We start from the raw sequence: 72089 nt of genomic DNA on the forward strand, positions 1-72089 counted from the left end.
TAAGTAGTATGCTAAATTTGTCACTGAGTTATATATTTCTGTATATAACTTATATAGGCCTAGTAAGTGAGTTACACATATTTTAAGTAGTAGGCTAAATATGTCACTGAGTTATATATTTCTGTATATAACTTATATGCCTAGTCAGTGAGTTACACATATTTGTAAGCAGTAGGCTAAATATGTCACTCAGTTATATATTTCTGTATATAAAATATATAGGCCTAGTCTGTGAGTTACACATATTTATAAGTAGTAGGTTTAATGTGTCACTGAGTTGTATATTTCTGTATAACTAATATAGGCCTAGTCAGTGAGTTATGTATATTTATAAGTAGTAGGGTAAATATGTCACTGAGTTATTGCCTTTGCAAAACAAAAGTGATCCGTTTATCTGGCCTCCCCCAGGCCATTCAGCATGTCCCCAGGTGGCGATAGGGGAACGCTCTACAGATATGTAGGGTACCTCCATAGGAGGCATGGACCAAGGGGGGGACCTTGTCCCTCGGGGTTCATAATAGAATCTGGGGCACCCTTGCCCGGGGTCATAAATACAGGCGGAGGAGGAAGAAGGCCCCTCAAATGTACACTCAAAAGGGCCCACTTGTTTATCCACCAGCTCCATGAGTTGCAAACCTTCTCCCAGCATTGGATTAAATTGCATGGTGATGCAGAACACCATCGCGGGAGGATCCTCTATAGGAGGACAACTGTGGCAGGGCGTACGATCCAGATCTAAGGACAATAGCCTCTGGAAAAGGCTGCTTTGACCTTGTTGGGGTACCCGCAAGACTGGGGACCAAACAGTCAACTCTATTCCCACTTGAGGAATGGCGCCCCTAGAGGAAATTATAGCCTAGTAAACGACACAGCATTCGCACGGGATTCTGACTAATGGACAATTCTTCTGGGATTGGTATGTTTTGATGGGCGTCTTTGGGCTGAAAAACCTCTTCCTAGCTAATTTATCTATTACGGGTTGCCTCCCCGTAGTAGCATAATATTTGTAGGCATGAATATATAATGAGTCGGAGGTAATAGGCTTGAGATTGTCTGTGCAGGATTTCGACTCTTGTTGATAGAAGAGCAGCGCCAAGTGCTGAAAACCATGCTGTGACCAAGATGGGCCCAGGATTGCACAAAGCCTCCATTCATGGAGGTCCCAGGGATTTCTTTCTGTCCGGTTCTAAGCCGGCTTAAGCACTTCGGTGTAGACTTGAGAAGATATGTGATCCCCGTCCTGCAATGGTATCCGGGATCATTGCTTTTCCTGAGGCGAAACAAATTTCAATGATTTAAAGAACATGAAAATTGGAACTTGGAATGTTACGACATTAAAAAATGACTATCGTATCGACATTTTGACTGACGAATTCAGACGATTCGAACTGGATCTATTAGGAGTTTCAGAAACTCATATCCCAGGGGTAGGAAGCATGAAATTAGGTGATATAGAATTTGTTTACTCAGGCAGGAAGGATGGGTTACATAGACAGGGAGTAGGGCTCATGATGAATAAGGAAGCTGCTAAGTCTTGTTTAGGCTAGGAAGGTATTAATAATAAAATACTAATTGCTCATTTTATGACTAGTAAGCTCAAGGTATCAGTTATAGTAGTATACGCCCCTGTAGAACCGACTGACGGAAATACAAGTGACTCAGATGAATTCTACTTACAGTTACAGGAGCAAATAGACTAGGTCCCAGGTAGAAATATGATGTTATTACTGGGAGATTTTAACGCCCAGGTTGGTAGAAATAAGGATAGATGGTATCCCAGCTTAGGTAAATTTGGTGTGGGAAAAGAAAACAGTAATAGATACAGACTTTTGCAATTTTGTAGGTATAACACTCTAGTTATAACCAATACGGTGTTTGGTCATAAAATGGCTCATAAGCTAACATGGTATTCACGTGATGGTAAGACAGCAAACCTTATTGATTATGTTATAGTAAATCGAAGACTGGTAGGATCAATACAAGATACTAGGGTATACAGGAGTGCTGTTATTGATGTTAAAAGTAAAGATCACCATCTAGTAGTGTCAAGGGTTAGTTTGAAGCTGAAATATCGGAAGGGTAATTAACTCCCGGGTAGTTATGATGTTAGTAGACTCCAGGATGAGAATTTGAGAGAAATTTTCCAGGAACAGTTGAATACCAAACTTGAGAGTTTAAAATTTGATAATGTGGAAGATGGTTGGAATAATTTTAGAAAAATAATTTTTGAAGTTGCTGAAGGTGTATTAGGGAAGAAAGCTAGAACTGCAGCTAAGAATATTAGTGAAAAAGCTTTATGTTTAATAGAAAGGAGAAAAGACTTGTATAAGAATTATCTGAGTGATAGATCACATGAAAACAAAAGAAATGTAAAGAAAGTGGAGAAAGCATTGAAATATGAACTAAGGAGGTGTGAAGTGGAGGCCATGAATAAAATTGCCGAGGATCTAGAAGGTGCAGCTAGACGGGATAATAGTAAAATATTGTACTGGCATGTTAATAAATTGAGAGGGAGTAGTCAATCCGGACTTGTCCCAGTTAAAGATAGGAATGGGGTGGCAATTAGCGATAAGACAAAAGCTAAAGCGAGATGGGCCGAATATTTTGAGAATTTGCTTAACCGAGATAGAGTTGCAGGAAAAAATATAGAGGAAAATGAAAAAGTTTGTGATACCTTAGATGTGAAGGAAAATTTGTTTTGTGAGGAGGAATTAGAAACAGTACTAAAAGGATTAAAGAATAATAAGGCTCCAGGTGCTGATAGGGTAGTAAATGAGTTTCTTAAATATGGTGGCTCTGAGGTTAGAAATAAGTTATTGGAGATTATGAATATGATTTTTGAAAAAGGGGAAGTACCTAACGATTTTAGGAAAACCTTAATTAAGCCACTTTATAAGAAAGGTGATAAAAGTGAGTGCGGTAATTATGGAGGCATTAGTCTGGTCTCTGTAGGTAGTAAATTGCTTAGTAATATGATACTTTTTAGACTGAGAGATGCCGTAGACAAAGTTTTAAGAGAAGAGCAGTGCGGTTTTAGAAAAGGTAGAGGATGTGTCGGCCATATTTTCACTCTCAGGCTAATAATTGAGAAGTTCCTAAGTTTTCAAACACCTTTGGTCCTGAGTTTTATAGATTGTGACCAAGCGTTCGATTCTATTGATAGAAGAGCTTCACTAAAGGTTTTATACTTGTATGGTATACCAGAATAACAAGTTGCAGGAATTAGTGATCTGTATTAGAATACCACAGCTGCGGTTAAAGCAGGAAATGAGGTTAGCAGCTGGTTTGGTCTTATATCAGAAATTAGTTAGGTCTGTGGTTTATCTCTCTTTATATGGAGTATTTTGATGGACTTTGTCTTAAGGAGCACAGGAAGGCGAATGGGAGATCACGGAATCAAATTGAGAGGAAAAACTCTCCTGGACTTGGCTTATGATGAGAACTTAAGCATCCTAGATGAAAGTGTGAGCAAAATGAATGAAGTTTTAGAGGTTTTGCGCGTTCAAGGTGCTAGTATTGGTTTGAAAATTAAGGTTAGGAAGACCAAGTCACTAAGGCTAGGAATAAGTGAAGATGAAAAGGTGACGTTGGGTAATGAAAAGATTGATCAGGTGGGCAGTTTCACTTACCTTGGTAGTATTATTAGTTAAGATGGTGGGAACAGTGAAGATGTTAAAAGTAGAATAGCCGAGGCTCAGGGTGTTTTTTCACAGTGAAAAAAAGTCTGGAAGAATAGGAAGATAAGTCTGCAAACCAAGATTAGAATCTTAGAAGCTACAGTGATGACAGTGGTCAAATATGGCTCTGAAGCATGGACGCTCCGAAAAGCGGATGAAGATTTGCTAGATGTTTTCCAGAGAAATTGCTTAAGGATTGTTCTGGGTACCCGGCTGACTGACCGTATTTCAAACAATAGGCTATACGAAAAATGTGGTTCAATACCGCTTTCTAGGTCTATAATGAAAGAAAGGTTGAGGTGGTTAGGGCATGTTGTTCGGATGAAGGATGACAGATTGCCGAAGATTGTTCTTTTCGGCCAACCATCTAGGGCTAAACGGAAAGCAGGTCGTCCCCGTCTAGGTTGGGAGGACGTCATAAAGAAAGATTTAAAGGAAATGGGAACTGCGTGGGCGGGTGTAAAAAGGGAGGCTTTGACTAGATTGGGGTGGAGGAGGAGCGTGCGTAGCTGTGTTGGCCTCAGGCGGCTTGGTGCTGCGATGAGTTGTTAGTAGTAGTAGTAGTTGCCTCGGAAACAATTCTCTTGGAAATACATCAAAGACATTAATGAACTTCACTCATTCCTTTTTCATGACAAATCAATCAATCTTGACATCACCTGTCAGACATAATCCAGAAAACATCCATCAAAGTGAGAAAATACCTGTTTTTCCATTCTTACTGACAAAAACCATAAAACAGACATGAATTACTGTTGACATCCATGAAAAACATCAAATAAATTGACCGACACATAACTGTCCAAGAAACATCCATAAATGTGAGAAAATTCCTGTTTTTTCAAGTGAGAAAATTCCTGTTTTTTCATTCTCACTGACAAAACCATAATCCACGTGGTCATGTCACGAGTCAATAAGGCCTTTCTACTAGCAGTGGACTCAGCTTTTACTAAGGATGTCAGCAACGAGTTGGTGTAGACGATGGTAGTGTACTATTAACACTTCGGGTGAGCGATGGTGAGTTTAATAAGCTCGGATTCTTTGCCAGATTTACTGTTAATATTAAAGTGCATAACCCCATTCCACTTCCTTCAACTCCTGTGCCCATCATAAGAAAAGACTCGCAGTTGAACTACGCACTATTCCGGCAACCCCATGCATTGCGTCATTCAGTTGCATATGATTGGAAAATGACATCTTAGCAAATCATAAAGTACACCCTATAACTTACCATTGTTGAAATCTTATACAGGAAAATTGCAAGATACACGATACTGATTGAACAACAACAAAACATCACTGTTTTTTACATGAGCTGCAGTGATATATCCTCTTATTTTTCTTTCCTCGCTGAGGCACTGGAACATCATACAGAGCTGTTTAAGGAGTCATAAGAAATAATCTTATCCTTTTTTGTATGCCTAGAGTTGATAAGACCGTCATAAACTCCCCCATGGTGCACTAAAAGTGCAACTTCTGTGACTTTTTTTGCAATGGATAAGCTAGGCCGGACACATGATCATCATAGAGAGCTAATTATGGGCTCGTTTACAAACTAATTTTTATGTTTAATTGCTCTTTATAAATTTGACTATATAAAGCAATAATAAAGAGTTTGCTGTTTTTTTTAATGAAATGTAACAAAAGAGGGTGTTGTCCAATAATAAACACTCGGCAGATAGATCCCCCACCTGCAAAAATTCTCCTCTATAAAGAATCCCCCTGGAACTTCCTTTATATTTGAAATAGCGACAATATTTTAAATTTAAAGTGTTAAAAAAAATCTGTGAATTATTAGCGTATTCGTTGAGCCTTGTTTAACTAAGAATATGCAGAAAATTTGACTTATTCTTGGCGCCATTGTGTTAGAAACCTTATATTAATTAAAAATTAACAGGGTTGACAAACGGATGGGAAAATTGACGCCTAGAGTTTTAAAATGACCGTTCCCTTTGTTTAAAAAAACAAACAAAAAATCTAGAAAAATAACAACAAAGTTTGTTTTGGTAAATCAGGGTATGGGGGTGTACATTCCCGTAAGGGAGAGAGGGGCCCTGAATGTTTTTTCTAAAATTTACTTCGTAGCTTAGTCTCCTAGTGCTATATATTAAAACTGATAACAATAGATAGAGAGCATGGCCCGGTACCGCTTACTTGTGAGCATGAAATTTCCAATTTGTGAGAAAAAATATACATATATTGTTCGGATCCACTTTATCTTACTTGTAGCAGACATTTTGTACAGCATGCTGATGCAGAGATAAATCTCACAGCAGTAGCACTGCGTTACGTGAAATACGACTAATAATACGAGGGCAATTCAGAAACTAACCTCCGGTTGATTGAAAAAAATACACCAAGTTAAGTAAAAATATTTTAATATATACATCTTACAACTACATCTTTGGACTATTTTTCGACATAGTCTCCATAACGATTGAGGCACTTATCGTATCTCTTCACAAGCTTTGAAATTGCTTCTGCATAAAAATCACCCGCTTGTGCCTTGAGCCAGCCTGTAACCGCATCTTTGAGCTCTTCGTCGTCATCAAACCGCTGGGACCCGAGCCATTTCTTCATATGCATGAAGAGGTGATAATCGCTTGGCGCCAGATCTGGGCTGTAACGTGGATGGTTGAAAACGTCCCACTTGAAGGACTCAAGAAGGGCTGTTGTTCTGCGAGCAGAGTGAGTAATAATCCTCGTAGTAATAATCCTCTGCACATTTATGTCAATTCTTTTTTTTGAGCTGGTTAAAAGAATTATTTAGACAAGCGAAGCGAGAAGTCAGCATGGTATTTTACATAGAGACAGCTCTACATTTATTCAAGGCCGTATCCAGGGGGGCTAGGGGGTCTGAACCCCCTCTCCCCGAAATGCTTGTCCGACTCGTAAAAAACGTAATAAAAATGAATACAAACAAATTTTTTATGCGTTTTTCAATTTTCTTTGTAACCTCCCCCCCCCACAAAAAAAAATTTGTAAGCCCCTCCCCTCCGAAAAAAAGTCCTGGATACGGTTCTGCATTTATGGGTTAGTTTGTGATTACAAAACGCAAGGAATGAGATGTTATCAGTGGTCACTAGTCGTTTCAGTTAAAATTAAGAGAATTTGGAGCTATATTGGAGTTTTTATTTAAATAGTAAAAGTAAAAAGTTAAAACAATTATATGATTCCTGGAGCTGATCCCTCCCTCCTACTAACTTTTAAGACTAAACTATGAATGATTTGACCTATTTAGCTACAGTGCGAAAATTATTATAAAATGTACTAATTCTTATTTACTTTTTCGATGATTTCTTTTCATGTTTTTCAATAAAAAAAATTCTTATTTTCAATGATTTCTTGTGTTTCAGTGATTCCATGTCTGTCCTATTTGAAGATGTAGAGGGTGTATTCATATCCCTTTTTGAAAGTTTTAAAACAAAAGAATTTTATATTGAACTGATAGGTTTTAGGAATTAAAAGACACTTACCTATCAGGTGCAACAATTTGACCTGAACAAACGTGGTGAAACAGGAAGTATAGCACGTTTTCGCTATTTTGCCATTAACTAGGCTCACCTATTTACTTGATGATAAGGTTTCGAGTGTAGTATATTTGCATAAATATTAATATGGAACATATTAGGAAGTGTAATGAACACCTATTTTTCATTTTTTTTATATTAAAAATGATGGATTAATAAAAAAAAAAAACTATTTGCTCAGAGTAAAGAACAAAGTTGAAAGTTAAAACAAGCAGTAGTTTCAAAGTTACTTAATACTTTTTTTCTCCAAATTATTGGGGGGGGGGGGGGTTTCCCCTCAACAACGACACTGGTATCATTGGACCTTTTGTCAAAGTAGGATAACTTTTCGCTGCATTTTCTTCAAAAAGTATGGAGAAAGGGGAAGGTTTACCCCATACCTTTTTTCTTTCAGGGAAATATGTTTTTAAAAAGCTGGCAATGCTGGCAATATATGAGAGAGCAGAACTATGAGAATTCAGCTGAGTTTTCTGTAACAGAGAAGGATGTATAGATGTTTCAAAAACTGAAATTCTAGACCAGATTTCCTTCTGGTTCAATTCAGAGGCGAGGAGAACTTGCAACCAAACATGCCATCAGCAAGAAGAAATATATATGTATAGGAGGTCTGGAACATGGGAACTAGGAGTGATATGCTCCACTCTAATGCGTAAATATTGTGAGTATAACCATTCATCAGAAAATGGTTTAACCGTAAATTTGATGTGTACAGTCACAAATTTAGTAAGGAGCTTCAATAAATTCAAAGACAAACTTTTTTTATTTTATTTTGATTAATTCAAAATTTTTCAACAAGATTATTTAAAATTTTACCAGAAAAATTTCCATGTCAGCTTCATGACAGTTTTATATCCTGCTGTTGACAAGTTGAGTTGCAATAATTCAATAATCTGATACTTTTTTTCAAATTAATTTGAGACTTAATAAAAATATGAAACAGTAAGAGGGGATATTCAAAGTTAATGTTTGCGTAGTTGGAAATATGAGCAAGGCTACGTGACGGCTCATATAATTTTACTGAATTTTTTTTGGGAGAAAAGTATAAGAATCATTTTCTCGTGAGATTCTAAATCATTTCTTAGTCATGACATAATGAAGACACTCCTGTGTGCCATCCGTACTATTTATCAATCTAGCTGGTAAGTATTTTCTATATTTTTTTTTTGTATCGGTCTAAATGTTTCAAAGAAATAGGAGAAAATAATAAGGAAATAAATAGACGTACCATGGGGACCAATAAACATTCTTTTGAATCTCTTAAATTTTCGCATATTATTTCTATTTTGTTAGTTGACTTTGGGGTGGCACCATCAAAAGGTATAGCAGCACAAAACAATGCAGAGTTTCATGATAAGGGGACAGAATAACTAGGCAATGCTATAGCGTTCCCTATAGTGAAGGGCCATTTCTCAACGTATTATATTTTATTTTTCACCAGAGACACTTCGTGTCTCTGGTGAAAAGGGGTGCTTGTATAAACTTCGGTGGGGCTCAGCTGATTATAAATAGAAACTTCAAGTGCCCTTTAATTTAAATTTTAAGAATACATATGGTCGGAGGGCAACTAGTTGACCCCCCTTCTTACGACTTTTCCCCCCAAATACCTCCATTAAAAACTTGAGATTGCCATTTTGTTCAATATGGTCCAAAGGTGAGGCAACTATGCCTCCAGGATTGAAAAGGTTAACAAGCCCTTGCTCCTAGAGCCTCCAGGGCAAGGGATGCAAGTTATGCTAGCTGCCCATTGTCAACATGTAAGGTTTTTGCATTGGAATGGCGGTATATTTGATTCTGGGTCTCTAAAAAAAGCTTAGGGTATTAAAGTGAAATTTTAAGGAAATGTCGAGAAGGATTCTGAACACAATCAGAACACACTATGTGCTTGCTGGTTTTGGAGAGGGAAAATCAGTAATATCTAAAGAATAGCTGAGGTTATTAATTTAATACTTTTTATGTTAAGTGGAGGAGATGTCAAAGAGAGATTAGAGGGCAACCAGCCCCTGTCCCTCTTTGCCCTTTATAGGTACACCCTCTGCTTAGCAAGGAATGAAATTTGAAATTGTTGTTTTGTTCATTTTGGACACTAAGTCTAACAGCCATGCCTCCAGTGATGCCTTGTCCCTAGGAGCCCCAGGGCAAGGATGATAAATTATGCAGTTTGCCCATTGTTTGCACATAGGATTTATCAGTAGTGAATGGAGAAATGTTCGGTTTTGGGTGTATCCGAAAAGACTAAGGGTGAAGTTTCAGAGAATTTGAGGCATATGTTATACCAAACCAAAAGGTACTATGTGCATCCAGTTTAAGAAAAAGGAAAATGTACAATATTTCACAACGGCTGAGTATATTAAGTAAAAATGTTCAGGAATTGTTAAAGTGGATGTTAGAAAGTGATTAGAGGGCTGTCAGTCCCCCCACCTATCCTGGCCTTTTTAGTTGCCCTCCTTGAAAAAATATTTAATCACAATTTTGAAATAGCCATCTTGTTTAAAATAGTCAAAAGGTCAAATGACTATACCTATTGTATTAATATAACCTCGTCCCACCCCACGGTTTTTGAAAGAGATATCAAAGACACTAAAACACACTGCGTGTATGCTGGTTGACAAAAGGGCGCATCAGGAATATCTCAGGAACGGCTGAGGGTATTAAGTTAAAACTTTCAGGGAATATTGAGAAGTATGTTGCAGAGATATCGAAGGGCAGCCCCCTTGACCTTTTTAGATGCTTGCTTTCCTCATCACTGATCAAAATGTTTAAATTTTACCATTAGGATGGGGGGGGGGTTGAGGTTTGATAATGGGTGTTTTCAGTAAGCCTAAAGGTATTAATGTGCAATTTCAGGGAGTATTGAGGAGCATGTTAAATAAATTCAAAAGATGTCATTTTGCATCGGTGTATTTGCAATATTTCAAGAACAACTGACGGTCTTAAGTTTAAGCTTTCAGATAATGTTGAGGGTGATGTTAAAAGGCGATCGGAGGGCAACCAGTTCCGGAGGGCAAAACAGGAGAAAGGGACATAGGCTGTTAAGTTTTTGGGAATAACTATATTTCTGTTGCTACCATAAAGTTTTCCATAGTTATATAATTTAATTCGTTGAAACACAGTTGCGGCAACATATTATATATTTATATCACATTCAGTTGATTCTGATTCTTCAGTTTCAATTACTTTTGTATTTCTCGTTTTGACTTTCTTGAGTCCTACAGTTTGCATTTTCAATCCCCACTTCGTAATAATTCACTTTTGGGATATTTACAAGTTGTTGGTAAGTTAGCGTTGGCAGCGGGTAGTATTCTCGTCTAGTTTGAACCTCTTCTATACCTTTGAAATTTTGTAGCTGAAAGGGTAGTGGTAAGCCTGCAAACCAAATGGGGGGCTGGTTTCGAAAAATTTCAAAGAAATATGAGGGTGAAATTATCCCTGGAACTACAGGAGGATAGTGTGACATGACTTGATGTCCTTGATCTTCTTTTGTTAAGGTTCTTGGCTTTCTACGTGGCCTGTACTTGTAGTCGGGATGTTCTTTCATGTGCACAGCCCTGAAAATAAGATGAAAAAAAATCAAAGGAATATAATTAAAACTTGTTCCTAAATTATTACGATAAATAAACATGATCTGTTTCGAAACAAAGAAACATAAAAATATAAATGCTTATAGAAAATCTTGACGTGTTGGGGAGTAGAAGCCAGGAGCCTGAAGGTCCCCTGCAATGTGTTTTCCTTGGTTTCAATATTACAAACTTAATTAAAACAACAGTTTTATTGTCGAACAACATTTACGCCAGCAACATTTTGACAATTATTGTGATGCTTGACAAAATAGTGTTTGATTTCAACCCCATTCGAATTGTTGACCTACGGCTTCTGGACCAATTCTAAATATGTGGATAATGTTTCAATAGAAGTCCTCTTAAAGAAGTTTGAGGATGGCCCCCTGGGGTTGCAATAATCTGCTCGGACCATGTTCGATTTAGAACCTATTAATCGCATAGGACCTATTAATGTACATGAATAACTAAATCTTAAAACGAGTGAAACTTAAATTTAATATGCAAATCAAGCTTGACACCACCAAAAATCACTACAAACAAGAGTTTGAGTATCTCCTCCTTCTCTCACTGTAAAAGTCTAAAACCTACTGTGTCATTGGCGCTTTAGCAAGTTTGTGTCAACCTTGGAGTTTTTATTATCTAATGCTTGAACTATTCTTAACAAAATGGCTATCTGAAAGTTTTATCAGATAGGTTTAGGGAAAAAGGGCGTGGTAGGGGGGGGGGGCAAATAGCCCTTCGATCACTTTTGAATCTTTAAAAGTGAACTAAAACTTTCCATTTTCAATCAAATGAGCCCTCTCTGGAGTTTATACGAGCATCTCTTCAATAAGAACCATACATTCCCCAGGGAATAACTTGCAACGCCTGTCCCCGGGCCCTGGGGTCTTGTGTTGACCCCCAACGGAGTTTTAATATCTGATGTTTGGACTATTTTTAACAAAATAGTCACCTAAATTTTTTATCGGATCGGTTTCGGGAAGAAAAAGGCATGGAGGGGTTGTCCTTCAATCTCTTTTGACTCTGAGAAAGTAAACTAGAACTTTTAATTTACAATCAAATGAGCCCTCTCTGAAGCTTATACGAGCATCTCTTTCATAAGAACCATAAACGGCCCCAGGACATGACTTACAATATACTTTGTGCAGACTGACTTTGTTTGCAGACCGCTTTGAAGGATATTAATGAGTCAATTTACCGATTTATCTTAGATGATAGTCTTAAGAGGATCCAATTTCCCTATCAACTTCTCATTCAGAAATCAGCCCTACCGGAGGGAGAAAAACAAATTCTATTAAATATTTATTGTGCAGAAATCATTCATGCACTGCGTTGTGCTGAATTTGTGGCAGTTTCTACTAGCAAGGCCCAAGTTGGCACTGAATTTCCTAAATAGTCTGGACATAGTGCACTATCCGAAGCTTGTAATCGGTCTAAATTCCGGCATAATCTTTGCACTGAGCCTGGCCGGCCTAAAAATTTGGCAGTCAACGAGGCACGACTATTCACTAAGCGTAAGTTCAGTAAGATGCTTCAAAAACATAAGCCTGATATAGTAAAGAAGTTTAGCCAGTCCGTTAGTAATGACTTTAGTGCTGCGTGGAAACTTGCAAAATCAAAAGGTGCAACTAGAAATAATATGATTACTTGTGATCTTCCCAGTGAACCTGAGTGGGTATCACATTCTGCAGCTGCATTTTCACAGCCCGATAGAAATCTTGAACTTTTATATCAAGAAGAGTTGGATGTAAATCTCTCTACTACACATGGTATCGGTTTTGCAGTGTCAATGCCTAAAATATGTTCTGCGATTTTACAGCTTAAGAAAAAGCATTCTCGTGGTGTCGATGGATTTATCTGGTATGCATTTAAAGCCAAGGAGTAGTATTCTATTAATACATCTAGACTTTTTTTTAGAATTTATGCCTGTATTAAAAAAGTTAAAGATCCCTCTGAATGATCCCTCTGAATCCCTCTGAATCGTCCAATTACCGTATTTTCTTCCTCATGTAAATTAATGGAGTTACTTGTGATTGAAGAAGTAAATTTATGTTGTCATTTCCTGGATTCGTAGTTCGGATTTAAAAAGGGTATAAGTAGGGATCATATCCCTAGCCTTATTGCAAATCTTTTAACTGAATAGAGAGAGCTTAGGGAGCCCCTAGGTTTTGGTAGTGATGATGCGCGACGAGCTACTTCAAGATCGGGCTCAAGGTCTTGATCATTCGATTGTTACGTGTTTTAGAACTATGTATAAAAAGCTCCATGTTAAGATTAAGGTACATGTTGATGGTGGTTTTGTTTTTTCTTAGAGTTTGATTCCTGTGCAAAAAGGGATTAGACAAGGTGCTATTCCCTCTCCTCCACTTTATGATAATAGGGTCCTTGAGGCACAGTCACGTACGTTCACTAGTTGTATTTATTGGGAACTTGATGTTTCAGTATTGAATTATGCTGATGATGTGTTAAACTTAAACCGCTCCGTGCTCCAATTGAGGAAAATTTTAACATCTTAAGTACTGATTATGCTAAAATTGTTCTATCAATTAATGCTAGTAAAAGTGTTCTGCTTGTTTTTGACCCAAGGGTAATGATGATGTTTCCTTTGAGGCGAAGTTCGGTGATCAGTTGATTACTTCTTCCAAATCAATGACTTACCTTGGGTTCCCTAATGGCCATAATATGAAGTCAACCCGCGATGGCCTGATCACGAATTTCGCTGAAAAGGTTTATGGTGCCTTAATATTTTGTAGAGCACGTTATAACCATATTCGCCTTCTTGGATTATTTTTACAGATAGTGATAAGAAGCGTATTATATCCCTCTTCCTTAAGTATGCGAAATATATTTTGGGTTTACCACCTTAGACACGTAATACTAGAATTTCAGCCAAGTATAATTTGCGTGACCCTTTAATGATTATTATGAAACGAAAGCGCCAGTTTGCTTCCTCATTGCTTCAGCTTCATCATCATCAAGTGGCATCGTCAGTGCCATTGGATGTATTGTTTATTTATTTTCTCTATTAATAGTTCTCTTTTAACTTGTTTGTGTGTCATTCGTATAGACCTTTCCTTTTCTTTTATGCTATCTTTTCATATACTTTATCGTGTGACATTCTATGTCTATTTTAATGGGCAATAAAATTATTTATTCATTTATATTTATATACATAAAAAATTTAGAAAATCAAAGGTTTATTGAAATTAAAATAAGACGGCACCAAAGAGTTTAAAAGTAAATTGATTTAAGATTATGTTTTGAATTTAGAACGATGAAGAAGTGGAAGAAAAAATCCAAAAATACTTTTTACTCAGTTGAAGACGTTGCTGTGATTCCGTTTGTTGATAGAACATACTGAAAGCAATTTATGTGCCCATAAACATAATAAACGAATGTATTAATGATAATTTTTGAAACACACTATCCTTGGAAGTAAAAAATAAACCGCTTCAGCCTTCTTTTAGCTATTTCTGGTGACTATTTTCATAAGTTTAAACATTTCATTAAACCAGGGTTCCCACCCGGTAAAAAATAAAATCACTAGATTTTAGTGATAGATTGGTTGGTTAACAATTTTCTTGAACAATCTAGTGATTTATGTGCTTTTTAGGTAATATAAAAGATCACTACAAATAGTGATAAATCACTAGGCTTGGCAACCGTGCATTAAAATCATAGCAATCAGGTGTGCATAAAAAATATAATAGGAGTTGGCATTCGTTTGGTAAACGCCCCTTTTAAAGTATTTAGGCGAAGGGATCACCCATCCTCTGCTAGCTGTCGTACATCACGGAGTACCACTTATACCCCCACAAGTGACTCAAGTCCGAAGTTCCCCTTGAAGCCAACACGGCACACATTTCCCCCCGGCCTTTTGTAAAGATTTCTGAGATTGGATCTCTTGATGCAGGAAAAAGATGGCAAATTGTGCCCTTTGTCAACAGTAGGAATGACGTAGATGGCAGTTTTGGTCGTAGCAAAAACTAAACATTGTTTTCTATTTCTAATAAAAAAGAATCTACTATACTTTGTCTTTTCCCAATATTACACAATATAAAAGGTAAGAAAGGGAAGATTATTATTAGATTTATGTTCTTTTCTTTGATCAAATTTCAATTCTATTAAACAAGGGGTGAAATCTAATACAATTGGAATGAAAATTAAAGAAAAATGAAACTTTTTCATCATTTGCAGCTAAGCAAATAATACGAGTCATAAATGTTTAGCTTTGTACATGTGTCAGAAAATTACAGGTGACAATGAATTTTGTTGATACTGATTTCGAGATCAAAGAAAATTTTTGCCATTCCAAAATGGTTTTATCTCTGGGATTTCTGGAGAATTTGATTGTCCTTTTTTTTTAGTAAATACAGCTCAAATTTCTACTATATTTTTATAATATTTTGACCAGTGGCGCCCCCCTAGTGTAGTCCAAACTAGTGTAATTTACTTAATTAAACTCAGGTTTGCGTTAATTAGACTTGCTCATAAAGCAAGTTTATCGGATCAACCTGTTTTGCGCCCCCCTAAAAAAAAAAAAATTCAGATCAACCTTTTTTGCCCCCCCCCCGAAGAAAATCCTGGGTCCGCCCCTGATTTTGACGTGGAAAACACTTTTAGTTATAGTCTTTAAAATAATATGTTCGAAAAATCAATGGTTCCTTCAAACAGATTTATGAGGGTATTGCGACAAATGGTGACATTTCAATTCTAAGAATCATCCTGTTTTAAAAAAACCATCTACTGAATGTTCTTCTGGAATGTCCCTACTTTAGCTGCATTCAAACTGAGATTTTGTCTTCTCCTCTTTAATTGCTAATTTCTTTTGAACCCTGGTAAGGGTCAAACAAAACTCCATTTTGGCTTCATCTATAGATTAATAATCACCCTTTTTAGAGTAGATGTTTCCGCGAGATGACGAATTTCCCCCTTGGGGTAAAAAAAAAAAATTTCGAGTTATTCTAATAAGAATTCTATGCTTCCTGAATATATTACCCATTTCTTACTTTATTTAGAATAAAGCGTCTGTGAGACATACCCAATTAAAGGTTAATATGGAAAATATGACATGAGGCATTATACTTTACAGAATGGGTGATTTCCCCGGGTAGTTCTGATTAGATCAATCAGTTGGTTTTGGGGACTCAAAATAATTTTGTTTGTCTTTCAAAGAAACATTTTGTATTTTTAATTTGTCAATATACCCTGTTATGTGTCATGACTTAGGTATCTAGTACGGAATATCCAGATTTTTTTTTCTTTCTGTTTTTGAGGGAGGGGGGAGGGTTAAGGAACTTAACCTTTTAGGGAAGGGATCAAATTCCTTTTGTATTGGTTCTCACGTAATGGTATGTGACTATTTTTATTGCTTATGGCTCTTGTCTGACGGGCTATTAGCCAATACAGTATTTTTTTTTACCTCTTGCAAATTATGTCTTATTTTAAAAAAGAATTATAATGGGCATATATGTTCAAAAAGAGTAACTGCACGGTTTTAAAAGGTTGCAATATGTTGAGAAAAGAGAAATACAAATTTAAGGTTTTGATTTTTTTTTTTGCCAGGCCACTCTGTATGGAGAGAGTTGTCGTGGAAACGTGGGAAGTGGCTGGAGTGGGAAGTTCACTCGGAAATTGAAAGTCGTAGCGACCCTTATTAAAATTAAAAGTGATTAGTGGGCAACCAGCCTCCACCCACGCCCTTCTTGTTTTCTGTCTCTCTCAGCCTCCAAAACGTCCAATCCCAAATCTGAGATGGCCATTTTGTTCAAAATTGCCGAAAGGTCCAATAACTGTTCCTCCATAGATGACTTGACCCCCCCCCCCCCGCCGCTGTGTCAAGGGCTCTAAATTATGCAAGTTGCCGTTGCTTATGTATAGGTTTTATCACTGGGAACTAAGAGCAAATTTGATCCTGGGTCTCCAAAAAAGCTACGGGTAATTAGATGAAACTTTCAGGTAATTTTGAAGGAGGTGTTGAACTAAATCATAAGACACGGTGTACATGCAGTTTGTCAAAAAGGTGTATCTGCAATATCTCTCGGAAAAGCTGACGGCAATAACTTAAAGCTTTTCGGACATATTGAGCAGGATGTTAAACTAAATCTAAAGACACTATTTGCATCTCCACTATCAAGAGGCTGTATCTGGCGTTTCATAGAATATCTATGACTAATGGTATCGAGTTGAAATTTTCATGACATATTGACTTGGATATAAAGTTTAATCAAAAGACACTATGGCCAACAAGATTCTCGAAAGGGCGTATGAAATACGGCTATGCATAATACATTAAGCCTTTCCGGGTATGTTGGAGGGATGTTAAACTAAATCAAAAGGCACTATGCGTGTCAGGGTTCTCAAAAGGGTGTGTCCACAATACTTCTTGACAAGGGCTATTTAGTTGAAACTTTTAGCAAATGTTGCAAGGGCGCCCGCAGAAAAGTTTAAAGGGGGGGCAGATACCAGAATAGCGGAGACAAAATAAAACTGAAATAAAATTATCAAAATTGGAAAGTGTTTTTTCCACGAGGGGTATTTTCCGCGGGAGGGGGTATTTTCCAAGGGGGTAATCGCCACGGGAGGAGGAGTAGACGCCGGCCACCAAACTGATCATAATACCCTTAGACTGATCATATTGCAAACAGTGGGTGGTACAAAAATGTTATTCTATACCGGTATAGAAAAATCAAGAGTTTTACTATAAAACAGAATGTTTACTATTTTACTAATATTTTTACTAATTACTATTAATTTTACTATTCCAATTAAGTCATTTATTTGTAATTTATTTAGAATTATTTGTTATTTAATTATTATTTATTTGTTGATTTATTAAAGGATCAACATTTTTAATTCATAAATTCTGGTATCTTGACTAAATTCCCGTTCAGGTTTAAGCTAAAAGTTAATTTTCATTATTATGAAAGAAAAACAAGCAAAATTCCTAATAGGATAGGACCTTATAGGATACAACCAATGGAATAGACACAGGATGACATTATAGACTTAAGCATAATTATAATCTTCCCCTTAACTAGGATTATATTTTAAAAATTAAGGAAAAGAATAAACAAAATTAGACTTACGTTTTTAGCTTGACAAAATATAAGCAAAAACCAGGACCAAACTGACTCATGGTAGGGCACGATGCTGTATATATATAAAACTTTCTTTGTTTATTAATTCCAAAGTGCGGTAAGCTTTATCAAGCTTGTCTTACTATTGCTTGGGCATAAGAATGCCCTTGAAAGTATTTACTCTACACCCTAAATCGGGTTCCGGTTTTGGTCTCCTTTAGATAGATAAATAATGACCTATATTGAGTTAATCTAAGATACAAGAATTGATTCTAAACAAGTTTCATAGCAGTTCTTAAAGACAAAACAAAAATAAGAAATTCTTTTTCTTTGATTAGTTGTTACATTCTATTTTCTTCCTACTCTGGTCTAAATTCCAGGGGGACCATGGCCCCCTGTCCCCCCCCCCCCTGCGGGCGCCCGTGAAATGTTGAGGGGTATGTTGGTCTAAAACAAATGCTATACGCATCATGGTTGTCAAAAGGGTGTATTTGCCTTATCTCAGAAACAGCTAAAAAAAAAAAACTTTGGATATTGAACTAAATCAAAAGACACTCAAATGGTCCACATTGTATATTTGCAATATCTAAAGAACGACGAAGCATGTTCAGTCGAAACTTTCAGGATGTGTTGAGGCGATAGTGAACTAAATCAAAAGACACTCTGCCTCAAAGTTGTCGAAAAGAGAGAGAGAGAAAGTGAGAGAATGAGAGATAGAGAGAGAGAGAAATAGCAAGAGAGGTAGAGAGAGAGCTTGTAGTAGAAACTAAAACACTAAACATTCTCAATCCAAGTTTCTTCCTTGGAATAGTATAGGACTTCAATTAACTTCATTAAGCACCTTTACCGAATCTAAATGGTCGCCATTTGTGGCTCAACATTGACGTATAGTGTCTTAAACTTTTGTGCCATTTCTTGAATACTTGGAAGTGCCACGATCCCCTCCTTAAAAAAAGTTTTTAAACTAGCAATTACCACTTTTATTACCTTAAACGCTTTGCTTCGTCAATGAAAGGTCGTTTTTCATTGTCTGTAAGAGTTTTCCACTCAATTCCTAATCGCTTAGAAATCTCTGAATTGTGCATTTTTGGAAAATCATGTGATAACTTTCGCCTTTGTCCTCGAGACCAAACCATAAAGGCATTCATTGGTCGTTTCACATGATCAGGCTCTGGTGATCTTCTTTGCTGTAAAGCCATAGATTAAAGTTCACCTGAAATGCAAGTAGAGCAAATTTGTCTAATTACATAAGAAAGTAGGGAATTTAAAAACCTATTAGATGGATGACTAGAAAAAGGTCTTATGCCTGGGCCAGGTCATTGTTTGTCAATCAATAGCCAAGATTTATGAATAATATATGTTTTTCCTTGATTTTACGGTCACCAATATTACATAAAAGGAGAATGGCCTTTTAATGAAATTCGTTGGACACAAATAGTGATTAAATAAAAAAGATAAATTTTTTTTTCAAAGGAGAATGGCCCTGAAATTCCTGTTGGACACAAATAGTGATTAAATAAAAAAGATAATTTTTTTTTTTCAAAGGAGAATGGCCCTGAAATTCCTGTTGGACACAAATAGTGATTAAATAAAAAAGATAATTTTTTTTCAAAGGAGAATGGCCCTGAAATTCCTGTTGGACACAAATAGTGATTAAATAAAAAAGATAATTCTTTTTTTCAACTTAATGTTAGGAGCAACATTAAAATTTATAACGAACAGAAAATATTACCTACATTGGGGGTGGCCCCCTCCTCAGTACCTTGCTCTTTACGCTACAGTTTGACTTTTTCTTCCAATTAATTAAAAGAACTTTTTCCACAACATAAGTTTTTCAAAGAAAAGTAAAGAACTCCACTAAACCAAAAATGAGCAAAAATCAAATCAAATAATCTACCAAGCGTGAAACTACCACAAATCAGCATCGATAAATAAATGAAACCCAAAGCGAACACAAATTACAAAAAATAACCGTGTCAAACTCAAGACGAGTAGAAATTAACATGAGTAGGGCTCAAAACCCCTATGCCTTCTCAAGGACAGAACAGAATTTACACTTTACTGAAAAAATATAAATGTTTTACTTTTATAACTTCAATAAATCAAATAATATTAGCATTTTGACTGCTAAATATAAGTATATGTATATTAAAATGACGATGCATATTCATTAGCACATTCACCAAAAGGTAGCTCTCAATAGGGACACTGGAGAAATTTTTCTTAGTCCCATTTATGACAAAATTATTAATTCTGATATTTTTTACATACATCCATAAAGTTATATTGTGCAATCGAATAGTCACCGATAATAGTAAAACTGGAAAGCGATCAGCCTTTAAGAGTACTTTACGCAAAATAAAAATCTGAATTGTCATTTAGACTTGTGTTTTTTATTCAGTTACCCTTTCACCGTTACTAGGAAAGGGTCGTCCAATTTTAGTTTGGTATTTTTATTTTAAGGTTTGGTTTTTATATTTTTATCAGTTTATTCTGCATTGAGGAAGGTCAAGCGGAGGTCTTGACCGAAATATTTGCATAATCTTTCAATTTTTTCACTGGCTGTTAATTGTCCTCGTTTTCTTCCTTTCTTCACCATTTTTTGCTTTATCATGATTAGCCAGCGTGTTCTCAGAAATCATTTACGACTAGCGTACAGGGAGCTTTTGACCAAGTCTGTTCTTAATTATTTTGATTTGTCTAAAAAACACGCCAACCTTATTAATCAACAAGAAATTTTACAGCATTGTAGAGTAAAGAGAATTCTTCCGAATTCTCTTCGTTTCCGCCTAAACCTAGGTACACATTCTGAAAGGCAATTTAGGGATAGGGCTGGTTTTCAGTCTTTGATTCACATTTTAAAAGACCAAAAAAAACGACGTTTTTTTCTTAGTAATACAATTTCAAAAACTCGACATTTTCTACAGCAAAACCTTTCACTGACGGATTTTCAGCAGATTTCTAGAATAGCTCAGAATACTTTCTGTCATGCCTTTTGTATGGCTAAGGCTCGTTTATCAGAAAAGTTTAAAAATTAGAATGCGAAAAATTTCAGAATTCCAGATGTTTTCTTCCGAGATTTTGTCCTGGTCCGGCCATTGAGAACCTATCTTCTGAAGTTCTTACTCCGGAAGAAACCCATTTTTTGTCTAAGGGACCTAAATTTTGCCTACCTCAAACACAAGTGAATTTCGCATAGATAGTCTCCAATGTGGAGGCGGGTATATTTGGTTCACGTGGTGCTGTGGAAAATCCAGATTTACTTCGAGGAGAGGTGGTTAAGAATATTCTTGATTTCATTCCATATTCCTCAAGGTCAAAAAATCAGGAAACACAAATTCTCAAAAATTTAAAAAAAGACCGACACATAATTATCACCAGGGCTGATAAAGGAAATAAAATTATTATCCTTGATAAAATTCATATAATACAAAAGTTACAGATATTTTATCCCACACCCAAACTTACAAGCCCATAGATTCAGACCCCACCCATAAGTTCACCCCTTTAGTACGAAAGGAGCTAGGAATTTTACAAACTGAAAGACTTATTACTCCACAAATGTATAAATTATTTTACCCTAAAGGTTGTTCAGCTCCTAAATTTTACGGGCTCCCAAAAATCCACAAAGATGGAGTCCCTCTAGGCCCAATTGTGGCTTCTTATAGCTCTCCAACTGCCAGATTGGGGAAATGGTTGTCAACACTTTTTTGTCCCCTTATGCAAACGCAAACTTCATACATAAGAAATTCATTTCACCTTGTTGAAAAATTAAAAGACATTGAAATAAAAAAAAATACAATTTTGGCCAGTTTCGATGACATTTCTATGTATACGTCTTGCGACATTAAAAAATGTGAATTAGCTCTTCAAATGAAATTAGAAGATAATATTGATCAAATTGACTACAAAACACTGGATATAGAAACTATTATGCGTCTCGTCCGTCTTTGCAATAGTTCCTCCTCATATTTCCGATATAATAATCAATTTTTCACCCAAATTAGGGGTTTACCCATGGGTACAAGTCTTTATATGGATTACAACTTTTTATATGGAATTCATTGAAATCTCTGCTCTGGAAAATTTTCCGATGAAACACCGGTTCTGGGGTCGGTTTGTGGATGATGTTATTTCTGTATGGGAGCATGGAGGAGAGTCACTTAACTGCTTCTTAACTCACCTAAACACTTTGGACTCTAACCTTCAGTTCAGTTTAGAACTAGAACATAACCACAAACTTCCTTTCCTAGATGTTTTAATTTTCAATAAGTCTCCTGGCCTTGAATTTTCTATTTATAGAAAGCCTACGCATAACGATAGGTATTTGGATTTTCCCTCCAACCACTCTCCCTGTATAAAAAGAGGAGTTGTTATTTCTTTGGTTGACCAAGTAATAAGAATATGCTCAGAGCCTCACATAGACTCAAAATTGAAATATATTAAGGACATTTTATTTTGCAATGGCTACCCTATAAAATTACTTGAGACTATTATAGACAAAAGGAGAAAAAAGGAGTGCATCAGGTCCACAAGCCCCAACAGATACCCTCCCATTGGTGGATGATAAGAAACTTTTCACTCTTCTACCCTACATTCCAAAATTGAGTGACAAATTGAAAAGAATCCTTAAAAAACATAAACTTAATGTCACCTTTAAGAATTCAAATATTACACAGAACTTTTTTAACAACAGCAAAGATAAAACCAGCACCATTCCGGGTAGTGGTGTTTATAGAATTCCTTGTTCTTGTGGCTTTTTTTATGTTGGTAGAGCTCAGCTGCAATTGGGCGAGAGGCTGTCTGAACGTAGGTCCTCAATTGAAAAAACCATGGGGTTATGCCAAAGGCCGAAGGTTTTTTATTCCGCATTGGCACAACATATGTATGAGAGTCCATAACATTTCATTTTGTTTGACGAGGCCTCCGTTGTTGCCCCGTTAAGGGTCTCACGCAGGTTTTCAAGGAGGCAGTTGAAATAAAAAAGCACATTCACCAAAAGGTAGCTCTCAATAGGGACACTGGAGAAATTTTTCTTAGTCCCATTTATGACAAAATTATTAATTCTGATCGTTTTTACATACGTCCATAAAGTTATATTGTGCAATCGAATAGTCTCCGATAATAGTCAAACTGGAAAGCGATCAGCCTTTAAGAGTATTTTACGCAAAATAAAATTTTGAATTGCCATTTAGACTTGTGCTTTTTATTCAGTTACCCTTTCACCGTTACTAAGAAAGGGTCGTCCAATTTTAGTTTGGTGTTCTTATTTTAAGGCTTGGTTTTTATATTTTTATCAGTTTATTCTGCACTGAGGACGGTCAAGCGGAGGTCTTGACCGAAATATTTGCATAATTTTTCAATTTTTTCACTGGCTGTTAATTGTCCTCGTTTTCTTCCTTTTTCGCGATTTTTTGTTTTATCATGATTAGCCAGTGTGGTCTCAGGAATTATTTAGCGTTATTTTTCTGCCTATAATTATTTAAGAATGACTCCTGATACTCAAGGACCGTTTAATTACAATAATAAGCTTTTTACCGATTCAAAACCATTTTAGCGTAAAGAGCGAGGTACTCAGGAGGGGACAGCCCCTCATATTTGTAAAAATTTCTGTTCGTTTCTGTTGTTTCAATGTTGCTCCTTACTTTCAGTTGAAAAAACTTGTTTTTTTATTTAATTTCTGATAGTTTTTAATTAATGCTGGAAATTACAGCTCCCCCTCCTTATGGAAAATTTCCAACACCAACAAAAACTCCTCAATGGAAAGATACTCCCATGTAAGCATCCCCGCCAGAAAATACCCCCCCCCCCCCCCGAAATATCCTTATACTGTCCAATAACCGATAGTATATGTAAACAATGGGCAAAGTTCATAACTTGCAGCCCTTATCCTGGGGACTGTGGGTGGTTAAGTCATCCTCAAAGACAAAGTTTTGTCATCCTCAAAGACTTTAGTCTATGCTGAAGAAAATGGTTATCTTAAAATTTTGATCGGACAGTTTTGGGTAAAAAGAGGGGGCGGAAGAAGGGCTAGCTACCCTCAAATATTTTTGATCACTTAAAAAGAGCACTAGAACTTATAATTTCAGATCAAACAAGCCCTCTTCCGATCTTTTACGATCACTGGGGTTCGATACGATCACCCCTGGGAAGCAAAAAAAAAAAATTAACAAGAAAAAACAAATAAATAAAGACGCATCCGTGATCTTGCATCGTGCAAAAACTTAAAAATTCCACATTTTTTATATAGGAGCTTGAAACTCTACAGTAGGGTTTACTGATATTCTGAATCTCATCGTGTGGTTTTCATTAAGATCACTTGATTTCTTAGGGTTGTTTTACCCCTTTTTCTAAAATTAGGCGAATTTTCTCAGGCTCAAGTAGAGATGCCATAATATCTCCGATCAGGGCTCCTTATATGGGCATAGAGTCATTAGGGAGAATGGGGTCAATGACCTCTTTCTCCAGGTGTGTTTTTGGCACGCTCTCAGCGAATGTTATGCCGTCCAGGAATTTGGAACACCTGTGCTGACAGTCATTAATCAAATTATTTCCAGGGAATGTCTGACAGATGACGTCAAGCTAATTAATGTCTTTGATACATTTCCAAAGAGAATTGTCTCCGAGACAAAGTTTAAAGTCTGACAGATGACGTCATGATTGATTGATTGACACGAAAGGGGAATTAATTTATTGTTCTAAAGAGAATTGATTCAAGAAAGGGAAATTAATTTGGACTTCTAACAAGAGAATCGTTTCCGAGCAAATGTTTTGATCTTAGCGCGCGAAAAGGTTTCCAAATAATTGAAATAAGCCAGCGCAGGGATGCCAAACAAAAGGTACATGCCGAAATTCCGTTTAGGGATAATTTTGGCGAAACCGTTTTAGCTATTTTATGGAACTATTTCGGCGAAACAGTTAGAGACATTTGAAAGAAGATTTTAGGAAAGGTTTTAGAACAGAATTTGAGGGTGGTCGTTATAATACACAAGTTTCATTTGAACAGTGTTGTGAGGTCCTCTACCCCAACCCCAAAGGGTTCCAATCCCCCTACCCCAACCCCGAAGGAAGCCCCCGGTACTCAAAGGTCCCCAAGCTCCCAAAGGGCCCCCCGACCCCCCAAACGCCCTCCCCAGACCCCCAAAGGCCCTCCCCGGTCCCCAAAAGCCCTACCCGAGCCCCCAAAGACCCTCCCGTGTCCCCAAAGGTCCAACGGGCGCACAAAGGACCATTTGGCCCTCAAAGGCCCCCCAGACCCCCACAGGCCCTCCCCCGTCCCCACAGGGCCCACGGGCTCACACAGGACCCTTCGGCCCTCCAAGGCCCCCCCGAGCCCCAAAGGCCCGCCCCCGGGCCGCCAAGGTCCCCCGGGCCCGAGACGTGCCGCGGGCCAGGAAAGCGCCGCATGGGGATGCGCCGCAGGGAGATGTGCCGCGGGTCAGAGGAAGCGCCGCAGGGGATGCGCCGCAGGGCTGCGCCGCAGGGATGCGCCGCAGGGGTGCCCCGCAAAAAGTAAACTAAAAAGTAAAATTTCGAAATGTTATCCCCCAAACGCCCTCCCGGGCCCCCCAAAGAGCCCCCTCTCCATTCTTTAATACTTTTTTATGGCTTTATTATATCTTTTCTCAACAAGTTCTATTCATAATGTCATTCCTAAACCCATTTTCCAGCCTCAAAGAGTCCCCTCCCCAATTCGCAAATACTTTCTTGAATTTTTTAACATGATATTTTTTTAACTTTTTACATATCTTAAAATGAGATGAAATATGCTTACGGCTCTACCAATCGTACTCTGTGCTTGTTCATGGACACGACGCGGCTTTTCCACTGGTACTCTATGGCAGGTTATCGACACTACCGAGTTTATTGCATGCATTAAATCAGTATTTCTTACGCAGTGGAAGGATCAACACACAATTCATATCTGTAAAAACTGAAGATGAATTATTCGACGAAAGTGTGTGCACATGAAAAAATCATTGTCGTGTTGAACGCTGACAAGGAGAAATACCTGAACTATGAACCGAGTGCAAGTGGAGATCTTATTGGCAATGTATGCATACGTTGTCATAACAGTGAGGAGTTAAATTCCTTTGGTGTACCCAAGAATTTCAATCGTGCAAACGGCGGATATGCAAGAGTAACATTACCAGAGAAATTAGTGCTCAAAGAGAATGCAAACTTAAAAATAATTGTCGATGATCGGGGACAACTCCTTGCTACGTCTTCTGGTAACACATTACCTGTTGATAAATCCTATCATCCTCTTTCCGGTATTAGCATTTTAAAGAGAACAAGAAGAAGACAAGCATACTCCTGCACCAAGATCATAAATCATATCATGTCAATGTGTCAAAACTGCCATCTATGTAAAAATAATGTGACAATAGACAGTGAAATCGCAGGCAGAATAAAAAGGACATTAGCAGACAATATCATCAATGAATATAAAGATGAATTGACGGAAAGTGAAGCGCAAGTGTACTAATAATGTGTAATAATGTATTTAACGTATTTTTATATTTATATTCTACATGTCATTATTTCATTAAAAATATTTTATGCATTATTTTGTTAAGTGTTCATTATTTTTTGGGGTTGTCAGAACGTTAACGTTCAGAATATCTATTAAAAAGGTCAGAGATGAAAGAAAAAGAATTTTTAGAGATAGAGATGCTACTAGCAGACTCAATTTTCTCAACGAAGCCAAGGAAAGTTCAAGTTCTCTTCTGAATTTTACCAAAGAACACGCTACAATTCTAATTGCTCCAGAGAAAACAAAAATCTTCCACTTAAGTTCTTTATTTCACAAAGACATAAAGAAATTTAAAGTTCAATTCTAAATTTTTCGCTGGCAGATAGGAAAAGCAATACCGTACTTGTGAATATTTTCATGGAAGATAAAAAGTTCTAGTTCAATTTAAAATTTTCTCAACGAAGTCAAGGAAAGTTCAAGCTCTCTTCTGAATTTTACCAAAGAACACGCTACAATTCTAATTTCGCCAGAGAAAATAAAAATCTTCCACTTCAGTTCTTTATTTCACAAAGACATGAAAAATTTAAAGTTCAATTCTAATTTTTCGATGGCAGATAGGAAAAGTTATACTATGATTTTGATTATTTTCTATGAAGATAAAAAGTTCTAGTTCAATTTAAAATTTTCTCAACGAAGTGAAGAAAAGTTCAAGTTCTCTTCTGAATTTTACCAAAGAACACGCTACAATTCTAATTGCTCCAGAGAAAACAAAAATCTTCCACTTCAGTTCTTTATTTCACAAAGACATAAAGAAATTTAAAGTTAAATTATAATTTTTCGATGTCAGATAGGAAAAGTTATACTATGATTTTGGTTATTTTCATGGAAGATAAAAAGTTCTAGTTCAATTTAAAATTTTCTCAACGAAGTGAAGAAAAATTCAAGTTCTCTTCTGAATTTTACCAAAGAACACGCTACAATTCTAATTGCTCCAGAGAAAACAAAAATCTTCCAATTCAGTTCTTTATTTCACAAAGACATGAAAAATTTAAAGTTCAATTCTAAATTTTTCGGTGGTAGATAGGAAAGGCAATACCGTACTTGTGAATATTTTCATGGAAGATAAAAAGTTCTAGTTCAATTTAAAATTTTCTCAACGAAGTGAAGAAAAATTCAAGTTCTCTTCTGAATTTTACCAAAGAACACGCTACAATTCAAATTTCTCCAGAGACAACAAAAATCTTCCAATTCAGTTCTTTATTTCACAAAGACATTAAAAATTTAAAGTTCAATTCGAATTTTTCGTTGGCAGATAGGAAACGTTATACTATGATTTTGATTATTTTCTATGAAGTTAAAAAGTTCTAGTTCATTTTAAAATTTTCTCAACGAAGCGAAGAAAAGTTCAAGTTCTCTTCTGAACTTTACCAAAGAACAAGCTACAATTCTAATTGCTCCAGAGAAAACAAAAATCTTCCACTTCAGATCTTTATTTCACAAAGACATAAAGAAATTTAAAGTTCAATTCTAAATTTTTCGGTGGTAGATAGGAAAAGCAATACCGTACTTGTGAATATTTTCATTGAAGATAAAAAGTTCTAGTTCAATTTAAAATTTTCTCAACGAAGTCAAGGAAAGTTCAAGTTCTCTTCTGAATTTTACCAAAGAACACGCTACAATTCTAATTTCGCCAGAGAAAATAAAAATCTTCCAATTCAGTTCTTTATTTCACAAAGACATGAAAAATTTAAAGTTCAATTCGAATTTTTCGATGGCAGATATGAAACGTTATACTATGATTTTGATTATTTTCTATGAAGGTAAAAAGTTCTAGTTCATTTTTAAATTTTCTCAACGAAGTGAAGAAAAGTTCAAGTTCTCTTCTGCACTTTACCAAAGAACACGCTACAATTCTAATTGCTCCAGAGAAAACAAAAATCTTCCACTTCAGTTCTTTATTTCACAAAGACATAAAGAAATTTAAAGTTCAATTCTAATTTTTCGATGTCAGATAGGAAAAGTTATACTATGATTTTGATTATTTTCATGGAAGATAAAAAGTTCTAGTTCAATTTAAAATTTTCTCAATGAAGTGAAGAAAAATTCAAGTTCTCTTCTGAATTTTACCAAAGAACACGCTACAATTCTAATTGCTCCAGAGAAAACAAAAATCTTCCACTTCAGTTCTTTATTTCACAAAGACATGAAAAATTTAAAGTTCAATTCTAAATTTTTCGGTGGTAGATAGGAAAGGCAATACCGTACTTGTGAAATATTTTCACGGAAGATAAAAAGTTCTAGTTCAATTTAAAATTTTCTCAACGAAGCGAAGAAAAGTTCAAGTTCTCTTCTGAACTTTACCAAAGAACACGCTACAATTCTAATTTCGCCAGAGAAAATAAAAATCTTCCAATTCAGTTCTTTATTTCACAAAGACATGAAAAATTTAAAGTTCAATTCTAATTTTTCGATGGCAGATAAGAAACGTTATACTATGATTTTGATTATTTTCTATGAAGGTAAAAAGTTCTAGTTCATTTTTAAATTTTCTCAACGAAGCGAAGAAAAGTTCAAGTTCTCTTCTGAACTTTACCAAAGAACAAGCTACAATTCTAATTGCTCCAGAGAAAACAAAAATCTTCCACTTCAGTTCTTTATTTCACAAAGACATAAAGAAATTTAAAGTTCAATTCTAATTTTTCGTTGAGAGATAGAAAAATTAATACCGTACTTGTGAAATACTTTCACGGAAGATAAAAAGTTCTAGTTAATTTTTAAATTTTCTCAACGAAGCCAAGTAAAGTTCAAGTTCTCTTCTGAATTTTACCAAAGAACACGCTACAATTCTAATTGCTCCACAGAAAACAAAAATCTTCCACTTCAGTTCTTTATTTCACAAAGACATAAAGAAATTTAAAGTTCAATTCCAATTTTTCGATGTCAGATAGGAAAAGTAATACCTTACTTGTGAAATATTTTCACGGAAGGTGAAAAGTTCTAGTTCAATTTTAAATTTTCTCAACGAAGCCAAGGAAAGTTCAAGTTGTCTTCTGAATTTTACCAAAGAACACGCTACAATTCTAATTGCTCCACAGAAAACAAAAATCTTCCACTTCAGTTCTTTATTTCACAAAGACATGAAAAATTTTAAGTTCAATTCTAAATTTTTCGGTGGTAGAGAGGAAAGGCAATACCGTACTTGTGAAATATTTTCACGGAAGATAAAAAGTTCTAGTTCAATTTAAAATTTTCTTAACGAAGTCAAGGAAAGTTCAAGTTCTCTTCTGAATTTTACCAAAGAACACACTTTAATTCTAATTTCTCCAGAGAAAACAAAAATCTTCCACGTCAGTTTTAAGTTCACCAAGACATGAAAAATTTAAAGTTCAATTCTAATTTTTCGATGTCAGATAGGAAAAGCAATACCGTACTTGTGAAATATTTTCACGGAAGGTAAAAAGTTCTAGTTCAATTTAAAATTTTCTCAACGAAGCCAAGGAAAGTTCAAGTTCTCTTCTGAATTTTACCAAAGAACACGCTACAATTCTAATTTCTCCAGAGAAAACAAAAATCTTCCACGTCAGTTCTTTATTTCACAAAGACATAAAGAAATTTAAAGTTCAATTCTAATTTTTCGATGTCAGATAGGAAAAGTTATACTATGATTTTGATTATTTTCACGGAAGATAAAAAGTTCTAGATCAATTTAAAATTTTCTCAACGAAGCCAAGGAAAGTTCAAGTTCTCTTCTGAATTTTACCAAAGAACACGATACAATTCTAATTTCTCCAGAGAAAACAAAAATCTTCCACTTCAGTTCTTTATTTCACAAAGACATAAAGAAATTTAAAGTTCAATTCTAATTTTTCGATGTCAGATAGGAAAAGTAATACCATACTTGTGAATATTTTCATGGAAGATAAAAAGTTCTAGTTCAATTTAAAATTTTCTCAACGAAGCCAAGGAAAGTTCAAGTTCTCTTCTGAATTTTACCAAAGAACACGCTACAATTCTAATTTCTCCAGAGAAAACAAAAATCTTCCACTTCAGTTCTTTATTTCACAAAGACATAAAGAAATTTAAAGTTCAATTCTAATTTTTCGGTGGCAGATAGGAAAAGTAATACCATACTTGTGAATATTTTCAATGAAGATAAAAAGTTCTAGTTCAATTTAAAATTTTCTCAACGAAGTCAAGGAAAGTTCAAGTTCTCTTCTGAACTTTACCAAAGAACACGCTTCAATTCTAATTTCTCCAGAGAAAACATAAATCTTCCACGTCAGTTTTAAGTTCACCAAGACATGAAAAATTTAAAGTTCAATTCTAAATTTTTCGTTGAGAGATAGAAAAATTAATACCATACTTGTGAATATTTTCACAGAAGATAAATACAATACATTTGAATATTTTCCCGGAAGATAAAAAGTTCTAGTTCAATTTAAAATTTTCTCAACGAAGTCAAGGAAAGTTCAAGTTCTCTACTGAACTTTACCAAAGAACACGCTTCAATTCTAATTTCTCCAGAGAAAACAAAAATCTTCCACTTCAGTTCTTTATTTCACAAAGACATAAAGAAATTTAAAGTTCAATTCTAATTTTTCGGTGGAAGATAGAAAAAGTAATACCATACTTGTGAATATTTTCACAGAAGATAAATACCATACATGTAAATATTTTCCCAAAAGATAAAAAGTTCTAGTTCAATTTTAAATTTTCACAACGAAGTGAAGAAAAGCTCAAGTTCTCTTCTGAATGTTCTTAAAGAAGTGAAAAAAGTTTGCTCAATTCTGAATTTTACCAATGAAAATGAAAAAGCTCCCACTTCAGTTCTTAATTTCTCAAAGACATAAAACATTCAAAGTTCTCTTCTAATTTTTCCAAGAAAATAAAAAGGTTCCATTTCAGTTCAGGTTTTTCCTCAAAGAGTAAAAAAATTTAAAGTCCTATTCTAATTTTAAATTAAATTTTACCTGCTTTGTCTTATGGATTTACCCCTCAAATTTTTAAACTAGAAAATGAGGGACTTGTTCTATTATTAAAGACAATCGTTCAAACTCGTTCATCTAACCTCCAAAACAATAGGTTCGGTTAGGAATAAATAAATATTAATAAATAAATAGAAACATTTCTACATGTTTAAGTTAGGTTAGATTAACTTGTCATGAGCTCTCATGATAAGTTAACCTAACCTTTTCCGGCGAGTATGGTTAGGTTAGGTTAGGCTAGATTAAATTAGGTTAGATTAGATTAGGTTAAGTTAGCTTAGGTTAGCCCACGTACGCGTCACTGAGGTTAGCTTAGGTTAGGTGAGAGACAGGCAAAAAGTTAGGTGTATGATTAGGTTAGGTTAGGTTAGATTAAGTTAGCTTAGATTAAGTTAGGTTAGGTTAGGTTAGGCTAGGTTAGCCTACGTACGTGCGCGTACGTAGGCTAACCTAGCTTAACCTAACTTAACCTAACTTAATCTAAGCTAACTTAATCTAACCTAACCTAACCTAATCATACACCTAACTTTTGCCTGTCTCTCACCTAACCTAAGCTAACCTAAGTGACGCGTACGTGGGCTAACCTAACCTAACTTAACCTAACCTAATCTAACCTAACTTAATCTTGCCTAACCTGACCTAACCATACTCGCCGGAAAAGGTTAGGTTAACTTATCATGAGAGCTCATGACAAGTTAATCTAACCTAACTTAAACATGTAGAAATGTTTCTATTTATTTATTAATATTTATTTATTCCTAACCGAACCTATTGTTTTGGAGGTTAGATGAACGAGTTTGAACGATTGTCTTTAATAATAGAACAAGTCCCTCATTTTCTAATTTAAAAATTTGAGGGGTAAATCCATAAGACAAAGCAGGTAAAATTTAATTTAAAATTAGAATAGGACTTTAAATTTTTTACTCTTTGAGAAAAAACCTGAACTGAAATGGAACCTTTTTATTTTCTTGGAAAAATTAGAAGAGAACTTTGAATGTTTTATGTCTTTGAGAAATTAAGAACTGAAGTGGGAGCTTTTTTCATTTTCATTGGTAAAATTCAGAATTGGGCAAACTTTGTTCACTTCTTTAAGAACATTCAGAAGAGAACTTGAGCTTTTCTTCACTTCGTTGTGAAAATTTAAAATTGAACTAGAACTTTTTATCTTTCGGGAAAATATTTACATGTATGGTATTTATCTTCTGTGAAAATATTCACAAGTATGGTATTACTTTTTCTATCTTCCACCGAAAAATTAGAAATGAACTTAAAATTTCTTTATGTCTTTGTGAAATAAAGAACTGAAGTGGAAGGTTTTGTTTTCTCTGGGGAAATTAGAATTGAAGCGTGTTCTTTGGTAAAATTCAGTAGAGAACTTGAACTTTCCTTGACTTCGTTGAGAAAATTTTAAATTGAACTAGAACTTTTTATCTTCCGGGAAAATATTCAAATGTATTGTATTTATCTTCTGTGAAAATATTCACAAGTATGGTATTAATTTTTCTATCTCTCAACGAAAAATTTAGAATTGAACTTTAAATTTTTCATGTCTTTGTGAACTTAAAACTAAAGTGGAAGATTTTTGTTTTCTCTGGAGAAATTAGAATTGAAGCGTGTTCTTTGGTAAAGTTCAGAAGAGAACTTGAACTTTCCTTGACTTCGTTGAGGAAATTTTAAATTGAACTAGAACTTTTTATCTTCCAGGAAAATATTCACAAGTATGGTATTACTTTTCCTATCTGCCACCGAAAAATTAGAATTGAACTTTAAATTTCTTTATGTCTTTGTGAAATAAAGAACTGAAGTGAAAGATTTTTGTTTTCTCTGGAGCAATTAGAATTGTAGCGTGTTCTTTTTTTGGTAAAGTTCAGAAGAGAACTTGAACTTTCCTTGACTTCGTTGAGAAAATTTTAAATTGAACTAGAAATTTTTATCTTCCGTGAAAATATTCACAAGTATGGTATTACTTTTCCTATCTGACATCGAAAAATTAGAATTGAACTTTAAATTTCTTTATGTCTTTGTGAAATAAAGAACTGAAGTGGAAGATTTTTGTTTTCTCTGGAGCAATTAGAATTGTAGCGTGTTCTTTGGTAAAATTCAGAAGAGAACTTGAACTTTCCTTGGCTTCGTTGAGAAAATTTTAAATTGAACTAGAACTTTTTATCTTCCATGAAAATAATCAAAATCATGGTATAACTTTTCCTATCTGACATCGAAAAATTAGAATTGAACTTTAAATTTCTTTATGTCTTTGTGAAATAAAGAACTGACGTGGAAGATTTTTGTTTTCTCTGGAGAAATTAGAATTGTAGCGTGTTCTTTGGTAAAATTCAGAAGAGAATTTGAACTTTCCTTGGCTTCGTTGAGAAAATTTAAAATTGATCTAGAACTTTTCACCTTACGTGAAAATATTCACAAGTACGGTATTACTTTTCCTATCTGACATCGAAAAATTAGAATTGAACTTTAAATTTTTCATGTCTTGGTGAACTTAAAACTGACGTGGAAGATTTTTGTTTTCTCTGGAGAAATTAGAATTAAAGTGTGTTCTTTGGTAAAATTCAGAAGAGAACTTGAACTTTCCTTGACTTCGTTAAGAAAATTTTAAATTGAACTAGAACTTTTTATCTTCCATGAAAATATTCACAAGTACGGTATTGCCTTTCCTCTCTACCACCGAAAAATTTAGAATTGAACTTAAAATTTTTCATGTCTTTGTGAAATAAAGAACTGAAGTGGAAGATTTTTGTTTTCTCTGGAGAAATTAGAATTGTAGCGTGTTCTTTGGTAAAATTCAGAAGAGAACTTGAACTTTCCTTGGCTTAGTTGAGGAAATTTTAAATTGAACTAGAACTTTTCACCTTCCGTGAAAATATTTCACAAGTACGGTATTGCTTTTCCTATCTCACATCGAAAAATTGGAATTGAACTTTAAATTTATATATGTCTTTGTGAAATATATAACTGTAGTGGAAGATTTTTGTTTTATCTGGAGCAATTAGAATTGTAGCGTGTTCTTTGGTAAAATTCAGAAGAGAACTTGAACTTTCCTTGGCTTCGTTGAGAAAATTTAAAAATGAACTAGAACTTTTTATCTTCCGTGAAAATATTTCACAAGTACGGTATTAATTTTTCTATCTCTCAACGAAAAATTAGAATTGAACTTTAAATTTCTTTATGTCTTTGTGAAATAAAGAACTGAAGTGGAAGATTTTTGTTTTCTCTGGAGCAATTAGAATTGTAGCGTGTTCTTTGGTAAATTGCAGAAGAGAACTTGAACTTTTCTTCGCTTCGTTGAGAAAATTTTAAAATGAACTAGAACTTTTTACCTTCATAGAAAATAGTCAAAATCATAGTATAACGTTTCCTATCTGCCATCGAAAAATTAGAATTGAACTTTAAATTTTTCATGTCTTTGTGAAATAAAGAACTGAATTGGAAGATTTTTATTTTCTCTGGCGAAATTAGAATTGTAGCGTGTTCTTTGGTAAAATTCAGAAGAGAACTTGAACTTTTTCTTCACTTCGTTGAGAAAATTTTAAATTGAACTAGAACTTTTTATCTTCCGTGAAAATATTTCACAAGTACGGTATTGCTTTTCCTATCTACCACCGAAAAATTTAGAATTGAACTTTAAATTTTTCATGTCTTTGTGAAATAAAGAACTGAAGTGGAAGATTTTTGTTTTCTCTGGAGCAATTAGAATTGTAGCGTGTTCTTTGGTAAAATTCAGAAGAGAACTTGAATTTTTCTTCACTTCATTGAGAAAATTTTAAATTGAACTAGAACTTTTTATCTTCCATGAAAATAATCAAAATCATAGTATAACTTTTCCTATCTGACATCGAAAAATTATAATTGAACTTTAAATTTCTTTATGTCTTTGTGAAATAAAGAACTGAATTGGAAGATTTTTGTTTTCTCTGGAGCAATTAGAATTGTAGCGTGTTCTTTGGTAAAGTTCAGAAGAGAACTTGAACTTTTCTTCGCTTCGTTGAGAAAATTTAAAAATGAACTAGAACTTTTTACCTTCATAAAAAATAATCAAAATCATAGTATAACGTTTCCTATCTGCCATCGAAAAATTAGAATTGAACTTTAAATTTTTCATGTCTTTGTGAAATAAAGAACTGAATTGGAAGATTTTTATTTTCTCTGGAGAAATTAGAATTGTAGTGTGTTCTTTGGTAAAATTCAGAAGAGAGCTTGAACTTTCCTTGACTTCGTTGAGAAAATTTTAAATTGAACTAGAACTTTTTATCTTCCATGAAAATATTCACAAGTACGGTATTGCTTTTCCTATCTACCAGCGAAAAATTTAGAATTGAACTTTAAATTTCTTTATGTCTTTGTGAAATAAAGAACTGAAGTGGAAGATTTTTGTTTTCTCTGGAGCAATTAGAATTGTAGCGTGTTCTTTGGTAAAGTGCAGAAGAGAACTTGAACTTTTCTTCACTTCGTTGAGAAAATTTAAAAATGAACTAGAACTTTTTACCTTCATAGAAAATAATCAAAATCATAGTATAACTTTTCTTATCTGCCATCGAAAAATTAGAATTGAACTTTAAATTTTTCATGTCTTTGTGAAATAAAGAACTGAAGTGGAAGATTTTTGTTTTCTCTGGAGAAATTAGAATTGTAGCGTGTTCTTTGGTAAAATTCAGAAGAGAACTTGAACTTTTCTTCACTTCGTTGAGAAAATTTTAAATTGAACTAGAACTTTTTATCTTCCATGAAAATATTCACAAGTACGGTATTGCCTTTCCTATTTACCACCGAAAAATTTAGAATTGAACTTTAAATTTTTCATGTCTTTGTGAAATAAAGAACTGTAGTGGAAGATTTTTGTTTTCTCTGGTGAAATTAGAATTGAAGCGTGTTCTTTGGTAAAATTCAGAGGAGAACTTGAATTTTTCTTCACTTTGTTGAGAAAATTTTAAATTGAACTAGAACTTTTTATCTTCCATGAAAATATTCAAAATCATAGTATAACTTTTCCTATCTGACATCGAAAAATTAGAATTGAACTTTAAATTTCTTTATGTCTTTGTGAAATAAAGAACTGAAGTGGAAGATTTTTGTTTTCTCTGGAGAAATTAGAATTGTAGCGTGTTCTTTGGTAAATTGCAGAAGAGAACTTGAACTTTTCTTCGCTTCGTTGAGAAAATTTAAAAATGATCTATAACTTTTTAACTTCATAGAAAATAATCAAAATCATAGTATAACGTTTCCTATCTGCCACCGAAAAATTAGAATTGAACTTTAAATTTTTAATGTCTTTGTGAAATAAAGAACTGAAGTGGAAGATTTTTATTTTCTCTGGCGAAATTAGAATTGTAGCGTGTTCTTTGGTAAAATTCAGAAGAGAACTTGAACTTTCCTTGACTTCGTTGAGAAAATTTTAAATTGAACTAGAACTTTTTATCTTCCATGAAAATATTCACAAGTACGGTATTGCTTTTCCTATCTACCAGCGAAAAATTTAGAATTGAACTTTAAATTTCTTTATGTCTTTGTGAAATAAAGAACTGAAGTGGAAGATTTTTGTTTTCTCTGGAGCAATTAGAATTGTAGCGTGTTCTTTGGTAAAATTCAGAAGAGAACTTGAACTTTCCTTGGCTTCGTTGAGAAAATTGAGTCTGCTAGTAGCATCTCTATCTCTAAAAATTCTTTTTCTTTCATCTCTGACCTTTTTAATAGATATTCTGAACGTTAACGTTCTGACAACCCCAAAAAATAATGAACACTTAACAAAATAATGCATAAAATATTTTTAATGAAATAATGACATGTAGAATATTAATATAAAAATACGTTAAATACATTATTACACATTATTAGTACACTTGCGCTTCACTTTCCGTCAATTCATCTTTATATTCATTGATGATATTGTCTGCTAATGTCCTTTTTATTCTGCCTGCGATTTCACTGTCTATTGTCACATTATTTTTACATAGATGGCAGTTTTGACACATTGACATGATATGATTTATGATGTTGGTGCAGGAGTATGCTTGTCTTCTTCTTGTTCTCTTTAAAATGCTAATACCGGAAAGAGGATGATAGGATTTATCAACAGGTAATGTGTTACCGGAAGCCGTAGCAAGGAGTTGTCCCCGATCATCGACAATTATTTTTAAGTTTGCATTCTCTTTGAGCACTAATTTCTCTGGTAATGTTACTCTTGCATATCCGCCGTTTGCACGATTGAAATTCTTGGGTACACCAAAGGAATTTAACTCCTCACTGTTATGACAACGTATGCATACATTGCCAATAAGATCTCCACTTGCACTCGTTTCATAGTTCAGGTATTTTTCCTTGTCAGCGTTCAACACGACAATGATTTTTTCATGTGCACACACTTTCGTCGAATAATTCATCTTCACTTTTTACAGATATGAATTGTGTGTTGATCCTTCCACTGCGTAAGAAATACTGATTTAATGCATGCAATAAACTCGGTAGTGTCGATAACCTGCCATAGAGTACCAGTGGAAAAGCCGCGTCGTGTCCATGAACAAGCACAGAGTACGATTGGTAGAGCCGTAAGCATATTTCATCTCATTTTAAGATATGTAAAAAGTTAAAAAAAATACCATGTTAAAAAATTAAAGAAAATATTTACGAATTGGGGAGGGGACTCTTTGAGGTTGGAAAATGGGTTTAGTAATGACATTATGAATGGAACTTGTTCAGAAAAGATATAATAAAGCCATAAAAAAGTAGTAAAAAATGGCGAGGGGGCTCGTGGGGGGGCCCGGGAGGGCGTTTGGGGGATAACCTTTCGAAATTTTACTTTTTAGTTTACTTTTTGTGGCGCATCCCTGCGGCGCCTCCCTGCGGCGCAGCCCTGCGGCGCCTCCCCTGCGACACTTCCTCTGACCCGCGGCGCATCCCCCTGCGGCGCATCCCCATGCGGCGCTTTCCTGGCCCGCGGCACTTCTCGGGCCCGGGGGACCTTTGGGGACCGGGGGAGGGCCTTTTGGGCTCTGGGGGGCCTTTGAGGGCCGAATGGTCCTTTGTGAGCCCGTTGGACCTTTGAGGACCGGGGAGGGCCTTTGGGGGTCTGGGGGGCCTTTGAGGGCCGAATGGTCCTTTGTGAGCCCTTTGGGGACCGGGGAGGGTCTTTGGGGGCTTGGGTAGGGCTTTTGGGGACCGGGGAGGGCCTTTGGGGGTCTGGGGAGGGCGTTTGGGGGGTCGGGGGGCCCTTTAGGAGCTTGGGGACCTTTGAGTACCGGGGGCTTCCTTCGGGGTTGGGGTAGGGGGATTGGAACCCTTTGGGGTTGGGGTAGAGGACCTCACAACACTGTTCAAATGAAACTTGTGTATTATAACGACCACCCTCAAATTCTGTTCTAAAACCTTTCCTAAAATCTTCTTTCAAATGTCTCTAACTGTTTCGCCGAAATAGTTCCATAAAATAGCTAAAACGGTTTCGCCAAAATTATCCCAAAACGGAATTTCGGCATGTTCCTTTTGTTTGGCATCCCTGCGCTGGCTTATTTCAATTATTTGGAAACCTTTTCGCGCGCTAAGATCAATACATTTGCTCGGAAACGGTTCTCTTGTTAGAAGTCCAAATTAATTTCCCTTTCGTGAATCAATTCTCTCTAGAACAACAAATTAATTCCCCTTTCGTGTCAATCAATCAATCATGACGTCATCTGTCAGACTTTAAACTTTGTCTCGGAGACAATTCTCTTTGGAAATGTATCAAAGACATTAATTAGCTTGACGTCATCTGTCAGACATTCCCTGGAAATAATTTGATTAATGACTGTCAGCACAGGTGTTCCAAATTCCTGGACGGCATAACATTCGCTGAGAGCGTGCCAAAAACACACCTGGAGAAAGAGGTCATTGACCCCATTCTCCCTAATGACTCTATGCCCATATAAGGAGCCCTGATCGGAGATATTATGGCATCTCTACTGGCTCATTTGATGGGTAACATTAAACTTCATAAATTTTTGTATATTTTGAATAAGTATTAAAATTCAATTCTTTTGATGGATCTCTTATTATCAAGACTCTGTTTCTTATAGTTTCGGGTACTATTGAGCCACATCGCTCCTTACTTAAAGTTCGTCACCACGAACCTTTTGAGCGGAATAGTTATGCTATTTTTTGTTATTTTCTGCATCAATTCATAAGTTTACTTTTTCCAAGAACGATAAGCCCATTAATCTACAAATTTAGTATCAACCCTCCATTTTTTCACTGCCTGTACGGTTTATCAAGCTTGAAGTTCCAACTAAGGTAAAGTTGCAACCAACAAGATAAACAAACATCTCATCAACATAAATATGATTTAATATATAAAAAACATTGGCCATATATCGTTCTATCTGCTACAGTCATTGTTACCATGATTGTCAGTCTCATAGGAAGTATTTTTGAAGCAGTCAGAACGGTACTCTTGCATTATGCGGGCCTATCTAAATAATCAAGTTTGGTTAATGTTAATGAAATAAAATACAATAGTAGGAATATATAATAGTTTAGCAACTAATTTGGGCTATATATTTGAAAATTAGGGGGGGAAGGTGTTGGTAAAGCATAGCATATATTAAATACGTAGCCTAACCTAATTTAACCTTTATACCCCCCTACCCCTATACCCCCAAAAAACAACAGTTTAATATCGTGTACGCAATGAAAACCACGCTATCATTGCCTACTCTATAGCGGTTAACACGTCAAAAACGGGTTTTATCGTTGCCTACTCTTAGCGGTTAACCCGAAAGGCCCGCATAATCCAAGAGTACCGACCGACAGAACAATCGATGTTGTCTCAGTTGTTATAGTTGGTGAGCTGATCATGCAGATCAACTCATTGGGGAATCAACTCCTGGGGAATATCAACGCTCTCCCCTTTTCCACCTTTGTGCAAGTGAGCAAGCAATATAAAGTTTATCACAGAAAAGCCAAAGGGCTATTCCAACCAACAAGATATTAAAAATATATTAATACCCACACATTTTAACAACATAAATAAATAGGGAAAATTTGGCCATAAATTATTCTATCTGCGATAGTCAATTTTATCCTGATTTTCAATCTCGAAGGATGTATTTTTGAAGGATACAGAGCAAGTTGTTATAATTGGTGAGTTGATCGGGCAGGCTAAATCAATTTGAGTAGCTTTTTTCATTGTTTTAGAAGAAAGAAGTGGATTACTAAAAATAATATTTCCCGTACAAAAAAGAAGAATAAAACAGAAAAAAAAAACAGTAGGCTACCCTTGGACAATGTAGAATTCCAGAACAATGGCTCAGAATATTTCTGGACTAAAGTTTAAATAAGAAAAAAAAAAAAAAAAAAAAAAAAAAACGTGAATTAAGTCTATGTAAATTTTAGTAAACGATAAGCCATTCCATAATATATCTAGGGACTCTTTAGTTTTATATAGGTATCTTTAGAGGTGCTGAAATTTTTATTTTGGGTTTGGTTCTGTTTTGTCGTTTGTAAAAACCCATAGAATCTATTATAAGCAACCAAAAATCAGAATAAGATCGCCCAAGCTTCCACTTCCCAGACGTACCAATAGGAGGAGGAGAATTGACTCCTAGAGATTCAAAAAGACCTTTCTCTTTTCTATCTTTGTTTTAGTGAAACTAAATCGGAGAAAAATTACTTAAATTTTTTTTTCGTGTGGATCAGGGATGGGGGGGGGCAATGTGCTTCTACGGGGGAATTTTCCTAGGAGAGGTGTGGGGGTATATGCGCGACACATTTTTATGTCTAAAATTTCCTTCACCCAGCGAAGTTTGGTCCTCTGGTACTTTGGTAAAATTAAAAAGGTAAATAGGAGGCCGCAAGTGCCGCTGAACCTTATAATATAGTTTAACTTTTACATAACAATGCTTAGAAATTTAATATCGTCCTTGGAAAAGATAACCCTTAAGGGTTTTGCAAGGGGGGGAGCGGAATTTCAAAAGCAATTTTTCAAGAGTTAATAATTATAATCTTAGAAAGGATTTGGTTAAATACTGTTCCTCCTGGGGAATGCCCACATTGCCCCTTTTTCTATCTTTGCGTGGGTGAGCATACGATATAAAGTTTATAACAAAAAACAAGAGTGTCATTTAAAGCAACAAGATAATTAAAATATAGTAATAAAGAAACATATTAACAACCTGAATAAATTTACTTAAACGTTAGCCTACACTGCAAAACACATTTCAAAGTACTTGATCTTCCCAGCCTCTTAATGGAAATATGTACTGGCTATGTAACCAATTGTATTTATGCATTTATGCCGTTTGAAAAAGCATTAATGCCGTTTGTTCTTGTGCCGCAGTGAAACATTATTAAGTAGAAAACTGCAGACTCCCTTTGCTCCTTGTAACTTCTTATCTAACCCAAGTTCTTGGATGAATTTTTATCGTGCACCCAATAATACCCAAGAAATTATCTAAATGCTTACCTTTCTGCTTAGCCAGCAACTACTCCAATCCTAATCTAATTTATGCAGAAGTACTAAAAAACATCTTCAATGTAAATAATTCACACCTCTGAATTCAGAAGGTGAATGATGAGCATACACATTGAATTCAACTTTTAGGAATAGGCATTCAATTGCTCTGCGCAATATCCCTGAACACCTATTACGCTGATGGGCTGACTTCAAATTCAAAGAAAAGTTTACTAGAGAGAACGTCTTATCTTCTACCGAAATATCTTGCGTTTTACTGGGAGTTAATTGGCCTATTGTTCTTTGTAGGAATGTCTCTTTCACCTTTTGACTTTCATTGGAGAGTATCCATTCTCATGGAGTTGCGTTAAGAGCCAGACGAGCTTGTGGTCTTGATCAGCCACTCAGAATCAAAACGTTTTCAGTAAAAAGTCTAAGTCCCGTTCCCCAGCTACAGGTTTGCACACCTGATGATAATAAAGCTAAGGTTTATCAATAGTTTGTGCCTTTTCCTGATTAAAATTAAAACGAGCCTAAAAGATTTTGAACATAAAGGGGCTGCCCCTTTCTCTACCCCAAATCTTTGAAAAGACTCCTGAAACACAAGGGACAAACAAATAAACATTCAAATGGGGATAAGTTCATTTATTAGACAATAAAAACAGGTATAAAAGTATTGATATTTCGACAACACATATACATTGATCTTCATGAGCAGAAAAACTAAGCATTAAAAATTAAACTAGCATATTTATACAGAGCGAAATAATAACTTCCTGTCCATTTAAAATTTGTCTGAGAGAGTTCAATAACTGGGTTCATCCATAGTCTTCAGTTGCAAATTTGTTTTCTTTAATATTGCCTAATTGTCAAATCTTCTTCTTCTTCTAATTGCAAAAGGAATATTTTTTGAATTTATAGTTATATACTTGATTGATCATATCTTCCCGTTTTTGCGACTTATTTTCGATGAGATATCTTAATTTAGGTGAAACACAAGGGTCGTTCAATTGAAATAAGAAGCTTTTTAACAACACTAAAAGACCTTAGCATATCGAGTGAGGAATTGAGGAGGGGGCAGTCCCCCTCGCATACGAAATAGGTTTTGTTAAGAACCAGGCTAGTGCGTGGTCTGGATCGGCCACTTGAAATCCCAACATTTTAAGGTAGTCCCCCCAGTTACACAAATCTCACATCTTATGGTAATATAGCCAAGATCTATCAATAGTATGTGCCTTTCCCCGATTTCATTTCCTTGCTTGATCGGAAAAACTGCGATCTTTGGCGATCCTAACTGGTCAATCATAAAATTATTCCTGTCTCACGTTTTTTGCCAATCAGGTTGGACATGTTCTAAGAAGACAATTATAGTAATCAGATACGACTTTCTTTTGTTTTCATTTGTTTATGCTTTATCATCCAGACTTCAATGTCTAGGCAAAGACCGTTCACAAGTAAAATTCGGTGTTTAGCTAAAACTACAAAATTAAAAAATTTAGTTTCAAATAGATTACAGTTGTCATTTCTAGCCAATCAAGAGAGCTTATGCGGGCGAAACTTTCAAAATTGTAATCCCCATTTTTACTGTCACGAGATAATGGATGAGATAAGCCAAACAAATGCCTTAGTGGGCTTCACTATTATGTCTGGTGTTGCATATTGGCCCAAAATGAAAAGAAAAACCATTAATGAGAAAACAAAAGTTAAATTCCAGTTTAAAAATGTAAACATAGTTGATGAAAATAGTGGAACTTGACACATTCTGATTGGCTGTAATTGAAAATCCTAGACACTGAGTTCTAGAGTCTAGAACTCAAAGTCTAGCCAAGCGCATTGTCTAGCGTGTCCAGCTAAGCACCAAATTTTACTTCTGAACGGTCGGTGCTTAGACATTGAAGTCTGGCTAGACACGTGTCTAGACATGGGATTCTAGTTAGACACGCATGTGAACGCCGCTTTACAACACGTATATGCTTTACTTGCGAATAGTTTACTATAATAATTCCATTTTGCATATATACTTGTGAATAGAGTATAGTATATGTCCACTTTAATTAGTAAATCATCTTCCTGAAGATAATTGGGTGGAAGTTTCTAAGACATCATGAAACAGAACGCTCAACTAAGGATGGGAAACACGTTTTTCAATTTACGGTATCCTGTCAATTTATATTATACGGCATTTTATGCCTCCCTCTTTACACCCTCCTAAGAAGTTTCCATTTCCATCAAATTTTTCCTTAGGACATCCGCCTACCCTATTCAGGGACGACCTAGGATTGGCCTTTGAAGGTTGGCTAATAAGGACCATCTTTGGCAAACTTTCATCCAGCTTTTGACAACACTTTATTACCTGTTGTTGAAAGTACCAAATAATTTTACAGTGTACTTTCCTTTCTTCAAACAAAACGAAGTCGCTTTGTTAAGACTTATATTTATATTCTCCCCTTGACTGGGATAGATAAAAGGCTAATTATGTTGTTTATAGTCTCTGTCGCCTTTTGTGAATGGGGCCCTCATTTTGAGACTTCTATGCCTATTGTAGTCTTCTGTGTGAAGACAAGCTGATTATCTAATTGATTTGATAAGGTGAATAGGGGATTTGGCTATTGTGCAGATTGTAAATTTAAAACAGGGGATATGGTTGAATTAGAGCATATTGGCTGTGGTAGCCCATTGGGGCTTGTGTGACAATTTTTGTCAAACTAAGATTTATAATTCATCCCTGAAACTTGTGGCGCTCTATCAATTGGTTCAGTTCGTTTTCTTTAATCTTAATTTGTGGTTCGATTATGTTGAACGTTCTGCTTTGTTTAGTTTTGCAAATTTAAACAAATAAAAACATAGAAGAAAGGGGAATAATATTTTAAGAAAGACAGCGGACAAAAGCAATAGAAAAACAAAATTTTAATAATAGAAAAAAGGAATATTTCGGCTTCACATCCGGATGCCTTTATCAACAGAAAAAAATAAATAGAAAAAACTAGCCTAAGAAAAAAAAAGCAGAAATAACAACAGAAACGCAATGATAAGAAGAGAAAGACGAAAAGAAAACTCACATTCCTATTAAAATCAAAAACACATCCTAAGGCACAAAACCATGATTATGGGGTTTCTGTTGTCATCTTTGCCTGTTTTTCCCGTTTTGCTTAGGCTAGTTTCTTCCATTTATTTATTTTTATATATTTTCTCCCGCTGGGATCTCCCACCCGTAATATTCCATATTTTTTAATTATTACAAATTTGTTTTTAATTATTTTCGCCCATTATCTTTGTTTAAAATATTATACTATTTTTTTTATATTTTTATTTGTTTAAATTTAGAAATAAAAAGGCAGTGTGGTCTAATAACTTATTTTGGTTTAGTTTTTCTTTCTAAGTACGCTATATTCTTCCTTTTTACTTACACAAATATTGGGAAATGGATTTAATATCAAATTTGCTTCTTCCCAAATATTTGGAAAGCTATTGGAAATCCATTTCTGAGACAATTACTATGAACAATTCTGTATATTTACCAAAACGAATACCATACTATATGTGAACAATATGGGTAAATTATGAAACTTACAATTATTTCTCCAGGGACTGTGGAGGGTCATATTATCACCAAAAGAATAGTTATTGGATCTTTCAACTGTGCTGAATTAAATAGCAATCTCAAATTATTGGTCGGATGTCTTTGGGGAAAAATGGGCGTGGGAGGGGGGCTAGATGCACTCCAATCCTTTTGGTCATTTAAAAACGCCACTAGAACTTTTGATTTCCGTTCAATTGAGCTATGTTCCAATATTCAAGAACCATGGGTTCGATACGATCATACCTGAAAAAAAAACTACAAATAAACACACGTACGTGATCTTTCTTCTGCAAAATAATACAAAATTCCACATTTTTGCAAATAGGAGAATAACATCTCTGCAATAGGCTTCTCTGATATGCTGAATCTTATGGTTTGATTTCGGTAAGGTCACTTAACTTTTTGGGGATGTTTTCCCCCTTTTCCGAGAACCAGGCAAATTTTCTCAGGCCCGTAGTTTATGATGGGTACCATTGAACCTAGGGAACTTGGTATATTTGTAATCAACATAAAAAGGAAATTCTTCTGGTGTATCTATTGTATTCTTATAACTGAATGGAAGACAGATATTAGTTTATACTTCCTCCCTCCCCAGATCATCTTCTATAATTACCTGAATGTTAACAAAAATTTAAAAAAATGATAGGGTAAAAATATACTTTATGATACATTGGGCCCTTGTCCCCTCCCTACTATAAAACAAATCACTGAAAGTTCTCCATAATTGCTGATGCTTAATTTCATCCGGAAAATTCTATCTTTTCTTGAATTCCCCCCTCCCTGGATATTCTGCCTGAAAATTTCTCCTTAGCATGCTGTCATAAAAAAAAACGTTGTTTTTTATTTAATTTCTGATCCCTTTTAAGTTCATGTCAGAAATCCCCCCCATACTGAAAATTTTTCTGGAGACCATCCTACCCCCCCCCCCCCAATAGAAAGTTTCCCTCGTGCAAAGTGTTCCCATTCAGAATTTATCCTGGCGATAATTCCCCCGTGGGATATTTCTCCCAGTGATGATTCTCCCATGGATAATATCTCCTGTGAATAACCCCCACCTTCACCGAAAAATCTACCAGAGAATTCCAACCCCGCCGAAATTTTCCATGAACAATTCTCCCAGAACATCTTCACACAAAAAATAAGGGTCGACAAAGAGAGAGTACCACAACTAAAACGAATTTTGTATAGGAATTCTGGAAAATGTCCTCTCAGCGTAAAATTTCTTCTGCAAAGTTCACCCCCAGAGACTTCTCTTCCAACGGAAAATTTTCCCCGTATAAAATGCTCCTCCCCCTACAGAAAATACCCCTCCCCCGACTCTGTTGAGCAAAATGGCTATCTCAAAATTTTTGATTTATCAACTTTGGGGAAAAGGGGGCATGGGAGGGGGCTAGCTGTCCTCAAATATTTTTGATTACTCAAAAAGACCACTAGAATTTTTGATTTCCGATCAAATGAGTCATCTCCCTATCTTCTAGGATTACTGGTTTGACACGATCACCCTGAAAAAAAAACCACGCATCCGTGATTTTGCTTCTGGCAAAAAAAAAGATGTAAAATTGCACATTTTTGTACTTGGGAGCTTGAAACCTCTACAGTAAGGTCCTCTGATATTCTGAATCTGATTGTGCGATTTTCATTAAGAATACTTGATGTTTTTTGGTGTTTCCTCTTTTTCTCAAAAATAAGACAAATTTTCTCGGGCTCGTTACTTTTGATGGGTAACATTAAACTTGATAAATGATATAGATTTTGAATGAGCATCGAAATTCAATTTTTGTGATGCGTCTTTTGTTATCCAGACTCTGTTTCTTAGAGTTTTGGTTACGACTGAGCTACATCGCTTCTTACTTACAGATTGTTACCACGAAGTGTTCGATGAGTGTTGTAATGAAGCAACCTACTGTTCAAGTAAGAAAAAGTTGTGTTTGAAAGCCTTCGTAAATTTATCCTGTTCCAGATAAGTGCTGCCACGTGAGCAGGTTCACGTTTCCTCATTATCATCACTGGCTACCTCCATTTCGTAATTAAATCTTATAACATGTTAAGTATGTATCTTTATAAAGCAAAATTTCTTGAACTAGAAGCTAAAAATAAGTGAAACTGCACAAATGTCCTTCCTCCCCTAAAATCTTGCCATTTTGTGCATAATTTATTATGATATCAGGTTTTTTTTTATTATATATTATCACGTGGGCTTTATCTTTGTTAAAATTATGCAAGGATTTTCAATTTGCATGAAAAGTGGATCAAACGACTAGTGACCTCTTTGAGAAAACCCCCAAAAATGAGACAGATCATTCTAACAAACTCTAAATACGGAGTGTCTCCGGCTAAAAGTAACTATAACCCTAAAAAAGGGAATTTAGATAGCAATTGATACAAAAAATAATTGGCATTTTATGTGGATTCCAAATCTATAAAATTCACTACGTTATATGTTACCCATCAAAAGTTAAGAGCCCAAAGTTACCTGATTTTTAAAAAAGGGGTAAATACCTACAAAAAGTCAAGCGATCTTGATAATAGATTCAGCAAATCAGAGAGCTCTACTATAGAGGCTTAAAGGATGGGCAGACACAGTTTCAAACAGGAGCGACCCGTAAGAAAGGAGCGACCCGGCTCAATGGTAACCGAAACTCTAAAAAACGGGTTTTGGATACCAATAGATACATCAAAAGAATCAGATTTTAATGCGGATTTTAAATATATAAGTTTCATCAAGTTTAGTCATACCCATCAAAAGGTACGCGAGAAAATTTGACTGATTTACAAAAAAGGGGGAAAGACCCCCTAAAAGTTATAGAACCTTAATGAAAATCACACCATCATATTCAGTGTATCAAAGAATCCTACTGTAGAGATTTCAAGCCCATATCTACAAAAATGTAGAATTTTGCATTTTTTTGCCAGAAGAAAGATCACGGAGGCTTGTTTATTTGTTTTATTTTGTTTGTTTGTTTTTTTCCCAGGGGTGAAATCAAAATTTTGATCCGGTGACCACTGGGTCGCATCGACCCAGTGGTCCTAGAATATCGTGGGAGGGCTCATTGGAACGGAAATTAAAAGTTCTAGTGCCCTTTTTAAGTTACTAAAAAAAGGACGGTAACTAGGCCCCCTCCCATGCTCATTTTTTTCCCAAAGTCATCCGATCAAAATTTTGAGATAGCCATTTTGATCAGCATGGTCGACAATATGATAACTATGTCCTTTAGTATGACTTTATCCCTCGAAGTCCCTGGGAGGAGGGCTGAAAGTTATGAACTTTACCCAATGTTAACATATAGAATTGGTTATTGGGAAATATACAGACATTTTCAAGGGGGATTTATTCCAGTAGGAGGGGGGGGGGATGAGTCAGGGGTTATGTGGGAGGATCTTTCCATGAAGGAAGTTTTCATAGGAGAAGGAACATTGCTATGAAGGGGGCAGCGGATTTCCCAGCATTATTTAAAAAAGGATCAGAAATTAAACATAAAAGAAACAAGTTTTTCAACTAAAAGTAAGGAGTAACATCAAAACTTAAAACGAACAGAAAATATTACATATATGATTGGGCTCACCCCCTAGTCAATGCCTCGCTATTTAAGCCAAATTTTTTTTAGTACTTTCATAAGAGCTATTTATTCTAAATAACGGCCTTCGTGATTAAGGGATCATTTTTAAAGAATTGGAATAAAGTTTCAAACTTTAGCTTAAAGAGCAAAAGTTTGACTTTCTCACAACTCTATTTTTTTTTAAACAATTTTAAGTTTAAAAACAATTCAAACTATTTTTTTAAGAAATGCTAAACGAAAAATCTAGAGAGGCAGGGAAATTTAATTTCTGGAGAGACAAAGAACTCCGCTTTTTCAAAACCTCATTGGTTCTTTTGTGAGAAATATTGAACAAGTAAAATAAATTTTGTATGAAATTCCAATCTCTATCAAATAGGAAAACGAAAAGTCTTGTCCTAAATAAAAAATTTGTACTAAAGTCAGTTACATGGTTTCAAGCAATGGGTCACTTTCTCAACTGAATTTTGTTTTTCTGAGCCTCCTTACTTATATTACATTTCAGTTGGTATTGTGCTATTTGACTAAGCACATTAGGCTGCAGCCTAAGCTAGTCTATCGGATTTTGTGGCTTATGCCATAGTGACAGAAGAACTAGATTATTCAATAAACCTAGCCCCGTTCTTTTGGAACTTACATAGTGCCTCCTTTAACGAGCTTACCAATTACACCTTTTGTATTTCACGCTTTTGTCAGGCAAAGGCATTAATTAATTAAACAGGACTTGGAGTTATCAAGGGGAGGATGAAGTTGACTAAGTTGAAGTTGATTAATCTTAGTTGAAGTTGACAAAGTTAGAATTCACGAGATCAAACCCCAAATTGAGAAAGACGGTTTTTTCATCTTTGTTTGGTTCAGGTAGACTGGCGGTCAGTGGTGTCTGGGGGGGGGGGAAAGAGAGGGGACAGTTGCCCCAGAATATTCTGAAGAAAAAATTTATTGTTCCACTAGGAAAATGTCTTTTTTCCACTAAGAAAAAAAAATTCCACTAGGAAAATGTCTTGCGGACGATTCCGTCTGAAAAATTCTCCTTAGCACACTTTCCTTTGAAAAAAGACTCGTTTTTTATTTAATTTCTGATAATGCTTCAAATCGTACTGGAAATACCCATCCCCCATGGAAATTTTTCCCAGACCCTCCCCCCACCCGCGATGAAATTAAATTTTGTCCAGTGGTAAATTTCCTCATGGAGAAATTCTCCCGTGGAAAATTTCCCCATGGACAATTCCTACCACGCAATATCCCCCCCCCGGAAAACCCCCCAGACAATTCCAATCTTGCTAAAAATTCCCCCGGACATCCCCCGAAACAACTCCACTTTGAATTGGGTCTAAAAAAAGTAAGACAAATAAAAAGAATTGCTTATAGGATTCTGGAAAATTCTCACCGGGAAAAATCCCCCCTAAAATGTCTATAGCCTACTTCCCAATAAAAACAATATATGTGGACAATAGGCAAATTTCTTAACTTACAGAACTTTTCCCGGGGGCTGTAGGGGTCATGTCTTCCTCAAAGGTATAGTTATTGGACCTTTCAACTATGCTGAACAAAACCGGTCTCAAAATTTTGGTCGGGAGGGAAAAAGAGGAGTGAAAGGGATGCTAGTTGCTGTTCAATCTTTTTGCTCCCCTAAAAACGGCAGTAGAACTTTTAATTTCCACTCAAATAAGCCCTCTCCCGATCTGCTAAGACCAATGGTTTGATTCGATAACCCCTGGGAAAAAAACAAAAGAGAAAACAATAAACAAAAAAGCAAATAAACACGGATCCGTAATCTTTCTTCTGGCAAATAATATAAAATTTCTCGTTTTTGAAGACAGGAGCTTGAAACCTCTGCAGTAGGGTGATGGATACGTTTAAAGATACGTTGAACCTGATTGTTTCATTTACTTGAAGATTCCTTAACTTTTTTGGGATGTTTCCCGATTTTTCGAAAATTAAGCAAATTTTCAAAGACTCGTAACTTTTGATTTGTACTTTACTGAAAAATATAACTGTTCTTAGTTTTTTAACTTTAATAAATCAAATAATGTTAACATTTTGATTACTAAATATCAGTATGTGTATATTAAACGGACGATGAAAATCCATTTGCATTTTTTTCAGTAAAGTACAAATTATGTTCTGGCCATGAAAAGGCATAGGGGTTTTGCGCCCAACTTATGTTAGTTTCTGCTCGTTTTGAGTTTGACTCGGTTAATTATTGTAATTTCTGTTCGTTTTGGATTTCATTTATTTATCGATGCTGATTTGTGGTAGTTTCACGCTTGGTAGATTATTTGATTTTATTTTTGCTCAATTTTTGGTTTAATGGAGTTCTTTACTTTTCTTTTAAAAATTATTTTGTGAAAAAAGTTTTTTAATTAATTTCTGTTCGTTTTATATTGACATAGTCTTTTCAGGGAAAAATAAATAATTCTTTAAATCTTTTCGTTTTTTAAGACTTTATATGCTATTTGTATGCTGGAAAAAAATTTTCAGCAATTTTTAACAAAATACACCCTTTTAAAAATCTGGACACAACTAGTACGTTTAATTTAGTTTCATACCTTCTCTAGTTGACCTGAAATGGAAAACTTGACACCATTTGCAAAAAAAATCTTTTTACTTTCTTTGATAACTTGGATACACTTACGATATTTTGATTTGGTTGAATTTTAAGAGCAGAAATAGTAGGTTTAGCGTGGGAGGGTGGGCTTCGGAGGGTGAGAGTGGAAGGGGGATTAGTTGCCCTTAAATCAGTTTCGACTATTAAAAATGGCATCAGCCCTTTCTATTTTCAATCGAATGAGCTCTTTTCGAAGATCCCACGACAACTCCTTCGATACGAAGTGTCCTGGTCTAAACAACAGCAACATATATATATATATATATATATATATATATATATATATATATATATATATATATATATATATATATATATATATATATATATATATATATATATATATATATATATATATATAAACACCTTATATGCCCCCAGGGCATAAATTACAACCATTACCTTAAGGTCTGTTAGGGTGGTTGTCCTCTAAGACCGAATTTCCAGAATTTTCAACTACATTAAACAACATGGCTATCTCAAAATTTTGGATTGGATGTGTTTGGGGAAAGGGCAGGCGCGAGAGGGGTGTTAGTCGCCTTCCAATAACTTTCGACTATTAAAAAGGACACAAGCCGGTCCAATTTCCAATTGAATGAGCCCTTTTTGAAGTTTCTGCGACAACTTCTTCGATACGAAGTGCCCTGCTCGAAAGGAAAAAATTAATAAATAATACATAGTGCCAACATCGGTATTATATACCCCCAGGGCATAACTTAAAACCATTGCCCAGAGGGTTGTAGGGGAGTGTCCTCCTCTTTACTTAGTCCCCGTTTCTTGTCTCGTTCTCGAGTGTCCCCGTTCTTTACTTAGGCAGCGCGATCCTGCTGCCTATGATTTATAAAACAACTTTCTATATAAACCTTAAATGCCCCCAGGGCATAACTTACAACCCTTGCACTGAGAGCTCTGAGGGGGTTATCATCCTAAAAGACCTAATTTACAGAACGTTCAACTACATTGAACAAAATGGATCTCAAAATTTTGATTGGATGTGTTTTGGAAAATGGTGGGCGTGAGAGGGGCGTTAATCGCTATCCAATGACTTTCAACTATTAAAAAAGGCACTAGCCCTTTTAATTTCCAATGTAATGAGCCCCTTTGAAGTTTCTACGACAACGCTTTCAATAAAAACTTTATACACCCCAGGGCATAACTTACAACCCTTACCCAGAGGGCTGTGGGGGGAGGGGTTGTCCTCTTTAAGGACCTAATTTCCAAAACTTTCAACTACGTTGAATAAAGTAGCTATCTAAAATTTTTGATTGGATTTGTTTGGGGAAAAGGTGGGCGTGACGGGGGGATTAGTTGCCCTCCAATCACTTTCGACTATTAAAAAGGGCACTAGCCCTTTGAATTTCCAATCGAATGAGCTTTTTTTGAAGTTTTTACGACAACCCCTTCTTTCAAACTCTTATATACCCCCAGGGCATATTTTAAAACCCTTGCCGTGAGGGCTCTGGGGTAGTGTCCTCCTCAAAAACATATTTTCTATCTGGAAATCAACTACGCTGAACAAAATGGCTATCTCAAAATTTTGATTGGATGTATTTGGGGAATTATGGGCGTGGGGGGGGGGCTTGTTGCCCTCCAATTACTTTCGAATAGTAAAAGGGCGCTAGCCCTTTGAATTTCTGATCAAATGAGCCTTTTTTGAAGTTGTTACGACAACGACTTCTATAAAAACCTTATATGCTCCCAGGGCATAACTTAAAATCCTTGCTTTGAGAGTTATGGGGCAGTGTCCTCCTCAAAAAATATTTTCTATCTGAAAATCAACAACGCTGAACAAAATGGCTATCTCAAAATTTTGATTGGATGTGTTTGGGGGAATGATGCGTATGGGGGGGAGGGGTTGCTAGTTACCCTCCAATCGCTTTCGACTATTAAAAAGGGCCCTAGAACACTCAATTTTCAATCGAACGAGCCTCTTTTGAAGTTTTTACGACTACCCCTTCCATATGAAGTGCCCTGCTCTAAAGGAAAAAAATAATACATAGTACATTGTGCCAACATCGTTCTTATAGACCCTCAGGGCATAACTTATAACCCTTGCCCTGAGGGCTGTGTCCTCCTCAAAAAAATATTTTCTGTGTGGAAATCAACTACGCTGAACAAAATAGCCATTTTGTTCAGCGTAGTTGATTTCCAGATAGAAATTATGTTTTTGAGGAGGACACTCCCCCACAGCTCTCAGGGCAAGGGTTGTAAGTTATGCCTTGGGGGCATGCAATGTTTTTATAGAAAGCTCTGTCGTAGAAACTTCGAAAAAGGCTCATTCGACTGGAAATTCGAAGGGCTAGTGCCCTTTTTAAAAGTCGAAAGTGATCGGAGGGCAAATAAACCCCCTCTCACGCCCACCTTTTCCCCAAACATATCCAATCAAATTTTTGAAATAGCCATTTTGTTGAACGTAGTTGAAAGTTCTGGAAACTAGGTCTTTCAGAATGACAACCAACGAACAGCCCTAGGGGCAAGGGTTATAAGCCATGGCCTGGGAGCATATAAGGTTTTCATAGAAAGCGTTGTCGTAGAAACTTCAAAAAAGGCTCATTCGATTGGAAATTGAAATGACTAGTGCCCTTGTTAATAGTTGAAAGCTTTTGGAAGGTAACTAACACCCCTTCCACTCCCACCATTTATCCAAAAACATCCAATCAAAATTTTGAAATAGCCACTTTGTTCAACGTAGTTGAAAATTCTGAAAATTAGGTATTTGAGGATTATAGCCCCCTTAGAGCCCTTAAGGCAAGCGTTACAAGTTGAGCCCTGGGGACATAAAAGGTTTTTATTGAAATCTTTGTTTTAGGGACTTGAAAAAGGGTGCATTTGATTGGAAATTCAAAGGGCTAGTGCCCTATTCAATAGTCAAAAGTGACTGGAGGGCAACTTACCCCCCTCTCACGCCAAAATTTTCCCCAAACACATCCAATCAAAATTTTTAGATAGCTGTTTTGTTCCATATAGTTAAAAGTTTTGATAATTAGGTCTTTGAGGATGACATCCCCACAGCCCTCAGGGCCTCAGCTGTCTCACGCCTACCATTTCCCAAACACATCCAGTCAAAATTTTGATATATTCAATTTGTTCAGCGTAGTTGAAGGTTCTGTAAATTAGGTCTTTGAGGATAACAACCCTCCCCCCACTACCCTCAGGGAAAAGGTTGTAAGTTATGCCCTGGGGCCATGTAAGGTTTTATAGAAAAAGTTGTCATAGAAACTTCAAAAGGGCTCATTCGATTGGAAATTTAAAAGTTAAAAATTTCGATTCAATAGTAAAAAGCGATTGGAGGAAAACTAACACCCCTCCCACGCCCACCATTTTCCCAAAAACATCAAATAAAAATTTTGAGATAGGCATTTTGTTCAACATAGTTGAAAAGTCCGGAAATTATGTCTTTGAGGATGACATACAGCCCTCAGCGCAAGGCATATAAGGTTTTATAGAAAGCGCTGTCGTAGAAACTTCAAAAAGGGATCATTCGTTTGGAAATTAAAAGCGCTAGTTCCATATTTAATAGTCGAAAGTAATTGAAGGACAACTAACTTCCCTCTAACACCCACCATTTCCCAAAACACACCCAATCAAAATTTTGAGATAGACATTTTGTTCAACGTAGTTGAAAGTTCTGGAAATTAGGTCTTTGCCAGCGTTTTCGTAGAAACGTCAAAAAGGACTCATTCAGTTGAGAATTGAGAGGGTTAAAGCCCTTATTAATAGTCAAAAGCGATCGGAGGACAAATACCCCCCATACCCATCATTTTCCCAAACAGTTCCGATCAACATTGTGATACAGCAATTTTGTTGAGCTTAGTTGAAGGGTCCGAAAATTATGTTTTCGAGCGTGACAACCCCCCACAGCCCTCAGGGCTAAGGTTGTAATTTATACCATGGGGGTATTTAATGTCATATAGAAAGTGTTGTCGTAAAAACTTCAAAAAGGGCTCTTTGAATTGGAAATTGAGAGGGCTATTGCAATTTTTAATAGTCGAAAGCAATCAGAGGGAGAATCGCCTCTTCCCCATCATTTCCCCAAACATTTCCGATCAACATTTTGATACAGCCATTTTATTCAACGTAGTTAAAAGGTCTGGAAATTATGTCTTTGAGAGTAGAATAGATCCATGCAGTTCTACAAGGCCCCCGTACAAACAGGATTCTGGACCTTGTATACGCTGTTTCAAAGAGATTCCTTTCTGTGCTATTCTGGACCTTGTATACACCCTTTCAAAGAGAGTGAGTATCCTCTCACATAGCCTTATGCTTCTACAATGCTCGCGTACAAACAGGTCTATAGGTCTTAACACTCTATGGATGACGCAATTTCAAAGTTAAATGTATTTTTTTTTTAGTTAAAAAATCCTGTGTATCGTAATTTTGACTAACCCTTTATCTTTCGAATCTACACCGGGTAAATAATGTTGTCTCTCGAAGTTTCGAGTAGTGTATTTTATAGTTAGAATTTTTTGTAAGTAAATAGAAAAAATTGATAATTATAGACAGTTTATTTTGAGTAAAAAATATTCCTATTATTAAAAAGAAATTGTCATTAAGTTAAGGAAGAAATTCTTTCCTTACACTAGAACTAAGGGATACTTATACACTTAGAAGCCTGCTGTTTTTAGGAGCTGAAAAAACCTCTAATTCTCTTATAGGTTGAAATTTACGGTGTGATTTTTATCAAGATCAGTGGTCTTTTATATGTTTTTTTTTGAAAAAAATTTCTTATCTTTTCGATCTGTAATTTGGTATTAGAATAAAATTTTGAATTTTTAATTTTTTAATTTTTAAAAAATCTTAATTTTTTTTAAATTTATTTGGTTTTTTTTTTTTCTAGGTATTTTTTTGTAAATACTAAACATTTTCTTGTTATTAAAAAAAATTCGCATTATTAAAAAGAAATTGTCATTAATTTAAGGAAGAAATTCTTTCCTTACACTAGAACTAAGGTATACTTATACACTTAGAATCCTGTTGTTTTTAGGAGCTGAAAAAACCTCTAATTCTCTTATAGGTTGAAATTTACGGTGTGATTTTTTTATCAAGATCAGTGGTATTTTATATTTTTTTTTGAAAAAAAGTGCTTTTATTTTTTATCATTTATTTTTTATTTTAATAAAATTTTTAATTTTTAATTTATTTATTTTTAAATATTAGAAATTTTTTTAAATTTAAAGTGGTTTTTTTTTTTTTTCTAGGAATTGTATTTGAATAAATTAAAGTCCCGTATTCAATATAGTGTGTATTTTTTTTTATCGTTAAAAATTTTTCGTATTTTTTCTTTTTTGAAAAAAGTGATTATATTTTCGATAGTTAAGGTGTGATTATAATAAAATTTTTATTTTTTAATTTATTAATTTTTAAAAAATCTTAAATTATTAAAACTATAATTTGTTTTTTTTTATGGAGGTTTTTTAAATAAATTAAATGAAATAATTAATTTTTTTTTTTATTTTTTATAATTAAATTTTGCATTTTTAATTATGTTTTTGAAAAAAAAAAAAAAGTGCATATAGTTATAGATTTAAATTTGTATTATAAAAAAATTTTTATTCTTTTAATTTATTAATTTTTAAAAAAGCTTCCTTTTTATTACAGTGTGATTTTTTTTTATCACGATCAGTGTTTTTTGAGTTATGTTTTTTTTTGAAAATATATCCTGACCAGTCTGCATTTAAGAATCTCGTTCTTAAATTTAATGCGTTCAAAACCCTCACCCCCCCATGTACTCAAAAAATAAAGTTTTTAAATTATACAACTCTTTAATAAATAAAATTGTGAGCTATACTTTTTATTTAACGGACCTCATTATATCATAAGTGTGAGTGAACGAGACGTGCGCATTAACTTTTCCACTTATTAATTTTATATTTATGTATACATTTGATTGAAATATTATATTTTTACTTGACTGTAATATGCAATTCTTCTCCATATTGTTTAATAAGGAACGCAAATACTGCTTTTTAAGTTTTAATTTACAGCTAAATTTTTTTATTTTTTGAAAAAAAAAAAAAAGTTGATAGCAACTTTAACACTTGATATAAAATTTATATTCTAGTAAGAAGGGGACAGTCCCCTTCAAATATGTAAAAAGGACGGTTAGAGTGAATTGCTATAAGTAACTAACTAATAAAAAAAAAAACTTTATTTTATTTAATTTAGTTTAGATTTTTTTTGATTTTATCTGTTATTTTACACCACATTTTAAATTTATTTTAAGAAAAGTATAAATTTAAAAATTATATTTTATAGTCCTGTATTTTTCTTCTGGCAAAAAAATACAAAAGTTGCAGATTTTTGCAGATATGAGCTTGAAAGCTATGTAATAGAGTTTTCTGATACGCTGAATCCGACGGTGTGATTTTCATTAAAATTCATTCACTTGTAGGGGGTGTTTCCCCCCTATTTAAAAAAAAAAAAAAAAAAATGTTTTGCACTACTTTAAATGCTTTAGCTCTTAAAGCTTGCAAGCTACCTACTGAGAAAACTAGTTTTATTTTAGGAAGTTGTTGATCAAACCCCCCAGCAAAATCGTGCAAAGTTGGATGTCACCCCTGACAGCAATGTGAGTCAAAGCAAAATACATCATGAAAATACCCCCTTACACATTTTCGAAGATTCGAGCGCTAGAAGAAAACAGATAAGGTTGCTTATAAAAACACATGAAAAAGATAGACCTTCACTTCTATTTAAAGGAAGAGATGTGAGGCGCTCTGCTCAGTTAAACACTTCAAGGAAGCATCCTATAGTGTTTTTATGCTAAACTTCCAATTGTTCTGTGAATGTTCGTTTCTAAAAGCATTATTTTTTTTTTATTTCCAATAAAATTCGTTGACTTTTTAATACTCCCACTACTCAAAGGGTTCAGATATTCTTATAATATAGTTTATATCCTAGACCCCTGCGATATAACCTATTCATCACTTGAAAAGGTCATTTTTAGAATAATTGCGTAGGTACTAAAGGAACATTGAACATTGTTTTTCAGATTGTGTGTGTTTTCGCAAGAAAATATCTGGTCTTTAGCAAACTTAGCCAGAGCTAGTTGAAACTCTGCATAAATATCTGAATTTTTAGACTAATTGCGTAGGTACTAAAGGAACATTGAAATATCTTCATTTTTAGCATAATTGCGTAACTACTACAGGACCAGTTTTGTTGTATCTATTAGTATCAATATTCCGTTTTTTAGAGTTTCGGTTACTATTGAGCCTTACAAGCCTGAAATCATGAATTAGAATATTTAATTAGCTGTTTGGGTTTTCAGACACCATAGCTAGTTGAAACTCTACATAAATATATTAATTTTTAGCGTAATGGCGGAGGTACTAAAGGAACATTGAACTTTCTTTCTGATTTTGTGTGTTTTCGCAAGAAAATAACTAGTCTATAGCAAACTGAGACATATTTAGTTGAAACTCTTCATAAATATCTTAATTTTTATCCTAAGTGCGTAGGTACTAAAGGATCATTGAAATATATTCATTTTTAGCCTATTTGCGTAGCTACTAAAGGAACATTTTTGTTATTTCTATTGGTATCAATATTACGTTTTTTAGAGTTTCGGTTACTATTGAGACTTTCGTTACTTAAATAATTTATTTTAATGTATAATGAGCTGTTTGTTTTTTCAGACTACAGAGTTAGTTGACACTATAAATAAATATGTTAATTTTTAGAATCATTACGTATGTACTAAATTAACATTGAACTTTTTTTCTGTGTTTGTTTGTTTTCGAAATAAAATAAATGGTCTTTACAAAACTTAGACATAGCTATTTGAAACTCTGCATAAATATCTTAATTTTTAGCATAATTGCGTAGGTAGTAAAGGAACATTGAAATATCTTCATTTTTAGCCTAATTGCGTAGCTACTAAAGGAACATTTTTGTTGTATCTATTGGTATCAATATTCCGTTTTTAGAGTTTCAGTTACTATTGAGCCTTACATGCCTGAAATCATTAATTAGAATCGTTAATTAGCTGTTTGGGTTTTCAGACATAGTTTTTAGATGTTCAGGGGTGTTCGGGTCCTGGGGGGGGGTTTTATTACTCATCCCACCAATTAATTAAGATGGTTTTAGGAATAATATCCCATAGCCAAAACACCAGACAACCTGGAGTGAAGATATAAAAGTTTAATTAAGTATTTTTCTACTTAACAGCTACATTAATAACTTCCAAGATGATAGGACTGTATGACAAAGAATTTATCAGTTAAAGATAGTTCTATGAATCATCACCGCAATGACTTCGAGGGGTTTTATGACTCCTCCCCACAATGAATTCAGATGGTTTTAGGACTCATCCCCCTAGCCATAATTCCATTCAACCTTGAGCGAAGATATAAAAGTTTGATGAAGTATTTTTCTACTTATCAACTACATTAATAACTTCCAAGATGATAGGACAGTATGACACAGAATTTATCAGTTTGAAAAAATCATCTTGCGGTGTTATATTTGAATGTGCATTTTTATTATTGTCTATGGAACTCGAAGAAATTGACTGTTATCATTGGATAGTGAACTATAACATGTTTGAGTATGATAAAAGTTTGTGGAGTACTACATTACGATATATAAACAGACTTGGATTCTATGATAGAGTGATTACACCACTTAATAATGCTGGTCGGGAACTGAGAAATGTTCAGGAGGAAGTCGGTGAAATTTGCAGCTTTTTCGGGGTTGAAGCGCTTTACGTAAAGGGCAATGTACCTACAGATAAAGTTTTAATTCAAAAGTGTGACCCTAGGATTCCACTTTTCAATCTAGAAGAGTTTAAGTGTCCTTAATTTGAAGGGGGTTATCACCGTCCCGAAGACGAGGTTAGGCTCTTCGCACAGTGGATACCTAAGAACATACCTGATCGTGATAAATCCATTAAACATGGTAAAAAACTTTTCTATATCATGGGACCATCGTTTGTGGATTTTTAAGAGTGAACACTAATTAATATTTTTTATTTAAAAATTTTTTTTTTTTTTTTTTTTTCTAAAAAAAAAAAAAAAAAATCTGTTAATAAGTTTAAGAAAAAAAAATATTTAAGATTAAACCGTGGTTATTCTTTAGAATAGTTATATTTTAAGCAATTAACAAAATCTTTCCTGAAGTCACCTATTGGATACACAATACATAAACTTCATTAAAGAAACTATGAAAAAATTGTAAGTAAGTAAGTAACAAATTCTTTCTTGAAGTCACCTATTGGATACACAATACATAAATTTCATTAAAAAAATTATGAAAAAATTGTAAGTAGCAAATTCTTTCTTGAATTCACCTGCTTGATTATGACAAAATTCTAAGTAAGTAACAAACTCTTTATTGTTTTCACGAGATAGATAAACGATGTAGAAATTAATTTCAAGAAATTATGAAAAAATTCTAAGTAAGTAACCATTTCTTTCTTGAAGTCAACTCTTGGATACACATTACGGAAATTTCATTCAAGAAATTATGAAAATATTTGTAAGTAAGTAACAAACTCTTTATTGATTCCACCTCTTGGATATACAGTACAGATACTTCATTAAAGAAATTATGAAAAAAAATCGCAAGTAAGTAACTTTTTTTTCTCTTTATCACAAACAATTTTCACTTAGCTCCATGATGTAGAAATTTAATTCAAGAAATTATGAAAAAATTCTCAGTAAGTAACAATTTCTTTCTTGAAGTCAAGTCTTAGATACACAATACGGAAATTTCATTCGAGAAATTATGAAAGTATTTGTAGGTAAGTAACAATCTCTTGATTTATTTCACCTCTTGAATATACAGTACAGATACTTCATTCAAGAAACGTGTTTAAACAAGTTTTTTAAAACTACATGCTATTTGCATGCCTTTCCTTGGCACCTGTCCAAATGAGGGAGGACTCCCCACTGCTTCCTACACATTGCAAATAGTGAGCAGTACGAAAACTCCACGTTTTCAACCAGACTGGTTTTTTGGTTTTTTAGACAGCACGAGAGACATGCAAAGTCGACATAGCTTTATTTCATTTTTTAAAATTCAAGAAATTATGAAAAAATTATCAGCAAGTAAAAATTTCTTTCTTGAAGTCAACTCATGTTTAGAAATTTAATTCAAGAAATTATTAAAAAATTCTCAGTAAGTAACAATTTCTTTCTTGAAGTCAACTCTTGTATACACAATACGGGAATTTCATTCAAGAAATTATGAAAAAAAAATTGTAACTAAGTAGCAAATTATTTATTGAATTCACTTGTTGAATAAAAAAAAAGACATTTCATTCAAGAAATTATGACAAAATTCTAAGTAAGTAACAAACTCTTTATTGTTTTCACGAGTTAGATATACGATGTAGAAATTAAATTCAAGAAATTATGAAAAAATTGTAACTAAGTAGTAAATTCTTTCTTGAATTCACCTGTTGGATAAACAAAAAGACATTTCGTTCAAGAAATTATGACAAAATTCTAAGTAAGTAACAAAATCTTTATTGTTTTCACGAGTTAGATAAATGATGTAGAAATTAATTTCAAGAAATTATGAAAAAATTCTCAGTAAGTAACAATTTCTTTCTTGAAGTCAACTCTGGGATACACATTACGGAAATTTCATTAAATAAATTATTAAATTTTTTGTAATTAAGTAAAAAAATCTTTATTGATTAAACCTATTGTATATACATTACATATAATTAATTCAATACATTATTAAAAAAAATCACAATTAAGTAAGTAAAATTTTTTTTTCTCTGTCAACTATTATATAAACAATATGGAAATTTAATTAAAGAAATTATGTAAGTATTTGTATGTAAGTAACAGTCTCCTTATTGATTTCTTCTCTTGAATATACAGTACAGATACTTCATTCAAGAAACGTGATTAAACACGTTTTGAAACTACATGCTATTTGCATGCCTTTGCTTGGCACCTTTCCAAATGAACGGGGATTCCCCACTGCTTACTACACAATGCAAAAATTGAGCAGTACGAAAACTCCACGTTTTCAACCAGACTGGTTTTTTAGACAACACACCCACAGAGATGACACACTATACGTAAATTTCAGTCAAGAAATTATAAAAAAAATATTTGTAAGTAAGTAACAAGCTCTTTATTGATTTCACCTCTTGAATATACAGTACAGATACTTCATTCAAGAAAACGTGATTAAACACGTTTTGAAACTACATGCTATTTGTATGCCTGTCCTTGGCACCTTTCCAAACGAGCGGGGATTCCCCACTGGTTCCTACACATTGCAAAAAGTGAGCAGTACGAAAACTCCACGTTTTCAACCAGACTGGTTTTTTAGGGACCAACCAGGAGAGATATGCAAAGTCGACATAGCTTTATTTCATTTTTTTAAGGTTCATTTAGACGAGGTCACGTGCGCGGACGTAACCTCGTCTAAATGAACCTTAAATAAATGTAATAAAGCTATGTCGACTTTGCATATCTCTCCTGATTGGTCCCTAAAAAACCAGTCTGGTTGAAAACGTGGAGTTTTCGTACTGCTCACTTTTGCAATGTGTAGGAACCAGTGGGGAATCCCCGCTCGTTTGGAAAGGTGCCAAGGAAAGGCATACAAATAGCATGTAGTTTCAAAACGTGTTTAATCACGTTTTCTTGAATGAAGTATCTGTACTGTATATTCAAGAGGTGAAATCAATAAAGAGCTTGTTACTTACTTACAAATATTTTTTTTATAATTTCTTGACTGAAATGTCCGTAGTGTGTGTCATCTCTGTGGGTGTTTTGTCTGAAAAACCAGTCTGCTTGAAAACGTGGAGTTTTCGTTCTTCTCACTTTTTGCAATGTGTAGGAAGCAGTGGGGAATCCCCGTTCATTTGGAAAGGTGTCAAGCAAAGGTATGCAAATAGCATGTAGTTTCAAAACGTGTTTAATCACGTTTCTTGAATGAAGTATCTGTACTGTATATTCAGGAGAAGAAATCAATAAAGAGACTGTTACTTACATACAAATACTTTCATAATTTCTTTAATTTAATTTCCTTATTGTTTATCTAAGATTTTACATAGAAAAAAAAAATGTTACTTTCTTACGTGCTATTTTTTTTAATAATTTCTTGAATGAAGTATATGTAATGTATATACAAGAGGTGGAATCAATATAGAGTTTTTTAATTACTTACAAATATTTTAATAATTTATTTAATTAAATTTACGTACTGTGTATCCAAGAGTTGACTTCAAGAAAGAAATGGTTACTTACTGAGAATTTTTTCATAATTTCTTGAAATTAATTTCTACATCATTTATCTAACTCGTGAAAACAATAAAGATTTTGTTACTTACTTAGATTTTTGTCATAATTTATTGAACTAAATGTCTTTTTGTTTATCCAACATGTGAATTCAAGAAAGAATTTACTACTTAGTTACAATTTTTTCATAATTTATTGAATTTAATTTCTACATCGTATATCTAACTCGTGAAAACAATAAAGAGTTTGTTACTTACTTAGAATTTTGTCATAATTTCTTGAATGAAATGTCTTTTTGTTTATTCAACAAGTGAATTCAAGAAAGAATTTGCTACTTAGATTACAATTTTTTTTTTCATAATTTCTTGAATGAAATTCCCGTATTGTGTATCCAAGAGTTGACTTCAAGAAAGAAATTGTTACTTACTGAGAATTTTTTCATAATTTCTTGAATTAAATTTATACACATGAGTTGACTTCAATAAATAAATTGTTACTTGCTTAGAATTTTTTCATAATTTATTTAATTTTAAAAAAATGAAATAAATCTATGTCGAATTTGCATGTCTCTCGTGTTTTATAAAAAAACAAAAAATCAGTCTGGTTGAAAACGTGGAGTTTTCGTACTGCTCACTTTTTGCAATGTGTAGGAAGCAGTGGGGAATCCCCGCTCAGGCGGAAAGGTGCCAAGGAAAGGCATGCAAATAGCATGTAGTTTCAAAAAAACGTGTTTAAACACGTTTCTTGAATGAAGTATCTGCACTGTATATTCAAGAGGTGAAATCAATAAAGAGATTGTTACTTACTTACAAATACTTTCATAATTTCTTGAATGAAATTTCCGTATTTTGTATCTAAGACTTGACTTCAAGAAAGAAATTGTTACTTACTGAGAATTTTTTCATAATTTCTTGAATTAAATTTATACATCATTGAGCTAAGCGAAAATTGTTTGTTAGAAAGAGAAAAAAAAGTTAATTACTTGCGATTTTTTTCATAATTTCTTTAATGAAGTATCTGTACTCTATATCCAAGAGGTGGATTCAATAAAGAGTTTGTTACTTACTTACAAATATTTTCATAATTTCTTGAATGAAATTTCTGTACTGTGTATCCAAGAGTTGACTTCAAGAAAGAAATGGTTACTTACTGAGAATTTTTCATAATTTCTTGAAATTAATTTCTACATCGTTTATCTAACTCGTGAAAACAATAAAGAGTTTGTTACTTACTTAGAATTTTGTCATAATCCAGCAGGTGAATTCAAGAAAGAATTTGCTACTTACAATTTTTTCATAATTTCTTTAATGAAATTTATGTATTGTGTATCCAAGAGGTGACTTCAAGAAAGAATTTTTTAATTACTTACTTACAATTTTTTCATAGTTTCTTAAATGAAGTTTCTGTATTGTGTATCCAAGAGGTGACTTCAGGAAAGAGTTTGTTACTTGCTTACAATAGAACTATTCTAAAGAATAAAGACGGGTTAAGCTTAAAGATATTTATTGCTTAAACGTATTAACAGATTTTTTTTTTTTTATAAAAACAAACACAACAACAAATGTTTACATAAAAATAGTACTTAGAGTTCACTCTTAAACATCCACAAACGATGGTCCCATGATATAGAAAAGTTTTTACCATGTCTTATGGATTTATCACGATCAGGTATGTTCTTAGGTATCCACTGTGCGAAGAACCTAACCTCGTCTTCAGGACGGTGATAACCCCCTTCAAATTTAGGACACTTAAACTCTTCTAGATTGACAAGTGGAATCCTAGGGTCACACTTTTGAATTAAAACTTTATCTGTAGGTACATTGCCCTTTACGTAGAGCGCTTCAACCTCGAAAAAGCTGAAAATTTCACCGACTTCCTCCTGAACATTTCTCAGTTCCCGACCAGCGTTATTAAGTGGTGTAATCACTCTATCATAGAATCCAAGTCTGTTTATATAACTTAATGTAGTACTCCACAAACTTTTATCATACTCAAATATGTTATAGTTCACTATCCAATGATAACAGTCAATTTCTTAGAGTTCCATAGACAAGAATAAAAATGCACATTCAAATATAACACCGCAAGATGATTTTTTCAAACTGATAAATTATATGTCATACAGTCCTATCATCTTGGAAGTTATTAATATAGTTGATAAGTAGAAAAATAATTCATCTAACTAGTATTTCTTTTCACATTGTTTAAAGTACTTATTAATCTTTTTATTATTACTAAACACCTCATTTGTACGGTTTTTGAGGATTCCGAAGTACACTGGACTTCCTTTATGAGAGGAGTCATTGTACTCTAATTCACTGATACATTCTGTGTCATAAAGTCCTATCATGATGGAAGTTATTAATTTAGTTTTTAAGTATAAAAATAATTAATTAAACTTATATATCTTCACTCAAGGTTTAATGGAGTTTTGGCTTTGGGTGATGAGTCCTAAAACCATCTGAATTGATTGGTGGGAGGATTAATAAAACCCCCCCAGGCACCTAACACCCATGAACAGCTAAAAACTATGTCTGAAAACCCAAACAGCTAATTAAATATTCTAATTAATGATTTCAGGCATGTAAGGCTCAATAGTAACTGAAACTCTAAAAACGGAATATTGATACCAATAGATACAACAAAAACCTTCCTTTAGTAGCTACGCAATTAGGCTAAAAATGAAGATATTTCAATGTTCCTTTACTACCTACGCAATTAGGCTAAAAATTAAGATATTTATGCATAGTTTCAACTAGCTATGGGTAAGTTTGGTAAAGAACAGTTATTTTCTTGCGAAAACACACAAAATCAGAAAAAAAGTTCAATGTTCCTTTAGTACCTACTCAATTAGGCTAAAAATGAAAATATTTATGTATATTTTCAACTAGTTATGGAGTATTAAAAAAAAAACAGATAATTATATATTCTAATTCATTATTTCAGGCACGAAAGTCTAAATAGTAAACTAAACTCTAAAAAACTGAATATTGATAACAATAGATAGAACAAAAATGTTCCTTTAGTAGATACGCAATTAGGCTAAAAATGAAGATATTTCAATGTTCCTTTAGTACCTACGCAATTAGTCAAAAAATAAAGATAATTAATCTTATATAAATAGAGATAGTGATAATATATCTACCTTCTCGATTTTGTAGATATAACAAAATAACTCAAAGAAAAAAAAGTTAATTGATCATTACGTAAATAATCCCGTAGGCTCAACATTAAGATCATTAATTCTTGCTTAAAGAAGATCGGGAGTCTGTAAACCAAATCCGAACCGTAAATTTACTAATTCATGATTTCAGGCATGTAAGGCTCAATAGTAACCGAAACTCTAAAAAACGGAATATTGATACTAATAGATACAACAAAAATGTTCCTTTAGTAGTTACTCAATTAGGCTAAAAATGAAGATATTTTAATGTTCCTTTAGTACCTACGCAATGAGGCTAAAAATTAAGATATTCATGCAGAGTTTCAACTAGCTATGGCTAAGTTTGCTAAAGACCATCTATTTTATTGCTAAAACACACACAAAATCAGAAAAAAATGTTCAATGTTCCTTTATAAACTAGGAACATAGGATAAAAATGACCTTTTCAAGTGATGAATAGGTTATATCGCAGGGGGCTAGGATATAAACTATATTCTAAGAATATCTGAACCCTTTGAGTAGTGGGAGTATTAAAAAGTCAACGAATTTTATTTGAAATAAAAAAAAATACTACTTTTAGAAACGAACATTCACAGACCAATTGGAAATTTAGCATAACAACACTATAGGATGCTTCCTTGCATTGTTAAACTGAGCATAGCACCTCACATCTCTTCCTTTAAATAGAAGTGAATTTCTATCTTTTTCATGTGTTTTTATAAGCAACCTTATCTGTTTTCTTCTAGCGCTCGAATCTTCGAAAATGTGTAAGGGGGTATTTTCATGATGTATTTTGCTATGACTCACATTGCTGTCAGGGGTGACATCCAACTGTGCTCGCTTTTGCGGGGGGGTTTGATCAACAACTTCCTAAAATAAAACTAGTTTTCTCAGTAGGTAGCTTGCAAGCTTTAAGAGCTAAAGCATTTAAAGTAGTTTAAAACATTTTTTTTTTTTTTTTTTTAAATAGGGGGGAAAAACCCCCTAAAAGTTAATGAATTTTAATGAAAATAATAGCGTCGGATTAAGCTTATCAGAAAACTCTATTACAGAGCTTTCAAGCTCATATATTCAAAAATCTTCAACTTTTGTATTTTTTTGCAAAAAGAAAAAATACATGAATATATAATTTAATTTGTAAAAGATATACATTTCGTAAAAAAAATTTAAAATTTTGGTGCAAATAAAACCTACATTAACTAAAAAACGATCAGAAAATAAATAAAAAAAAGTTTTTTTTTTTAAAATTAAGTTAAGTAGAGACATTAAAACGAACAGAAATTATTCCATATATGACGGGGGACTGGCCCCCTCCTAATCGCATATCTATTGAATATAAATTTTTTCCTTTTATCACAACTTTTTTTTTTTTTTTCAAACAAAAAAAAAATTTATATTTAAATTAAAAATTAAAAAGAATTCTTTGCGTTAATTATTTAAAACAATGTAGAATAAGTTCATATGACAGTCAAGTAAAACTATCATATTTCAATCAAATGTAGACATAAATAGAAATTTAAGAAGTGGAAAAGTTAATTAGCACAGCTCAGTCAATCCCTCTTATGAGATAATTAGGTCCGTTAAATATAAAGGATAGCTAACAATGTTATTTATCAAATAGGGTTAGACGTTAAAAATTTATATTTTTGTGTACTTGGGGGGGTGAGGGTTTTTAATACATTAAATTTAAGTATTATATTATAAAATTCATAATGTCATTTAAATATTTACAAAAAAAAACATCACTAAAAAACCACTGATCGTTATAAAAAAAAAATCACACATTAATAAAAAAGGAAGCGTTTTTAACAATTAATACATTAAAATAATCAATATTTTATTATAATCCCAATTTACCGATCGAAAGCTAAGCACTTTTTTTTTTTTTTCAAAAACAAAATTAAAAATGCCAATTTTATTTATAAAAAATCACCACATAACTTAATACGTTCATTTAATTATTTTAAAAAAAACTAATAAAAAAAAAACACTGATCTTTATAAAAAAGGAAGCTTTTGTAACAGTTAATACATTAAAAAATAAACATTTTATTATAATTCACAAATTACCGATCGAAAAGCTAAGCACTTTTTTTCAAAAAAAATATAAACGAAAAATGTATCCATATAAAAAAAAAATCACACCTTAAATGATGCAGTGAATTTATTTTTTTTAAAAACATATAATAGAAAAAAAAAAAAAACCACTGAAATTTTTAAAAAAGGAAACTTTTTTTAAAATTAATAAAATAATAAATAAAATATTTATTATAATAAAAAATTACCGAGAGAAAAGAAAGTAACTTTTTTTCAAAAAAAAATCTAAAAGACCAGTGATCTTTATAAAAAATCACACCATAAATTTCAACATATAAGAGAATTAGAGGTTTCTTCAGCTCCTAAAAACAGCAGGCTTCAAAGTGTATAAGTATCCCCTAATTCTAGTGTAAGGAAAGAATTTCTTCCTTAACTTAATGACAATTTCTTTTTAATAATGCGAATATTTTTTACTCACCAGAAAAAGGTTAGAATTTTCAAAAAATTTCCTAGAAAAAAAAAAAAATAAACTTATCTTTATAAAAAAGGAATCTTTTTTAACATTTAATAAATTAAAAAATCAAAATTTTTTTATATCCAAAAATTAACGATAGAAAAGATAAGCACTTTTTTTCAAAAAAAAACATCTAAAAGACCACTGATATTGATAAAAAATCACACTGTAAATTTCAACCTATAAGAGAATTAGAGGTTTTTTCAGCTCCTAAAAACAACAGGCTTCTAAGTGTATAAGTATCCCTTAGTTCTAGTGTAAGGAAAGAATTTCTTCCTTAACTTAATGACAATTTCTTTTTAATAATGCGAATATTTTTTACTCACCAGAAAAAGGTTAGAATTATCCATTTTTTCTATGTAATTACAAAAAATGCTATCTCGAATATAAACTATTCTAAACTGATGTAGAATAAAATATGTAACCTGATTATATTAAAAAAATAATAGTCTATTAAAAAAGAATATACACCGTTTTTTTTAAATAAAAAAAAAAGACATTGAACTTTGAAATTGCGTCGTTCCTAGAGTTTAAAGACCTATAGACCTGTTTGTACGCGAGCAGTGTAGAAGAATAAGGCTATGTGAGAGGATACTCACTCTCTTTGAAAGGGTGTATACAAGGTCCAGAATAGCACAGAAAGGAATCTCTTTGAAACAGCGTATACAAGGTCCAGAAACCTGTTTGTACGGGGGCCTTGTAGAACTGCATAGATCTATTCTACTTTTGAGGATGACAACCCTCCCCCAATATCCCTCATGACAAGGGTCTTAAGTTATGCCCTTGGGGCATATAACGTTCTTGTAGAAATTTTTGTCGTAGAAGCTTCAAAAAGGGCTCATTATATTGGAAATTGAGAGGAAAAGTGCCTTTTTTATTATTCGATCAGAGGGCAAATGTCTCCCTCCAATCCTATAATTTCCCCAAACCCTTCCAATCAAAGTTTTGATATAGCTATTTTGTTAAGCCTATCAGAAAGGTCTGGAAATTATGTCTTTAAGGATCACAGATCCCCCGGCCCTTAGGGCAAGTGTTGTAAGTTATGGCCTGGGGACAAATAGGGTTTTATAGAAAGTGTGGTCGTATAAACTTCAAAGGGGGCTCATGGGATTGGTAATCAGACGCTCTAGTGCTCTTTTTCAGAGCAAAGTGATCAGGGGGCAGCTACCCCCCCCCCCCCCACACACACACATACGTAATTTTGTCCCGAAATGCGTCTAATAGAATCATTAAGATGCTCATTCTATTTAAAATAGTCTAAATATCATATAACAAGGTTTTTGTGGTTGAAAAAAAAAACCCAGAGATTAAGGGCAAGGGTTTTAAGTTCTTATGGAAGGGATGGTTGTTTAACTTCAGAAGAGGTTCAGTCTTTCTCCCTGAAAAAGACTATGGCAATATGAAACGAACAGAAATTTAATCAAAAAACTTTTTGCAATAAATAAGTTTTTCAAAAAAAGTAATGAACTCCATTAAACCAAAAATGAACAAAATAGAATCAAATAATCTACCAAGGATACTACTACTACAAATCCAGTATCAATAAATAAATGAAACCCAAAACAAACAGAAATTAAAATAAGTCAAACTCAAAACGAGCAGAAATTAATCAGTGTAGGGTTCGATTCTTTTAAATGTTTTCACTTTTATAACTTTAAGAAATCCAAAATTAATTAAGATTTTAAGGAATAAATATGAGCATATGTATATTAAACTTACAAAACTCATTGTTCTTCATTTGAATTTTTTTCAGTAAAGTACAAATTATATTCTGGCTTTTAGAAAGCATAAGGCTTAGAACCCTACTCAGATTAATTTCTGCTCGTTTTGAGTTTGACTTATTTTAATTTCCATTTGTTTTGGGTTTCATTTATTTATTGATTCTGGATTTGTAGTAGTAGTATTCTTGGTAGATTATTTGATTCTATTTTTGTTCAATTTTGGTTTAATGGAGTCCTTTACTTTTTTTTTCGAATTAACTTATTTATTGCAAAAAGGTTTTTTGATTAATTCCTTTAAGGGTTCAATTGTGTATTTAAATGATACAGCGACGCCCTGGGCATGGGTTATGCTTCAACAGTTGTCTGTTACACAGCTAGGTAGGCATACTAGGTAGTTATATTGATTTTAAGAGTTTCACGAAAATGCACAAATGAACCCTTATGCACAAATAGGACACCAATTCACGAAAATGAAGGGTGGCAACGATTTGCTCTTTTTTTTTCTTTTTTTTTAAATGCAGAAACAAGGTATTTTTTTTTAAATCCATTGCCTACATTTTTGTAGAATTTACATTTAACGCTTATGCGACTCAGTGCCGGTAAACGCGGCGGATATAATTTTTTCAAACAGCTAAAACCCGCCGTAATTGCAAAGGTCGTGCTCAGGATTTCTTTCGGTGGAGGAGGGGGGTTACAAAAGGAGTTTTGTCGGGGAAGGGGTACAAAAAAATAAAAAAAATTCATAAAAAAATTGTTTATATTCATTTTTGTTACGTTTTTTCGAGTCGGAAGAACATTTTTTGGGCGGGGGGTCAAACCCCATAACCCCCTGGATTTTGCCTTGGTAATTGGTATTGTAACTAGTCTTTATTGACGGATAAAGATTATCTTGCAAGAAATCATCATCCTACGACCACATTTTGAATCAAAGTGAAATGATGGGAAGTAGAGAGCGCGTACCTTTTAAATGTAACGTA

The 72089-nt window shown here is 34.1% G+C and overlaps 1 protein-coding gene across 1 annotated transcript; it reads right to left on the reverse strand.

Annotated features, from left to right (window-relative positions):
- Positions 1 to 10285: 10285 nt before the first annotated feature.
- On the reverse strand, positions 10286 to 41873 carry LOC148941109 (transcription factor SOX-3-like). Its single transcript, XM_089104365.1, has 3 exons — positions 41743 to 41873; positions 18831 to 19056; positions 10286 to 10752 (listed from the first exon to the last, which is right to left on the reverse strand). The coding sequence occupies exons 2-3, from the start codon at positions 19040 to 19042 to the stop codon at positions 10374 to 10376; spliced, it is 591 nt and encodes a 196-aa protein (XP_088960491.1). The 5' UTR covers positions 19043 to 19056; positions 41743 to 41873; the 3' UTR covers positions 10286 to 10373.
- Positions 41874 to 72089: the final 30216 nt, after the last annotated feature.

Source organism: Artemia sp. Qi Xiang Cuo, chromosome 18 (assembly GCF_049724085.1).
Source record: "Artemia sp. Qi Xiang Cuo chromosome 18, ASM4972408v1, whole genome shotgun sequence".
In the NCBI taxonomy this organism is placed as follows: domain Eukaryota; kingdom Metazoa; phylum Arthropoda; class Branchiopoda; order Anostraca; family Artemiidae; genus Artemia; species Artemia sp. Qi Xiang Cuo.

Coding starts and splice junctions, on each gene's coding strand:
- LOC148941109 (XM_089104365.1), bottom strand. CDS start 19,042: ATGGCTTTACAGCAAAGAAGATCACCAGAGCCTGATCATGTGAAACGA. Junction 10,753..18,830: donor GACGAAGCAAAGCGTTTAAG/GTAATAAAAGTG, acceptor TCTTATTTTCAG/GGCTGTGCACATGAAAGAAC.